Source organism: Vombatus ursinus, unplaced genomic scaffold (assembly GCF_900497805.2).
Source record: "Vombatus ursinus unplaced genomic scaffold, bare-nosed wombat genome assembly UNPS02014791.1, whole genome shotgun sequence".
Lineage (NCBI taxonomy): Eukaryota > Metazoa > Chordata > Mammalia > Diprotodontia > Vombatidae > Vombatus > Vombatus ursinus.
In genome coordinates, this window is record NW_020954569.1 from 46,313,256 (window position 1) to 46,385,344 (window position 72,089).

The window sequence follows — 72,089 nt, forward strand, 5'->3', positions numbered from 1 at the left end:
TAGAGCTTAATCAAAGGTTCTGTCCAAAATCTAGCCATGCCAACCAGAAATCTCCATTAACCTAGACTCATGACTCTTCCCTTCTCTTCCAGGGAACATGCTCTCTTTGATCAGAAAGAAGAGGTAAAGAAGGCAACAACTGAGGGTTTTGCTCCACTAAATGTCTCCAGGCAAAATGCTAGGCACTGGCATTCTTACTTTGATTTAAATACAAAAAAGGCATTTTTGTTTTCCAATTTACAGGTAAAAACCTAGTGACTCAGTCTACTTTTGAGGTTGTATCTCTCTATACTTCCACAAATGTCTTAAATCTTCTTACCCCCACAAATGGGAAGCAGTATTTTGGAGAAATTGTTACACTGAATCACCAGGTGTTGATACTTTATCCTTCTGATGCACAATTTCACACTAGGAACCAGCTCCCTCCCTGTTACTTCTAAGTACAAAACTGCGGTTCCAAGTAAGGGTATAAGAAGAATAATTCCTTATCTCTAGAAGAAGCCAGAGCACCAGCACGAGCTTATCAAGTGGATAGAATTCCCCTGCCCTGTTAGGCAGCTGCCGAAGCTAGGCGGGATGGATGATAGAGTGTCTCACCTGTTTGTCTCTCGACCTGTGCTCCCCGACTCCAAACCTCTCTCCTTCTTCCAAGCCTTTACGGTTGCCCACGTAGGAGTTCACCACAAAGCTGTCCCCTGCAACACCCGATCAGCACGGGACATACGGGAAACAGACAACCCAAAGGAAAGGGGGGAAGCAAACTATTAATGAAGGCAAAACCACACACTTCCGAGTGGTTACAAGATGCGCTTCCAGTGACAAGTCAGAGGCAGGAGGCAACCGAACCTCCGACTCTCACTCTGCGGGCTCGCACGGGATTGGGGGATGTTCAGAGGGGGGTCGTATGGGCGGGGAAATCTGGGGGAGAGCCTGCTCGGGAGACGCAGCCAGGAGGGGCTCACCCAGTCTAAAGTGAGGTCCCAAGGTAGCTAGCAGCCGTTCCCCGCCACAGTTTAACTATTTCCCAAACCGCTCTCCAACCCCAGCTGAGAGGAGGGAGATATACAGAATCCCGTCTCTTCCAAGAGAGAAAAGTCTCTGAGATTTCCATACCAAAGTGAGATCAAAGCTTTTCCCTCCGGGGGCTGGAAAAGTGAGATTTGCAGTCGGATGAGACGACTCACTCCAAAAGCTCAGGAGGAGATACCCAGGGTTACTTATGAACCCCCTCCTAAACCTCCCAGGTCAGTAAACCAAGCAGACACCAACGACCACGGCTGCAGGGAGCTGCTCTCCCTGCATCTTCTCCCCAGAACCGAAGGCAGCATCCTCATCCCTCCTCCCGAACACCCAGATGGGAGCAAAGGGACGGGACGAAGCTCTGACCCAGCTAGCACCCAGCAGGCCCGCTCCAAGCAATCCGCAGCCCTTGTAGGATCGCCAGTCCTTCCACCCTCCCACCCCAGCTCCCTCTTTTCTCTCACCTTCTGGGTTTTCTCTTCTCTTGCATGCGGCTGTCGCCAGTTGGCAAAGGCAGAGTAGAAGAGAGGAAGAGAGACGGGAGGTGGGGAGCCGGGAGGAGGGGCAGAAGAAGGGAAAAGGGGAAAAACACTGTTGAGATGCCTGTTTTTCAACCCGCAAAAGGATGCAACATCCCGATGTAAAGTGCCCACTTCAAGCACCTCTCCCTCCCTCCTTAACACCCCAACCCCAGAACCCCTATCTCCTGCTCGATTCCCAACTGCAGCAAGAACTCCAGCTCTTACCGTGTTTGGACTGAAATTTCCCCATTCCGCTCTCCACACTCTCTTCTCTTGCTAATGCAGCCCGTTCAATTCGTCCTCTTCTTGCGGGAGCCTCTTCTTCCCCCAGGGTTCCCACCCTTCCCACCCACCCCCCCCCAGCTCTTCTTCGGGGGTCTGCAGCCGCTACCGCTGGCCCAGACGCAGATTCCCGGCTCCAGACAAGGCGATCATTCAGGTGCAGATTTGTAATCCAAAAACCAGAGGGGAAACCCGAAAGATCCACATGGAATCCGCGCAAGGGAAGCGACCGTGCGCAGCAGCCTCTTCTGTGGCTAGTCTTTCTCTCTCTCGCTCGCTAGCTCGCTCACTCCCCACGCTCAGCTCAGCCCCGGGTCCCAGGGCTTTGGGAAGGTGGGAGCGAATGAAAGAGGAGAGGGGTAAAGGTCTTTCACCTAGAGACAATACACAATTAAGGATGCAGAATGCACCCAGAGATGGGAAGGCGGGAGCGAAAAGCAGCCCCCCTCCCAGCAAGCACAGCAGGGGTAGCGCGGATGCAAATGCGCCAGCGACAGCAGTAGCAGCAGCAGCAGCAGCAGCAGCAACAACAGCAGCGGCAGCAGCAGCGACTGCCGAAACGTGAGAGCAGCAGGAGAAGGCAGGAGCGACCGGAGCCTCCCCAAAAGGTTGGGGAGGGGCGGCGCAGAGAGGCACAGGAAAAAGAAAAAGAAAAAAAAAGGTGCAAGGAAGGGGAAAGAAGGAGAGGGAAAAGAAGGAGGAGGAATAAGAGAAACAGGAGGAAAAGAGGAAGAAGCTCCAGCTGCAACAGCGGCAGCGTGTGCGGGCCCCCAGCTGCACTCTGAGAGCGCGCGCCGGGAGCTTGGGGGTTTAATCGCAGCCCTGCGCAGCGCCCCTGGCGGCCGCAGACTGCACTGCGTGCAGAGACCGACTCGGGCTCTCCAGGCTTTTAAAAAGCTGTCTGCCGAACATGGTGGCTGCCCAGGAGGCTGGCTGTTCACTCCAGGGGGTCTCAGAAGACCCAGGGAGTTAATTCTCCCTCTCTCAGCTCTAGTGGGCGGGGAGCCAGAACGATAACCTAGTTTTTCCAAGATCATTTTCATTTTTGCCCCCAAATGGTATTACGGAGTCCTAAGAAATCCACAGACGCTAAAGCTGTGTCTGCAGACAACAGGGTGAACATTTGACATTGATTCCTGAATGTATTAGTGTTGACAGCCCAATTGAAAAATCTTAGCCAAAAGATGGACATTATGACCCAAATTACACAATTTGTGGTTCGCACTCATTCAATTAGCTTAATTAACAAGATGTCCCTTCATTTTGTACTTTAAAAATATTATATTTTCATATAGCATATTTTGTATATGGATATGCATTTATTTACATTTACATATTTACATACACCTGCATATGCATAGGTATAAAAATAATAATGCTTTAATCTCATGAGCTATTATCAAGATGTCTAATCTCTCTGGGTCTCAGTTTCCCTTATCTGCAAAATGGAGGGAGGGGAGGGAGTAGTGACTGTCTGTCCCTAAATCTATGCTCCTATGATTTTGCCAAATGAATAATATAAGTAAACGTGTTTTGCCTACATGAAGGGACTATATTAATATCAGCTACTATTATTATTCTTTCTGTTAGTATATCTGACAGAGTCCAAACCAATTTCAGGATTCTCATACTCAGAACATTAGAGCTGGAAGGAACCTTAGAAATCATCTAGTCCAATAGCTTCATCCTTAAATGAAGACAATGAAGTGAAAAGCATCTGCAACTGATGTCCTACAATTAGCTAACACAGCTAGTGGTGAAATAAATCCAGGTTTCCTTACTCTTTCCACTCTGCCTCCCCTGTAGGAGAAGAGAAGGAAGGAAAGATATGTAATAAGTCCTTGACAATTTTCCTCTGGGGGGAAAAAAAAAGATGTAAATAGTTTTAGTTAAGAGATAAATTCCCCTGACAACCTAGTTAACCCAAGCAACCCCTAATTCAACTCCAGGGTAACCTGATTCAAGAGATCATCACACTTTTATGGTTGTTTCTTCATCTTCTTCATGCTTCCACATAAAATGGGGAGACTAGAGAAATTGCTCAGGATTTGGTTACAATGTTATGCTTCCAAATCCTTCTTTTGCTTTCCTGGAATTAAGCCCTGTAACCTGAATGGTGCTGTCAGAATTAGCCACATGCTACGGATGACATTTTCTGTAGGCACACACATGAACCAGTAGAGGTCATCACATACCTCAGTAAGTAAACAGGCAAGCTTTGGAAAAGATCCTCCTTTGCCTTTGAGAATAGCTCCATAAAGGTATTTTCTGCTGCACAGCTCAGTATGCTGTCCCTACGAGAATATTTACTTTGATGACCATTGAAGTGAAGATTAACGACCCACTACCAGCTCAAGTAAATCATTTGGAGAGCTCGGATCCTTTCCCAACTCTCTCTTCTCTCCATCATCTTAGATTTCTCTCTCTGCACTGGTTCCTTTCTACCTTCAAACATATACCATAATGTCCTATATTGAAAAAAAAAATCTTCCATTGACCCTATTGTCCTTCTCACCCCAAGGTGTCATTCTATCTCTTGCCTTCCTCCAAGTGACCTGGATTTTGTCACCCTCTCCTTTTTACTCTTTAAAATCACTCCTCTGTAGCTTCCATTAATATGAAATTATTTACTTGTTGGTAAACCTGAGCAAACTGTTCTAGCTTTTCTCAGTCCTCGAGTTTTTCTTTATCTCTCGGCAGTAACTGGTCCTGATGATCACTCTCTCCTTAAACTCTCCCTGGGATTCCCCATGTTAAATTACCCTAATTTTCCTACTTTCCATGCCTGTTTGCCTCTCTAGACTCTTCTTTTTTTTCCAGAGTCTGATACAACTTCCACCCCCTCCCACCACTAAGCTTAGTTCTTGATCCTTTCTTTTCTCTGTACAATCCATTTCTTGGAGAAATCATCCTTGCTCATAGCTTCAATCATATCTCTCTTGCTGGCTCTTAAATCTGTACCTCAAGTCGTTACTTCCCAGTTAAGCTCTAGTTCTGTGATTCCAACTGTCTGTCTATAGCATGTTAACATTGATATTTCATACTGTAATCTGAAATTCATTAGGTCCAAAACTGAATTTTTTCCCCCCATAAACCTGCTCTCTCACTCCCAGTGTCTAAATCCCTCATTCCCAATGTCCAAATCCCTTTTCTCAGCAACACTGTTTCCTCACTCATCCAAGTTTAACATCTTGAAGTTATTCATTCTTTTAGCTAACAACCCTTTTAAAGCATTGTAGGAGGACAAAAAAAAAAAAAATAGAAATAGGCCCTGTCCTCAAAGAGCTTACAATCTTAAGTGGGAGGGCAAGATATGCACATGGATGAAAGTAGTAAATAAGGCAATGTTTTATATACTCTATTAGTCAATCGACAAGTATTTCCTAAGTGCCTACTATGTTATGAGCTAGTTATGAGCTAGGCACTTTGAAGAAAAAAGCTGCCCAGTGTAGGGCACTGACTTCAGCCCCTGGGAACTCTAAAGAACAGTGCTACAATTATGTGTCATACTTCTGAAACAGAACCTCAGGGGCCAAGAGAATGAAAGTTCATCTCCATGGCTAATCAGAGCATAGTGCTAATGAGGCCAAGGTCACGGGTTCAATCCCTGTATAGGTCAATTAACTTTTCTGTCTTCTGTGGCAACAGACTGCACCCTTGAATACCAGTTCATCGTCTCCTAAATGTCAGAGATTTAGAGTATGAGGTATCCAGGACTGAGAAAAGAGTACTTAGCAAAAATGGGCCAAATCTTGTAAGATGAAAAGAAATAGAAATAAAGGCAAAAGACCAACACTTTAAGAAAATAGAATGCACAAGTACAGAATCAGGGAAGTATGGCTACGCAACAGTTCATGAGAAAAAAGAGCAGGGATTTTTGGTGGGCTGCAAACCCAATATGAGTCAACAGTGTGACATGGAAGCCCCCTTCCTCCCACCCTCACCCCAAAGCTGTTGCAGTTTTAGGCCAAGGTCATGCAGAAGGAAGTGTGTGTGTGTGTGTGTGTGTGTGTGTGTGTGTGTGTGTGTGTTGTGCCTGGGTCAGATTAGATATGGACTATTGTGTTCAGTTCTGGTTACCACATTTTAGGAAACACAATGCTAAGCTAGAGTGTGTCCACAGGAGGGTGACCAGGATAGTTAGGGAATGGGAGACCATGCCATATGAGAATTGACTGAAAGGACAGTTAGCCTGGAGAAGAGAAGCCTGGAGAAGAGGGGACAAGGAGAATCTGACAGTGTCTCCAAGGAGCTAAAGGTTGTGAGATGAATGAAGAGTAAACTCTTTGTGGTCCTGGGAGGTCAGAATTAGGAACAATTGGTGAAAGTTGAAAATAGGCAAATTTAGTCTTGGTGAGAGAAACCATCATAACAATTAGAGCTGTCTCAAAGTCTCAAAGGGCATCTAAGGCAAGTAAATGAAAGACCCCCTCATTTGGGGTGGTGGTGGTGAATTCCATTCCTTATGAGGAGACAGGGACCTTAGAAAACCATGAGGCACCTGCTGATGAAGAGGTTACCACTACCCCTTCCCCTTCGCCCAAGAAATTAGACCATTTGGTAAGCTTCTTATTTAACCTAATGGTATTTAATAATTAGTCGATAAGGTCAGTAGTTTCTTCACTTTGGGCATCAAAGAAGCTTGATTATTATTGGGGGTTATGGGTAGAGTGGTAACCCTAGCAAAACATTTATGCTTTTAGGGGCAAGGCTAAAGGAGGACTTGAAGCCAATCTCTCCCAAACCCTCCAACTCTAAGCCTTCAAAGTATCGTGTTCTGGAAAAGACCTTGAGATCATCTAACATTATTTGTTCATTTTGCAAGAGGAGGAATTCAAAGCCCTGGGGGCAGGGGTGGGGGGGGAGGGAGGAGTGCCTTGTCCAATATCACAGAGGAAGGCTCCTTCAACTCTTCTTGATGCTGAATCTGTGCTGAAGTGGAGCTGGAGGCTCGAAACCTCAGACTGTCAGGGCTGGAAGGAATCTCAGAAACCACCTTGTACAATTCTTTTCAATTCACAGATGAGGAAACAGAGCCCCAGGGTGAGTGTCAAAGTGGAGGCTAGAACTCAGTTCTTTTAGTTCTTAGGCCAGGGTCCGTTAGCCAAATTGTGGAAATTTGGCTGGAGATTGGGGGTGGGGTAAGGGGTTGCATTAGCCTTTCCGTAGCAGAAGTCCCTGGTCTAATGGTTCAGAATAAACAGTTAATTAGGTGAGTTGGGGGAGGAGTTCAGTCCTTCCAGGTCTGCCTAAGCTCATATAACTCCCTCCCCACCCCCCAATCCTGGGAAAGTTTAAGAAGTTTAGGAGGGTGCTTTTCTTTGTCTCCTCCTTTTCCTGTTTTATGCCACCAGATTAACCCCCTAGACCCCACTTCCACCACCCCTGTCATGGGGCAGGAGATGTTGAGTGGTTGGTGACAGTGGAGAAGAACTCTTTGCTTGAAAGCATTCTCACCTCCTAGGTTAGCCTTAGTGAAGGGCATTTCCTTCCGAAGCCAATTCCAAGCCCCCACCCTTATCCCCCCTCCCCATTAATCTTGGGAAACTGAGAAGTCTGGGAAGGCAAAAGTTCAGAGGAAAGACAAGGGCTCTGGAGGTTGTGACTCAAGGAAGCCTCAAGCTTCCAGCATGAATGAAGGAGTTGTTTCCCTCCCCTGCCCGCTTCCTCTTTCATCCCTGACTCTATGCCCCCAGCCCCATGCCAAACACCAGACTGTGTCCCTGCCCCACTCCTAGGCCCTCTCCACCACTCTGTCCCACTCACCTTGCCCTCTTTTTTAGAGGAATAGAATCACTCTGCAAGTGGCTCTAGGTCTAATTCACTGGCAATTGTCTGCCCTTGGGCAAAGTTCAATTAGCCCTACCTTAGTTACTTCTCTGGGCATTGTGAAGATTTTGCTGGTAGAACTCTGCTCAGGATGAGGATTTCAGAGATCAAAGCTAACCAGGATCCAGGTGTAAATTACATGTTTGCAGTATACTCTGGGTGTACATCGACTCCTGCCCTATTGTGATGAGGGCAAAAGAACTGGCTTCACCCACTCACTCAATCAATCAATCAATAAGCAGCTAAGTGGAGCAGTGGATAAAATACTGGGCCTAGAGTCAAGAATACCTAAGTTCAAATCTGGCCTCATATACTCACTAGCAATGTGACCTTGGGTAAGTCACTTAACCTCTCTCAGCTTCAGTTTTCTTACCAGTAAAATGGGCACAATAATAATAGTACCTTCCTCCCAGGGTTGTTATGAGGATTAAATAAGATAATATTTATAAAGTGCTTAGCATGGTGCCTGACACATAGTAAAGTCCCCTATAAATTATTAAACATTTATTAATTGCCTACTATGTCAGTCAGTAAACATTTAATAAGTGCCTACTATGCCAGGCACTGTGCTAAGTGCTGGGGATTCAAAATGAGGTAAAAGACAGTCTCTGTCCTCAAGGACCTCATAGTCTAAAGAGGGGGAGACAACAAGTAAACAATTATGTACAATTAAGCTACATACAGGATAAATAGAAAATAATTAAGAACAGGAAGATACTAGAATTTAGAGGGGTAGGAAAGACTTCCTATAGAAGATGGGATTTTAGCTGGGACTTAAAGGAAGCCAAGGAGGTCAGCTCCTCCAAGGAGGAGAATTCTAGGCATGGGGGACAACCAGAGAAAATGTCTAGAGTCAAGAGATAGAGTGTCTTGTTACAGAAACAGCCAGGAGGCCAGTGTCACTGGACTAAACGGTACTTGGCAGGGAGTAAGGTGTAAGAAGACTGGAAAAGTGGGACGGGGCTAGATGATGAAGTGCTTTGAATACCAAACACAGGCGGCGATGGGGATCACTGGAGTTTATTGAGTGGGAGGGTGACATTGTTGAATCTGTGCTTTAGGAAAATCACTTGGGTGATTTTCTATGTGCTAGGCACTATGATACCAGAAGAAAATACAAACCCACAAAAAAGAAATTATCTTGTGCTTTCAGGGAGCTGATATTCTATTAGAAGGAACAGTAAATACAAATAAATATGTACAGAATCAACACAAAATGAATCCAAAGTAGTTAGGGAGGGAAGTAGTGAATCAGGAAAGACTTTATGCAGAAGGTGGTACTTTCACCGCATCCAGAAAGAAGTGAGGGATTCTATGGAGTGGAGGGGAGGAGGGAAGCCATTCCAAGTGGAAGAGACAGCCAGTACAAAAGTTCAGAGGGGCAAGATTGCATGGGTTGTGTGAGCAACTTCAGAAAGAGGAAAGAGATGATTAAAGGGGCAATTTATTGGAGAAGATGGGAGGGGATAGGATCAAGAGCACGTAGAGACTGGGTTAGTTTTGGCGAGAAGGGCCACCTCATTACTGGAGACCATAGGGAAGGAGGAGAAAGTGAGAATGGGTGATTTCAAGGATTGCGAGATGCAGAGAAGGGAAGAAGACGCAACTTAAAACCACCTGTCTCATTTTCTCAGTAAAGTAAGAGGGAATGTTTGCAACGCAACCGAGCGGCTGAGAAGAGGTGGGAGTCTGGAGGAGGGTAGAGATGATTTGGAATAGCTTTGGTATGGAATGGCATAGTAAATAAGTTTATTTTTAAGTTATTTTTCAGTTGTGTCCAACTCTCCATGCCCTATTTGGGGTTTTCTTGGCAGAGAGACTGGAGTGGTTTGCCATTTCCCTCTCCAGCTCATTTCACAGATGAGGAAACTGAGGCAAACAGGGTGAAGTGACTTGCCCAGGGTCACACAGCTAGTAAGTGTCTGAGGCCAGATTTGAACTTGGTAAGATGAATCTTCCTGACTCCAGGCCTGGCACTCTATCCATTGTGCCACCTAGCTGCCTTACTTAGTGAGAATTAAAAGAATTTCCTATGTGCAATAGGAATCCAGTTGAAGTTTGATACTATAAATTTGTAGTCTATCTGCTGAACTCTGTTGGGTAGCTTTCCCAAGCTCCGTCTAGCAACATATGAGCTGATTTGGAGGAAGCAGCTGGCAAAAATAACCCAGGATTGGGGTTTGCTAAGGGATGAGTAACAACAGGACAAGAGGGCAAGAGATCCCAAGTGTCAGCTTTGAAGTCAGAGGACCCGAGTCTTGGCTGTGCAACTTGCTATCTGGAATCTTGGGCAAAACCTTTATTTTCTCTGGGCCTCAGTTTCTAGGGCTAGACAACATCTAAGTTTCTTTCTAGCTCTGAATCTGGCCTCTCAGGACTCAATTGCTAAGTATTTAATTTCCCAGACCTACAACTCAATACTCTCGTTGCTTCTGTTCTCTACTTTGTGGTGTTTGGGGGAGAACAGGCTGATGCCACCCTTAGTCATCACAAGATCCAGAAAGGTGGGGGCCCCAGTCAGTCAGTTCTGTCAGAAAAACTTCTACCTCCTCCCCTTCTTGTACCTTACTGTCACAGGCTCCCAAACTACTAACCCAGAAATCGACTCACTAGGAATTCAAAGCTACTTATGATAATTTTTTGAGCCCCACTTACTGAAGCTCACCTTTCAGATCATCCAGGATATATCACATCGCCTCATATTGTAGTTAGAACAAAAATGTTAAAATTGAAAGCTTTATGATACATGTGATGACAAATAGTATACAATATATCAAATGTTACCACCATGCCAAGCCACCTCTTTGCACATTCTTACACCCAGACCTCAAGAAGTTTGCTTTAAAAGTTCTGGGTCTCTGGTGGAGGGGCTTCTCAATCTATGGACGCAGGAGTAGGTGTTGCGAAATTTGTATAAGCATTAAGTATCTACTATGTGCCAGGCACTGTGCTAAATGCTGAAGATACAAAAGCAATAAACAAGCTCTTTTCATCTTCTGACACCAGCAGAAACCCGGAACCCTCTAGAAGACACTGTATCCCTGACCACATTCTCTAGTACTGGATGCTCTTCCTCTTATATCACCTGACATACCTGGCCAAAAACAACAGCATATTTCTTTTTCTACAGACTTGCTCTTTCCAATTTCAGACCTTTCCATTGTCTCCGTCTCTCTCTTCTTCTGGGGTTCATTCTATGCATCAGAGCTTCCCGTCTGGATCTTTGTATAATAAGCTAGTACTTCAGATTTAACACTGGAATGAAATAAGATGCTTTTGTCTCATTTGGCAATTAACAAACATTTAGACGCTAACAATAGCTAACATTTAGCAGTTAGCAAAAGGAGCTTCACCTAGTCATAGAATGGAAAAGATGCTCACCAAAGACATAGCCTTGATTCTGTGGAGCACCGATTCTCTGCCTCTGTGCTGCCCATGCTGGTCCATGGTCAGAAGCCTAAGGGAACAACTAGAAGTCCTTATGCTCTTGGCCATTTTTGTAGTCAGGGATCAGGAAGCTATGGTAATGGCTGAAACCTTTGTCCCCTGAGCCCATTAAGTCTGGATGACTGTTTCAATATCTTTTAAGGAAAAATTAGCCTAACCTTCATGGAGTGAGGCCTTAGGAAAATCTAGTTCAGCCCTTGTGGCAGGAGCCTAGGAAATATTGCTCCTATCACAATCTACCACCTTGGTGCCTAGGTCTTAAATGTCTTCCAGATGACCTTCTAATACTTAAATGATTTTATACTCAACCTTAACATTGAGGATATATTAAAAGCCTATCATAGGTAGCACTGAAGGAAGAAAAGAAAGAAAATGTAAAGAAAGCAAAGAGGTCTAATGGCTAAAGAGCTGGCTTTGAAGCTAGGAAGACCAGGGTTCAAGTCCTCAGCTCTGATACATACTGGCTGTAAAACTTTAGGCAAGTTATTTAACTTCTCAGTACTAACTCTTTACTCCTGCCTCATTTTTCTGCAGAGGATAGGGAGAGACTATTTCATCTCTCCCATGATGCCACCTGTTATCAACACAACTTCTTGGTCCTCCAAGTCCTCCTTGGGGAAGAGTTATCTAATGACCTTTGGGGTTTTGGTAGCAGTATGGAGGGACACCATCATTTCCGAATTACAGTGAATAAAGTTTTATATTGGGCTTGCCTTTCTCACTACTCATATCAGTGTCCACTCTCCTGGGGCCTGTGTTTCTGGCCACTGTTCTACCACTACATCCCTCCACTCTTGTGGCTGCCACTGGGGCTCAAGATGATGCTTGCTGCTGCTGGGGAGTATGCCACTGTCTGCTGTCACCACCCCTGGGGCCTGTGCCACTGCCCCCTGTGCTGGACCAGATGTAAGGCCCAGACTATGGCTGTGTTGTCTTCTGCCAGTGCCTCAGGCCAGTGTTATGGATCCTGGCTGGTCTGCCACATTGAGGAGATCAAGAGTAGCCACATGACGGCTCAGGCTGCTCCACGGGTTTCTGTTCAGCCAGGCCAGAGCTTGGATTTCTCCATTTCTCAGTGGTCATCTTCTCCAATAGAGGAACTCCCTCCTGCTGCCAGTCATCTCCAACTGCGGGACCAAGGAACTCCTGATACCTCGAATTTACCAAGCTACTGCCGAGGCTAGGGTGTCTAGCTCAGCATTAATCACCTATGCTCACAGAGAGACACAAAGCAAAAGGGGTGGGCAGAGACTGTTTTAGGCCGATACACATGCTCTATTTGACATGTAGAAGCAGTCATCATTTCTGCCAGGATGGGCAGAAATAGATGCAGACAGACAGACAGACAGACAGACAGACACACACACACACACACACACAGATGGAGAGAAGAGAGAAGGACAGAGAGACAGAGAGACAGATAAAGAGAGAGACACAGAGACAGAGATAGAGCCAAAAAGACAGAGAAAGTTACAATTCACTGCTCCAGCTTAAGAGTAGAAGATGTCCCTCTTTTTAAACATTTTAAACGATAAGGTCCACCTCCCTCTCCTCTTCTCCCCACCTGGAGTGCATTTGTCTATCTCTCTTTCTGGAAAGATCTCTGGATTCCTGGGGAGGATCAAGCACTGTCCTCTCAGGTGCCCTCCCCAGTGTCCTGCATTAAAAGTAACAATAAAGTCTGTGTGGTGCAGATCCTAATGGCTTCCCAAATGCCATATAAAAAGTCTGAAGCAGTTACTTTAGCAAAGTTTTTAGACAATCAATGAATTCCAGTCCCTGGCTGGGGTGGGGCTGGCACCCAGACTGACCACAGCTGGTGGGTCTGGAGATGGCTATCACTCCCAGATATAAAGATAATTCCTTTTCCACAAACAACAGTTACTGCAGTTATCATCTTCAGGACATAGTTCTTAAGAGACACAGAGCATCTGTCTCTAGTTGCTAAATGGCCACAGAGAGGTTACTTTACTCTCCCGGGACAGTGAGGACAATTCTCATCAGCAGCCAACATCACCAGAAACATCACCAGCCACAGGAACCTCCCTGGGCTGACCTTCTTCTGCATTCCCCCTCCTCCACTTCAGGGAGAGTTATCTATTCCAGTCCTTCCTACTATCATCAATGTAATTGATGGGGCCTGCCTTGAAACAGGTTGGTGCGTCGTGTTCAAGAGCATTATAAGAAGAGACAATTGTGGAACATTTAGTAATTAACAAAAGGGGTTTTACTTAGCCCTAACATGGAAAGATACAGCAAGAATAGTCTCAATTCAGTTGAATGCAGTTTCCCTGGTTCTGTGTTGCCTTGGTGGTCCATGGTCAGAAACCTGAAGGAATAACTGGAGTGGCTCATGCCTTTGGACCTTTTTGTACTCAGAAGACCAGGAAGCTATGTTAATGACTAAAGCCTTAATTTCCTGGGCCAATTATCTAATTACAGAGAGTTCAATTTCTTTTAAGAAAAAAATTTATCTAACATGTATGGGGTGGAGTTTTAGAAAAAGCTCACCCTAGTCAATGTGCCCAGGCTGTAGGAAATATTGCTCCTATAACACACTGATGCAGATGATTGCTGATGATGCTACATATTGTTGTCTCCCACAGGAGACAACAGGAATTCAGGAAGGCTCTCTGTGGCCTCAGTTTCCCACATAAAAGGCAAGGTCTCAAGTATTATGTGGCTGCATGGAATCCATAGCTTTGGCATTGGCAGAAATGAAAGAAGCCTAACTGGTGTACCATGATGCTATCCCATCAGCCCTCACACTAACATTCTTTGCAAAAGGAACATATCAATGTTTGCAACACCCCAGTAGGATATGATAGGGTTTGAAGGGTGTTCCTACCCATGTTGTAGTAACTATTCCCTTTGCTCTCCATTTCTATCTCATTCTGATCACTTGGTGTCTTGGCCTTTGTTTTTCTTGCTTTTGTATATTAGAATGAGAGATTTGCCAGCCTAGATGGTTAATCTCACAACAAGTGGGTGCTGAAACTGTGCCCCAGTGTCAATGAATGGATGGCAGATGCTTCAAAATGAAGCTCCACAGAAAGTTGCAATCAGAGCTATTAAGACATGCCCCTTACATGAAATTCAGTCACCAGTTACTGATTTGAAAACTCCTTTTCCCTGTGATTTCTGTTATCTACATCCAGTTCTGCTGTACCTTCTTGCTAGTACCTGTCCTTCTGGGCCCTTTTCCACTGTGCCCTCTAAAGCCCCAGTTCTTATGTCAACAGATTATCCTTCATCCTATGCTTCATCCTCTCTCATTCTCAATCATCCAACAAGCATTTATTAAGGGTCTACTACGTGGGGGAGCAAGGTGTCATGGTGGATAGAATTCCGAGCCTGGAGTCAGGAAGACTCATCTTCCTGAGTTAAATCTGATCTCAGATACTTACTAGCTGTGTGACCTTGGGCAAATCATATAACCCCATTTGCCTCAGTTTCCTTATCTGTAAAATGAGCTAAAGAAGGAAATGGCAAGCCACTCCAGTATCTTTGCCAAGAAAACCCCAAATGGGGTCATGGAGAGTTGGACAGGACTGAAAAGTGATTGAGCAACATGTGGCAAGCACTGTGTTAAGTACTGAAGATGCAAAGAAAGCCCCCTTCCCCCCCAAAAAAAGTCTTTCCATCTTCTGACACTAACAAAAACCTGGAACCCTCTGGAGGACATTGCATACCTGACTACATTCTCTAGTACTGGGTTCTCTTCCTCTTATATCCCCCGACATATTTGGCCAGAAATACTAGGTCGTCCCATTGTCTCGATTTCTCAGTGATGCCTCTGCTTCTGAGGCTCATGCCATGTATCTGTAGCTCCCTGACTGGATCCTTGCTGAAGTCATCTGCCAACCTTTATGCTAATCTCCTTCCTTTTAAAAAAAATTCAGGAGCTATATTACTGTCCCTCTCTGGTCCCTAACCACTGCTGTCTGGTGGTAGCTTTAGCAAGTTGATGATACCTCTAACTTAGTGGCCTCCCAGTTCATCAACCTTTTCTATTTGCCTGGCTCCAATAGGTAATATTTCACCCTCTCTTATCCAGAACCAGGACTTTATGCCATTTCCTGACCATCTCCTCACCATCCTCCCTACACTGTGGTCATCTCCCTCATTTCCCCACTGTGGTCATCTCCCTCATTTCCCCACTGTGGTATCTTTGGACTTCACCCATGGGTCCCTCAGGTCTGTTAGGTGAGTTTAGAAGCTATTCAGTGGAATTTTTAAAAACAAATTTTCAAGAATTTTATTTTACTGTCTTGTTCCAATTAACATATATTTTGGAACAAATTTCATGTTCCTCCCTCACCTGAACAACAACAACAACAACAATAACAACAAAGAAAAATAAAAGTCTCATAACAAATACACAGAGTCAAATGAGGCAAATTCTCTCATTAACCATGTCAAAAAATGCAGCATTCATTCTGCATTTTGAGTTGATTATCTCTGTCAGGAAGTGGATAACATGTTCCATCTTCTGTCCTCTGGAATAATAATTTATCATTATATCATTCAGAATTTTAAAGTCTCTCAAAGTTGTTTTTCTCTATAATGCTGCTTTGTTGTTGTTGCTGCTGTCATGTAGTCATGCCTGACTCTTTGTGACCCAATTTATGGGATTTTCTTGGCAAAAATACTGGAGTGGTTTGCCATTTTTTTTCTCCAGGTTCCCCATTTTACAGTTGAAGAAACTGAGGCAGAGGTTAAGTGACTTGCCCAGGATCACACAGCTAGGAAGTATCTGAAACTGGATTTGAACTCAGGTCCTCCTAACTCCAGGCCCAGCACACCACCTACCTGCCCCATAATGTTTGCTTTCATTGTATACATTGTTCTCCTAGCCCTGCTTATTTCACTCTGCAACAATTCATAGATACCTTACTAATTTCCTCTAAAACCATCCAATTCTTCATTTCTTATGGCACAATAATATTCCATTACATTCATATACCATAATTTGCTTAGATGTTCCCTGTGGATAGACAACCCCTGCACCCTGTTCCTTTTGTTTGCAGTTTTTTTCTGGTACTACAAATATCAACTATAGGTCCTTTTCCTCTCTGATCTCTTTGGAGGTTTAGGTCTACCTACAATAGAATTTTGAGGCAATGATACAATTAAAGAAATATCCTTTTCAAACTTTGTTTTCTTAGAAATAATTTTGGCATTGAGTAACAAAAACAGAAATAAATGCAACTCTCAAAATTCCAAGCTTGTGCTTTTAAAAATTGCCTAGCTGCAATTGATCTGTTCTATCCAAATAAGGAGAATCACTTGTGGCCACTGAAAACCAGGTTTCAGCAGGTCTGTTCAATCAAGACTATCAGTAGCACAAAAGGTTAAGTTATCTCAGCCAGGGTGAACCAAATAAACAAAACCATGAATCCATTAGAGAGATATTTGTTAGATCTTCCTGGCTTTTGGAACCTTACTCTAATGATTTTCAAAGGCAGAGATTGGTAGAAGGACTAATTTCCCCACAAGCAGAGATTATAATTATTCTGTTTCTCTCAAATCAGAGCTAATATAATAGGGATACAGAATAGACCTATAATTTCATTGCCATAGGGACTTTCTGGAGGAGGAAGCTGTCTTACTTTTCCATGCTGCCTTTCTCTAATAATCTGCTTTTCTCCAGTTAACTTGGGAATAATTACCATCATGGTGTAGAAACAGAAGCTCTTTTTTTGTGTCCTGGACCGCTTTGGTGGTCTGATGAAGCCTAGGGAACCCTTCACAGAATAATGTTTTAAATATATAAAATAAAATACATAAGATTGCAAAGGAAATAAATTATATTGAAACAAAAATTTGTTTGTCCCCCATTCAAGTTCACAGACCCTTTGAAATCTATCCACAGACCCCAGGTTAAGAAACCCTGTTGTATGGCTGAACAAGTTGTGGTATATGATTGTGATGGAACTCTACTGTGCTATATGATGAGCTCGATGATTTTAGAAAAACATGGATAAACTTGCATGAAATAATGAAGAGCACAATGAGCAGAACCAAGAGAATGTCGTATACAGTAATAGCAATATTGTTTTAAGACCAACTTTGAATGAATAAATCATTTAGATTATTATAAATCCCTGAATTAACTACAAAAGACATATGAAGGATGACACTATCTGCATGCAGAGAAAAAAATGGATAAATGTATAGAATGCTTTTATAGACACACACATTTTATGAAGAGCAATTTTGTTTTAATTATATTAGATGACCTCTAAAGTCTTTTTCATGTCCAGAGTACTAAGTTACTTCTAATGACAGGGACCTAACCAGATAGGCTATTCTTTTTTTTAGTCTTATGATAAAGTATGGGTTGGGAAGAAGGGCCTTATGTGATGTACTTGTGGAAGACCATGGACAAAAATAACAGAGGATGGACAATCACAGAAGGGCTGTGACCTATAGATAAATATTCATGATTGGAAGGAACCACAAAATTCATGAGACCACATTTGAGTATTTGGGTATGATGAAGTAGATTGCCACTTTATGAAAATTATTTAGTTCACCAAGTTCAGAACAAAAACCTAATGCTCAAGAGCACCAATTAAGAAACTGATAATTTACTTCAATACGATCTATAGCTGAGTCAAATAAAAATGTTGAAATGGAACTATTCCTTTTCTGTCCTAGAAAGTGAATGAATGACATGGAACAAAACTAACACTTTTTGATCCAGCAAATAGGACCTGAGGGCTTCCCAGAAGAGACCAGCTACAAAGAAAGGTTTGACACTGACTTAAGTTTTGGTATGGACTATGCAAGGAAGCTCTAACATTCTGTGGTTCTAGATTTCCATGGTTCTGAGCTTCATAAGAACAGAAAAAAAAATTCAAATATATCCAGCTAGCTTCCTAGTTCCTTTTAAAAGATTTTCTCTATAGAATTAGATGCTTTGATTTAAAAAAAATTTTTTTTTTGCTTGTATACCACTACTAGGTTTGTATCCCAAAGAGACAAAAAACAAAAAGGAAAAGGACCTATATGTACAACAATATTTATAGCAACTCTTTTTGTGGTGGCAAAGAATTGGAAATCAAGGAGATGCTCAACAATTAGGAAATGGCTGAACAAGTTGTGGTATTGGGTTGTGATGGAACACTACTGTGCTATAATAAATGACAAGCAGGTGCTACCCAAGGGCTCTCATTGCATGGCCATTAAGGCTCTGGGTGTTGCTTTTGGATACTTGAACCAAGAGAAAACTCTGGAGTTGGTGTGGACCAAGTTTTACTGGCCCAAGATGGTCTGGAAAATTTTCACAATAGGCAAGATATTTTGGGAGAAGTAATTTTCTATAAATGTATGACTTTTCCCTGTCAAGATATATTCTGATTAAGAATCAGATTAAGATAGGGACTGATAGGGGCAGCTAGGTGGCACAGTGGGTAGAACACCAGCCCTGGAGTCAGGAGGACCTGATTTCATATCCGGCCTCAGACAGTTGATGTTTACTACCTGTGTGACCCTCGGCAAGTCACTTAACCCCATTGCCTAGCAAAAAACCAAAAAAACAACAAAAAACAACAACAACAAAAAACAACATGGAAAGATTTAAGAATTCTGATCAATTCAGTGACCAACTACAGCTCCAGAGATAGAATGATGAGCTTGCTATTACCCACCTCCTGACAGAGAGGTGATGGATCCAAGGTATACAAGGAGATGTGCCTTTTTGGATGGGGCAAATGTGTGGACTTGTTTTGCTTTACTGCTTTATTTTCACAAAGATTGTGCTGTTCCTTTTTTTGCTTGGGGGGACAACTTGGGTGGAGGGAGAAAGGAGTTAGTGATATTGTGATGGGCCTGAGCAGAAGACCTAGTAAGCTTAGTACGATGAATGAAAAGTTCCAGAGAAATAATTTTTGGGAAATTAACAATCATTTTTATTAATTATGGCTAGTGAAAAATTAGTAAAATGGTCATTTGGTTTTCTCTCATAAACCAAAAACAGCCCCTGGAGAATATTGCTTAAATAATGCTTAAATAGACTTGAAAAAGGGGCTATTCCTGAGGGTGGAAATCAGCTCTGATTGGTCAACAATCAATGAGGGGTTGGATATTTTAATGAGGCAGTGGGCAAAAAGTCTTCAGCTCCACCTGCAGAGAACATGACTACTCATGAGACTCAGCTGCCCTCAACAGTCTGGGCAAAAGAATCCATCTCTCTACCCAGACCTACCCAGTTGGTTTTCCCCTTCATAAGCTGGGTCACCCTAAATTCTAATGGAAGTTTCCAAGGACTGACAGGGGCTTATTTCCTAAGGGCAAAATCTTGCTTAGACTGGATTCTGTTTGTAAGATCTCCTAATTGGGTGGAGTCCCACTCAAGATAAAAAAAAAAAACCTGAGATTTGGGCAGTCTCATCTATCAGCAATGTCTTTCAGAGGCTGGCTAAATAACCTATAGGGACTGATTTCTGAATGAGGAAATAGAAAGGAAAAACCTTAGTCCTAATTTAATAATTGGTTATCAGTATAAAAGAGAAATAAACATTTCTCTCATTAGCATTGGGCTTTTCATGGGTAAGTATATAATGCCACCAGGAATGACACACAGGCTCACGTGTTAATGTTTGGTTAGGAGACATGACTTTGTATTGATCTATGCCTTGGAGTCTTGGAAGATGGAAAAGCTATGGAGACTCATAATCAGAATATCACTTGATTGAGAGGTCATTTGAAAGAGACTGACTATCCACTTATTGCATCATATAAGAAAAACTCAAAGAGAAACAAGTAGCAAGCAGTATGGTGCTCATGTTCACCATCTAGAACTCCAGTGAAGGGATAGAGTACTGCTGATAATAAGTACTGCTAAGAAATCTTGGTATCCAGGAAAAACATATGATACCATCATGGTGAAGAGCAAGTGCATATCAAATTGTTGAAAGACTGAATAAGCTACTTGCCTGAATATATCTCTAGAGAATTGTTGAACCACTGCAAAGAAGATGCCTCATGACCACCTGTTTCCCTTGGCAACTGTGAGGACAGGAATGATGGAAATTCAAGAAAGACAATGTAATTGTCCATTTACCAGAATTAAAAAAAAAAAAGGAAATTGCATGGTGATTGTTGTTGCTGTTGTTTGTCCTTCATTTTTTGAAAAGGACCAATGACATTACGGGGTGATGTCTTGACTTTTGTGTGAATTGGATTTAAGTGAGGCAGAGTTGCTCAAAGTCATCAGCCTCACTCTCTGTCCTGCAGTCATCAAAGTCCAGTGGCAGGACAAAAATCAAGATGAATAGCCCGGGATGCAGTGGATGACCTTGGCATCTTCAATGTCTGACCGAACTCTTAATGCCCACAGAGCCTGCTTCAGCTGCCTTCATAGCCATTGAAACAAATTGTCATCCATCCATTCTTCAGGGGGAAATCTTCACATGCTTGGGGTAGACACACCCCTAACTCACTGTAACCTGGTGCCCAGGTCACCTAACATGGAGGCATCCTTGAGAGACCTTTGGAGCATGTCTAGCTTGCCCTACATGGAAGTCCTCTACCATATGGGTTGGGTAGCCTCCTTTGATTGGCTGCTTGCATCTTTAAAACTGACAAGACTTTCTGTTGCTGCAACTTGATCCTAGTTTATTTACAGTATGGACACCACAAACTGAATCCGTGAGAGGGGAAGGACTTCCTTTCCCTTCTCCCCCCCCCTTTTTTTTACTCTAGCTCAGGGAAATGGGCCTGTGGGTGTCCGTTTCTGTTTTGTGTTTTTTGATCTCCTCAGTTTCCAGTGCTGTGGACCAGGAATTTGAGCCATGGTGACCTTGGAGCCACAATCGTAGGGGTGGTGGTGCAGCCAGCCATGCTGACATGGAAGTCCTGAGAAGCCAAGGTGCCTGGGACTCGAGCCCAAGGTGGGGTTTGGACTTGAAAGTGGGACTGTGATCTAGAGGAATCAAGCTGAGATATGGACCTCATCCACTTCTGATCTTGGGAGCCTGAGGTGGTGCAGGAGCCTGGGGGGAGCAGGATTATTCATCTCATGCGTTGAGGGAGGAGGTTTCTATATTTATGATTATATCTACTGAAGTAAATCTTTTTGTGTAAAAACTAAAAACAAACAAAACAGCTCAGGCTCTACCCTAATGAATCCTTTTTCTTCTGCTGGTCATTCTCCTCCACTACCTTGTAAAATTTTGTAAATATTTTGTAAAATATTTGTAAATATTTATAAAATATGTAAACATTGTAAATAATTTTGTAAATATTGTCTATGTGGTCTACATTGTTTATTTTGTAAATATTGCCCATGTTGTCTTGCCAGGTCCTTGAGGGCGGAGACTTTGGTTTTTGTCTTTCTATTTCCTAGCATGGTATCTGGCACATTGTAGGTGCTTAACTTCTTTTGATTTGTTGATTGGTAGAGAAAAGAGTACTTCATATGGAGTCAGAGGGTCCATGATTTTGGCCTAGTCATGCAGCCTTCTAGACCTCAGTTTTATCACCTATAAAATGGAGGAGTTGGAGGGAATGACTTCAGATGCTTTGGAACGTGTACCTACAGTTGTCTCTATCTGGGGTGATATGTAGGGACTAAAATTTTTTGTACTTGAAAGAAAGAGGGGATGGGTGGGGTTTGAATAACATAAGTGACCCTTACATTATTATTTTGTTTAAACTGTACATCATGCTTTCTCATTGTTCAATTTCCCAATAAGGAGAATTGGACTATTACACCCCTGAAGTAGTGGAGTTGTCTTGTAGCCTTCAAGGACCCTAAGTAATTTTGCTTCTAAAATCCCTTTGATAATAGGTAGGGGAAAAGAGATGAAGAATATCCAGGAAGAAGGAATGTTCTTCAACCATCTAAAGGAACAGCTACTGCTTTTCTTTTAGTTTGGTTCTGTTGTTGTTGTTTGTCCTTTGTTTTGGAGAGAACCAATGACATCTTGGGGTGATGTCTTCACTTCCATTTGAATTGAAGTGAGGCAGAGTTGCACAGTCATCATTAGCCTCACTCTCTCTTCCAGAATCATTGAAGTCCAGTGCCAGGACAAAAGTCAAGATAACTGGTGATGGCTTGGGATGCAGTGGATGACCTTGGCATCTTCATTGTCTGACCAAGTTCTAAGAGCCCTCCCCCGACCCCACACCTGCTCTAGTTGCTTTCATGACTGTTGAAGCTAATTGGAGTCATCTTTTCATTTCATGCTTGGGGTAGACATCCCCCCTAACTCACTGACAGGTTTGAAGCCTGTTGGTTACCCTCAACCTGGTTTAGATTGTCTGTTGCGATGGTTTTACCAGCTTGTGGTCACTGCTTCTTGGAGTCACAGGTGAGAGTTGGGTGACAGGTAGAAACCAAAGTGCTGAAAATGTATAGCTAGAGGTGAGGAGATTAGATCAGGAGGTGGAGTTGACCTACTAGCCCATCAACCAAGCCATTGAAGTAACACAGAAAACATGTGGACAAGAGGACCATAGATTCTCTTCAAAGCCTAGGTAGGGCACCTTTACAATGTAGGTCCCTAGTCCATTTATCTTCTACCTAAGGCTAGCTATACCTTGAGCCTTTATGTGGTGGCTGCTGACGTTATCTTTCCTTCTACATCAGAAGCAGTTTCTCCTCTTTCTTCCTCAGAAAGGTAAATAAGGTTTCATTCAATTTATATTGGTTACTTCTCACTTGTGTAAGAAGTTTCATAAATGAGCTAATCTTGCCCTCCTGAGACCCAGACTAAACTTACATTGATTTCCAAAGGGCCCCACACAGCTTTTAGTCTGTGTCTGAGATCCCAGTGACAGCAATGGGGGTTTGGTTGGGGCGTTGAGTGTTCATCGTACCTCCATGGATTTGATGCTTTTTCTGTTGAAAAACTGAACTGATTAGAATTATATTGAGCTGATTGGAATACCATCTCTGAAGAGGCTCTGCCTCAGCTCTGATGTTTCTTCCCTGAACCAAAGCAATAGATAAATAATTCAGAAAAGAAAGAACAAAAGTTGCCCTTTCCTTTACATCCTCTGTCAGCTGGTCTAGCTGCTGCCCTCATTATTTCCTTTTTTCAATCAGATTTTCCAAACCTGAATTGCATCTTTTTAGGGCTTTAAGATGTAGAATCTGAAGAAAATATGAATAACAGTGATGATTTTAAAAGCCTACACAAATAATACCAGTTAGTCTGATTCTGTATGTTTTCCTCCCTGACGCTTGCCCCTCCCTAGTACATACACTCTCTTACCTTCAATTGGAGTTGATAGAAGTAGACTAAATAATATAGCCTAAAAGAGACAGTATAGCATAGTGGATGGAGGACTGCCCTTAGAAGAAGGAAGATCTGGGTTCCAATCCTACCTCTGACATACCTTGATATGCCATGGGCAATTCCCCAAGACCATGTTACCAATCTGCATCACTGGTGAGAGTTTACATGCTGGGAATTCCATATATTGACAAAATCACAGATCTAGACTAAGTAAATAAATACATATGCTATTGTTGAGTTGTGTCTGACTCTTTGAGACCCCATTTGGGATTTTCTTGGCAGATACTGGAGTAGTTTGCCATTTCCTTTCCAGCTCATTTTCCAGATGTGGAAACTGAGGTGACCTGGGTTAAGTGAATTGCCCAAGGTCATATAGCTAGTAAGTGTCTGAGGCCATATTTGAATTCAGTCCTCCTGACTCTAGGCCTGGTGCTCTTCTATGCACTGCCACACCTAGCTGCCCAAATGCATATGCAGGGAGTGTCAAATTGATTAAAGAAGACCCTCCTTGATACCATACTATCCTCAGCATATGAGATAATGGAGAGGGCTGGGCTGTGTCAGACCTGAAAAGTAACCTAGATCATGTTTCTCCGGTGTATGTATCTAGGTTCCTAGACCTGATGCTATCTGGATCAAAGTGTAACATGGAACTGGGCACAGTCCCCCTGGAAGTTGAAGAGTATTGGAACAAAGTTCTGCTATGTAGATGACTACTGAAGCATTCCCTTCTCACATATGGAGCTCTCAGAATAGGTTCAAGGTTTTCTATGGGTCCACATCTATTCAAAAGGATAACTCACACATATCCACTGATGTGTTTACTTTTTCTTATGGGTGTTCAAGGAGGGCTGGCACTTCTGGTGTGAGGGCTTGCCAACAGCCCTTTTCAGGGCTGCTCCTCCACCTACACCCAACTCTAACCTGTGGCTCTAAGAAGCTGTAGCATGCATAGCAGCCACACCCTGGTAAAAGCAGCCACACCCTGGTAAAAGCAGCCACACCCTGGTAAAACCATCTAGGCAGATGGGTTAAACAAGATTGAAGGTAACCTACCGGCAACAAACCTGTTGCTGAGTAAGGGAAATGCCTATCCCAAGCATGTGAAGACTTCCCGCAGTGGAATGGGCAGATGAGAACAATTTGTTCCAGAGGCCATGAAGATGGCCGAAGCAGGTGCTGTGGAGTCCTTTGGGCTTGGTCAGACATCCGAGGATGCCAAGGTCATCCGCTGCATCTTGGCCATCACTAGTTGTCTTGACATCTGTCCTGGCACTGGATTTCAGTGACTTTGGAGGAGAAAGCAAGGTTGATAACTTTATGCAACTCTGCCTCCTTTAAATCACCCTGTGATGTCATTGGTCCTCTTCAGAAACAAAGGACAAACAACAGTGTCGAGTCAGTCAGTCATGTAGCATTTACCTGCTATGTGCCCTGCACTGAAGATACAAAGAAAAGCAAAAGACATTGCCTGCTCTCGAAGAGTTTACAGTCTAATGTCAGGGAAAGGTCATAATTAATTCACAAGACAAGCAGTTAATGAGATGGAAGATATACAAGAGAACATTCCCTTCTGCACACTCATCCAGAAACAGACACCACATCATCAGGGAGGAGAGTGAGCACGTATAGGGATCATATACATGGGAACTTTGGGTGGAGGAACAAGTCACACCTTCCAAGCTGCAGGACCACCTGTATTTTCTAGTGATGTCATCCACTTCTAGGCCAGTCTCCTTTCTCCCACCCTCTTTGATATGGAGGCCATCCATGTTGATGCTTTCTGTTGCACAGCAGGTTCTGTGGTCTCAGTGTTGCTCAGGTAACTGCTGGGTACATAGGCTCTGCTAAGTATTGCTCCTTGCTGTCATCTTCTGGGCTCATCTCTTTAAGGCCATGCAGGCTGTGTAAGCTTCAGTCTGAGACTCCAGGCTGCTGAAAACAATGGATCTCTTTCTGGAATCTGGGCTTTTTTAATGCATGAAATAAAACACATAGGATTATAAAGAAAGCCAATTATATTGAACTACAAACTATTTAAAAATAATAAATTCACCGACCCCAGCCTAAAAACCTTTGTGCTACAATAGAGTGGCTAGAAGTACTGTGGAGAAGGGCTCATGGCTCTTTGGTAACAGCCACCACACCCAGCTATCTAAAGTTGGGCATAGTGTCTTCAGGCGAAGCTTGGATCTTTCCTTTTCCACTCTCACTTCGGGTGGAGATCAAAGCTTTGCATTACAGATAACTATCTAACTTAAAGTTAGAAACTCACAGATTCCCAAGGTTTTCTCAGGCTTCTGTGCAAAAGTACTAGAGTCAAAAACAAAAGATGAGCTTAGGAAGTCAGACTTCTCTGCCACATTCTTGTCTTGATGTTTATGCTTATCTGTAGGCATTAAAGCCTGATTACTTTAGTGCTATGTTTTGGCCAGAGAAAAACTTCAATATCCCTACAGGTATGTACAACAACAACATATGTATAGAAGTTAACTCTTTGTGGTAGCAAAGTGCTATGTAAACATTAGGTGCCAAATGATTGGGCTGAAAAAACAACAACAACCATTGTTGTTCTTTGTTCTTGAAGAGGACCAAAATGACATCACTATGTTGGGTCAAGGTAAAGTGGGTCCCACTGTGGCAGATCAGATCAATATGAGCTTGAAAAGCTAGGCCATGGGTTGGGCACAAATGGTCCATATGAGTATTTGGAGTGGAGATGTCTTTAAATTTGCACACCTCATGTTTCTTTTGAGCTTTTGCAATTCTGCTTCACTCATAGAACACAGCGCTTTCTTTGATGTGGGCACACCATGCTGGGTGGTCCTGTGCCAGTGTCTCCCATATCTCATATTGATTCCAAAGTTTTCAGAGAGACCTTGAGAATGTCCTTGTATCACTTCTTCTGACCTCCACGTGAGAACTTGTCTTGTGTGAGTTCTATATAAAATAGTCTTTTAGGCAAATGTACACTCATCATTTGAACAATGTGGTCAGTCCATTAGAATTGCACTCTCTGAAGTTTGAATGCTTGGCGGTTCAGCTCAAGAAAGGACCTCAGTGTTTAGTACCTTATCTTGCCAGGTGATCTTCAGAATCTACCTAAGACAATTCAAGTATTAGAATGTAATGGAATATTAATGTGTGAAATAAGAAATGATGAATAGGAGGAATTTGGAGAAGCATGGGAAGATGTATATGGAAAGATGCAGAATGAAATAAATGGAATCCTAAGAATGACATAAACAATTATTCCAATAATTTAAGTGAAAAGGTAATTAAAAAGAAATAAGTATCTGAAAAATCAATGATGGTCGCATGGAATCTATAATGAATTCTTCCACCTCATGGCATTGAAACAAAGTGAATACATCATTGTCATAGGTGAGTTGAACATATAGTCCTTTAATTTAATTGTTTTTCTTTTATAGTAAGAGTCTGAAATCATTCTCCCAGAGGGAGAACTGCTATATTGCCTCTCTGAGATCTAAGGGTACCCCTGAGGAGTATTCATCTTTAATGTTATCAGCTCAAGCCCCCATTCTGGTGTGTTCTCCCCAATACTAAGCACCCCTGATTTTTTCCTGTTTCATTCAACCAATTAACAACAAATAGCTTTTACAAAGGGATATTCACTGAAATAATATAGCAAGAAGAGAAGTTACAAATACTTTCCCCCGACACCTGGGGGGATGCTTTCCCCTATAACACCTTGGTCTCCAGCACTAGTGACCACAAACCAAATGCATTTCCTACCACGTTCACTTCCCAAAGTGACATAGTTGATGGATGAGTCTGTGTCTCCACCACCACCGGCCTGGGTCAAGCTCAGGCCTTTGCTCTTTACCCTCTGGTTTCTAGCAAATCCCAGAGTGGACTCCGGCTCTTGGACTTGTAGGAGCTTGCCATGCTCTTTTCAAAGTTCACAAGTTCATAGCTGTCCCTAATACTCTTTTGCCTATAAGTAGGGTAGGATAAACACAAAAGAGGCCAAGACTAGAGGTCCAGAATCATGGGCCCCACATGATGACCCCAGATAGTGAGGGCTCAGGCCTCTCCTTTCCAGAGTCTTATATCATTGTAGCACAGTGGATGGAGGGCTGACTACGTGGAGGGGCTGGTAGCTTGCTTCTGGGAAAGTTGTGATGATGTGAGTTTGGAGAAACAGTGGAGCACATGTGGGCATTCTGTAACTAATTCTAGTGAGCTAACTACATCTCAAAAAGGAGGCTTGTTGGTTGGTTACTGAAGCATTCAAAAATGCCTGTCAACTGTAGCTGTTTGTCTTAGCCTCATTTGGCAACCTGTCTACTCACAGTATCCAGTGTGAGACAATACTGTAAAGAGAAAGGCTTTTCTCCCTTCTGAGGCTATTTGGCTTTGTGAAAAAAGGCCTTGGTCTTTGGCCTCTATGGGTGTTTTTTTTCCTTTTCCTTTTCTTTTTTCAGGTGGAGATTGAAGCCTCCAGGACCTTGGGAATTCAAAAGGTCAGGCGAGTACTTCAGTACCCCAAGATTCAGAATCTGGGTTCTAGAGTTAGTGCATCAGTACTCCAGTGTTCTGGATTTCCAGAACCTGGGTTTCAGAATAAGTATATCATCAATGCCACCAGGAGTGACCTTGGGAATGACTTGAGGACCCCAGACTAGCGGTAACCAAGATGAGGACTGGTCTGGAATAAGCACTGTTTTGGATATGAACTTGCTGCGACCAATGCGATGTAGAAACTGGGCTAAGTTTTGAATCTAACCCCACTAGAGACAGAGGTAATGTAGGAAAAAGTATGCCCCTAAAACACTGGGGGGAAATGTTTGGATTTTGTTCTTGCTATTTCTTTGAAGTTGATACTCCTTTGTAAAAGCCACTTCCTGCTGCTGCCTCATAGCCAGCCTCCTCTGGTGAGAAGACCTCAGGCTGAACACTAGCGCCTTGTGCCCACTATCTCCTGCTGGGTGCAGCTTGTCCCCTAAGGGAAGGCCACAAGGGGCCCAGTCAGGCATCTTCCATCTACTCCAAATCAGTGCATTTCATCTGTGCCAGCACAAGGCAGCTTCTGTCTCCTGCTGCCAGTCCAGACTCCCAGCTGGGATGTGGAGATCTGTGGTGCAAAGAAAGGCAAGCCTCCCTTTGACTTCAGGCCTCCTGTCTCCTGCTGTACCTGTCCTTTGAGGGAAGAGGATGAGGAAAGTTGGTGGAGAATGGGATTTCTTTTTCCTGCATGTAGGGTCGACTCCTATCTCCAGCTATACCCTTTTCCTGATCAATTTGCACACTTTGGAGGTAAGAGAAATTATGCAGTGGGGCCTCCCATCTGATCATGTGCCTCCCATCTCATAGTGCACTTGCCACCAGTATGATCTCCAGCCTTTGTTGGGTAGAGAAGGGGTTGCCTTCCACTCAGCGACGGACATTCTCACACCTAGTCATACCTTTGACATCCCAGTGACTCTGGACTCTTGTAGATCATCATTCAAAACCCAGTCTTCACCTCCTACCATCTTATTCTTCATCCCCCTCAACACTTCCACCCAAAAAGTTTCAATCTAGCTTCCCCCAGCTCTTCTACTGTGCCTATTCTATAGGCAACACACTTCCCTTCATCTCAAATCTTTTCATCTCCCACTCCTTCAGTCTACCAGCTCTTGCTGATATCTAGCAGGGATGGAAAGATCAAATGAGGGCTTTTTTCAGAATGGGGGAGACATGGGCATATTTGCAGGCTTTAGAGATTGAGCCAGTAGAGAGGGAGAGATTAAAAATAATTCAAAGAGTGGGGATGGTAGAGGGAACATTCTCCTGGAGGAGATGGGATGGAACAGGATCGCTTGAACTAATGGAGGGGTTAGCCTTGGTAAGGAATAAGGTCACTTCAATATGCAGGTCTGATCATGTCATCCCTCTTCTAAATAAACTCCAGTGCTTCCCTATTGCCCCCAGGAGCAAATACAAAATGTTCTGTTTGACATTGAAAGCCCTTTATAGCCTAGAATCCTGCTACCTTTAAAGTCTTCTTACATCTTACTCCCCAACATGTGCTCTTCAATCTAGTGACACTGGCCTCCTGGTTGTTCCATGAACAGGATACTGCATCTCTCAGCTCTGGGCATTTTCTCTGTCTCCCATACCTGGAATGATTTCCCTCCTCTGGTCTGACTACTGACTCCCATGGCTTCCTTTGAGTTCCAAATAAAATCACATCTTTTACTGAAAGCCTTTCCCAATGTCTCTCTCTCTCTCTCTCTGTATTAATTTATTTTAAACTTAAATACATAATAAGAAAAGAAAAAGAAATGTATTATAAACTTAAATACAAAATAAAAGAAAAAAAGTATTTCCATGTACACAGAAGAACATGAGAGGATTCAAAACATAAAGCAATAAATTTCCATTTCATAAAAGCCTATGTAATAAATACTATACATTGTGTTCAGAGCTATCTATCTTTTCTTTGCTTCCTCATGAGTTTTCTTTTGTTCTCTGCTGTACACTTTTTATTTTGTTCCTTTTTCTGCCTTTCCCCTACTCCCCCAAGAAGACTCCAATTAAGTGTGGATATATTTATGTATACGTACATGTATATGTCTATGCATATGCATATACATATGTGTATGTGTATATACACATATGTACATATAAAAATATGTATATGTACACACATACAGATACATATACACACACATACATGCACACATACATACATATACTTAGATATCTATAATCGTACTCATATATAGACATTTACATTCATATGTATCTATGTAAGACCATCCTACACTTGTTTATTCTCTGTTTCTCTGAGGGTGGATAGCATCTTCCTTCACAAGTCCAGATCTTTTTGTATTTTTCTAAGTTTACTAACTCATCATTTCCACCACACAGCAGTATTCCAACGTTATATTGTCTAGTTATTTTAAATAGTCTAAAACTATATTGATCAATATGGCTGACATATAGTGTAGTTTCCCTATTTTTCCTCTTTTAATTAAATCTATTTTAGCTTTAACTTTGCCTGAGATCATGATTACTACCCCAGCTTTTTTTCCCCCTAATAAATTCTATTCCTGACTTTAATTTTATATTTGTCTGTATCTTTTATTTCTTATCCCTCCTGATTCCTCTATTTTACTTCTACCCACTACCTTGCCCTCCTATTACTTAACCTGCCCCCTCTCCAAGGATCCCTCCCCAACCTCTCCACACCCTTTCCCCTTATCCTCTTGTTTCTATCTTAATTCAGAAGACTTTTTTTTATAGCCTTCCAGATATATATGTTATTCCCTCTTTGTCCTATTCCCATTAATCTAGACACCCTTCTATAACCCCCTTTTCCTATTCCCCCATCCTGTTATTTCTTTATAAATTTAGAAGACTTTTATTCCCTTCCAAATGCATATGTTGTTCTCTCTTTAACCCAGATCTGATGTGAGTAGGATTCCTTCTAAAAATCCCTCCCTTATCCTCTCCTCCCTTCCTATCCCCTTAACCTTTTATGACTTTCTTAATTTAGAAGACTTTTATACCCTTCTAAATCTATTCATCTATCTATTTATGTATTATTCCTTCTTTAACCCATTCCTGATGAGAATACAGTCCCAGAACTACCAGCCCTCCTCCACATCTAATTCCTCTGTGTCAGTTCTTCTTCTTGCACCTCATTTGTATAAGATAATTACTCTTTTTACCTTTCCCTAAATGGTTTTACTTTTTAGAATCACATCCTACTTAAGTCTACCCCAATCTTTCTTTTGAACTACCCAATTACTAATAACAATTTTAGACATACATTTTACATTTTATCATATAAAAAGTAAAAAGTCTGTCCTTATTGAGTCCCTTATAGTTAGTCTTTGATGTGTACCTTATATTTCTCTTGGATCTTGTATGTCAAATTTTCTGTTAAGCTCAGGTATTTTTGTAACAAAATCCTGAAAGTCTGGCAATTCATTGAATATTCATTTTTTTCCATTCAGGATTATGCTTAACTTTGCTGGGTATGATATTTTTGGCTGCAGTCCCAGTTCTTTTCCTTTTCAATATATAGTGTTCCAAGATCTGCTGTCTTTTAGTGTCACTGCTGCTAGGTCTTGTGTGAGTCTAATTATGGCTCCATTATATTTGAATTTGTTTTTTTGGCTGCTCATAGCATTTTTTTCTTGAGCTGGGGATTTCAAAATTTAACTATGATATTCCTGTAGGTTTTCCTTGTAGGATCTTTTTCAGGTGGTGATCGGTGCATTTTTTTCTATTTCTACTTTCCCCTCTTGTTCTAATGCTTCAGGATAATTTTCTTTAATTATTTCTTGTATTATTGTATCAAGATTCTTTTTTTTTTATCATAGCTTTCAGGTAGTCTGATTATTCTTATGTTTACTTTTTGATCTATTCTCCAGATCAGTTGTTTTTCTTATGAGATGTTTCACATTCTCTTCTATTTTTTTATTCTTTATATCTTGATTTATTATTTCTTGGTCTCTTATAACTTGACTGGCTTCCTCTTGCCCAATTCTAATTTTCAAGGAGTCATTTCTTCCTGAAGATCCTGGATCTCCTTTTCCAGTTGGTTGACTTTCTTTTTATGATCTTCTTGTTTTTCTTGTATTGTTCTTATTTTTAATTTTTTTCCTCAATCTCTCTCATTGATTTTTAAAGTCTTTTTAAAGTTCTATGAATTCTTTTTGGACAAGGGACCATTTGATATTATTCTTTGGGACAGAAGAGGCTTTTTTTTTGCTTCAGTAACCTCCTCTGAAGATGAACCTTGGTGTTTATTCCCATGGTAACTTTCTATGGTTGGGATTTTTTTCTCCTTTGCCTGCTCATTTTTAAAATTTGTAACTTATTATGTAATCACTTCTAGTCCTGTAATATGGAAGATGGTGCCTCTGGCCTCAAATCCTCCTCCAGTTCTCTTCTCTGGCCCAGAACTGAAACCAAGAACTCTGCCTTCCTGTAAGTGCCCACAACCATGGCATCCTGCCCCACTACTTTTGATGTGCACTGGGCATATGCTGGTTCCTTTTTGCCCAGGACTGAGTCTCAGCAGCACAGCTGGGCCTGGCATCCCTTATCAGCAGAAGTCCCTTCAATATTCCCCTGCTCTGATGCCAGACTCCCCACACTGTCCGGGAGGTGAGAATTCCTACGACCGGGGCCAATGCTACTTCCCAACCCAGTAAACCAGGGCTCCTGCTTGCTGCTTCAGTAGAACTAGACTGGAGGTGTTTACAATCCACAGGGACCAAACCTTGGCCTTGGGATTTTTCTTTGGATCTTCTCTGGTTGTCCCAGGAAGACCACTGTTCTGCCCTAACTCTTGTTTATTTTTACTGTTCTACATTTGCCCTGAGACACTATTTTGTCTTGTTTGTGGGGGAAATCTGGAGAGCTTGGAATTTTCTGACCTACTCTGCCATCTTCCTAGAATCCTCCTCCCAGTGGCTCTTAATTCTAGTGCCTTCCTTCTGTCAATTATTTCTTATTTATCCTTTACATAGCTTCTGTTACTCATATTTATTTGGATATTATCTTCCCTACTAGATTATAAACCCCTTGACCCTAGGGACTTTTTGCCTTTTTTTTTTTATCCCCAGCACTAGTGCCTGGCACAGAAGAGGGGCTTAATAAATGTTTATTTATTGATAGATTGTTAAGTGGCTAAATGAAACTATGGTACTAGTCACTGAGCTTCCCCCCCTCACACCTCCCCCTACAAAAGGAGGAGAAATAGCAAAGCCAGTGAAGGCTCAAGTTAATGGCAATAGAGAAAAGCTACCCCATCAACCCCTCAGGGTACCCTAGAACTCAAAGAGGCTCAAGGAAGGGCAGGAGACGAAGACTATCTCACTACCTAAATGCAATGACATATTATTTTGCCAAAAGAGATGATTTCAAAGAATCCTGGAAAGTACAATGTGGCACAGAGTGAAGTAGGCAGAAGCTAGAGGAAGAAAAAGGAGAAGGAAAAGGAGAATGAAGAAGAGGAGGAAGAGGAGGAGGAGGAGAAAGAGGAGGAGGAGGAGGAGGAGAAATAAAGAAGAGGACACAAATAGAACAACCTTGATCACTACAGTATCCCTTTAACACTATTAAAAGGAAAAGTTTGGGCTAGATGACACTATATACTTACCTCATTCTAACTTATATCTTAATTATTTGCATTGCTATCTCACCCTACCTCCCACCCCCATCTATAAGCCCATAGAGAACAAGTACTGTGTTGTTTTTCATCTCTGTAAATTTAGTACCTATGGATGAATCATTGAGTGGAATCTAAGACCCTTTCCAGTTCTAAGGTTCTCTGTTTCTGTATTCCATTGATGAAATCACTCCTGGCCCCCACCCCAAAACAACAGTTTCATACACTAAGACTCTGATTGGGCATGGTTGGTCTAACATGTATTAGTCTTGTCTTCAATGCCTCTGTCATTAAAAGATTCTACTGTGCTTTCATATGATCTGAACTTAAGTTGAATTATGAGACAGAAAGTATATGTTGTTTTTTTCTTTTAAATGGGATGTCATTAAGCAAAAGCTGAATTTTGAAAATAGGCGTTGTCCTCAGTGAAGAAAAATGTATTTGTGAAATGAGGTTTTGGAATTTCTAAAGAAAGAGATAGTAATATTTTTCATACACACTGACAGGAATATCAGAAGATCTTTGTAAAATAAGACATACATTTTTAGACTCAGCTGCTGTGGGAATTTGTTTTGCTTGACTATGCATCTTTTGTTACAAGAACTTTGTTTTTGTTAAATTTTTTCTTCCAATTTCGGGGTGGGTAGGAAGGATGGGGGTTATAGGAATAGGGTAGCAAAAAAAGAAAAAGAAACAAAAGAAAGAAAAGATGGTTATTGAAGCATTTAAAAAAAAAGCACAGAAGAAAAGCCAGAAAGAGTCACAGCCAAGTAGGACAATAATGAAAGTTACATGTCAAATTTGTTACATATTTAGAAAACAAAGCAAGCTGTACATGATAGAGATGTGTAATTTCATGTACAGTCTTCTTTTGTTTTCCTGTTCTACTATGTATATGGAAATAGCCATTTTTTTTACTTAGTATTTGTTTAGTTCAGAATAAAAATAATACATTGAAAAAATCAAAAGACCCACCAGTGAATTTCTCTCTTCCCTGATCTCTATCCATCTCCTCTGTGGTCAGAGTCTTGAGCTTAAAACAAGGATTACTCTCCAGCCTTGTCTAAGAAGCTGTGGCAAATATCTGCTTGAGGACTCAGTGAGATGTGGTTTTTGCTGATAAGTTTATCATCTAGAAAACAAAACAGAGGAGATGAGTGGTGAAGAGAAACAATTGTTTGACAGTTAATGGGAAGTGTCCCAGATAGAGACATTGAAGAGCAAGCTATGACCAAAAAGTCAACAATAGTTTGATTTAGGGGTAAAGCCAGAGTCTTTATACCTTTGCTATGAGTTTTCCCTGTCTTCCCATGGGATATGGAAACTGCCAAAATACACATCTCTTCCTTTTTTTCCAGTCTTTTGGACCAGAAACCAGTCATTTCAGTAGAGCCTTAGAGGAATAGAGTGTGTTGAGGGGTGGGGGTGACGGGAGGAAGAAGGGCCAGGAGAGGTGGACCTGGTCTTTGGTGCCCTTGAGATGAAAGGCAATTCTGAGGTAGCCCATGACTATCTGGCAGTCCTCACTGAGAGACTGCCATTTAGGAACCAAGCTTAGGAGATATCTGAGATGGAAGCCACTTTACCCTCTGGTTTCCATTCAAGGTAGCACTTCTAATAATATTTGTGCAAAAGTATTGAGAGACAGCATGGAGTAGAGAATAAAGTACTACACTTAGAGTCAGAAAAGAGTTCAAATCTCACCTTTGAAACTTCCTAGTTATATAATCCCAGACAAGCCATATAATCTTTCTACACTTACTTTCTTATCTAGAGAATGGGGGTAACAATTCCTGTAGTTTCTGCTGTATTACTGAGAGGTTCAAATGAGATAATGTGTGTCTCAGTTATAGTCATTAAACATTTACTAAATGCTTACTATGTGTCAGCCACTGTGCTAAGGATAAGGATACAAATAAGAAACAGAAAGCCCCTTCCCTCAAGGAGTTTACAATCTAATGAGGGAATACAACATACAAAAAGAAGCTGAAAAGGAGGGGAGGGGGAAAGACTTTGCTAGGGGCATGCTGGTCATGGAGTAAGAGTTGAAGCCAAGCAGAGCTGCTGATAGAAAGGAGAAGTTAGCTGGGAAGTTTTGAGCCAACTGTAAAGGAAGATTTTGGGAAGAGTTTATTGATCTACCCTCCTGACCTTCAATCAGAGGGGAGAGGCAATTGAGGCAATTAAGAAGGTGTTAAGCATGGAAGCTGTGTTAATGTCCATGATGATGAGATTTCAGGGGATGAACTTATCCTGGAGGAAGCATGATGTTCCTGGAGTCTAAACCAAGCAGAGTAGCTTGAGGAGTATGTAAAAACAGAACAAAACCCTTGCAAATATTAAAATAATATAAAAATGTCAGTCAAGAGGAAGCATGGCCAGAGCCAAGAAGACCTGGGATCAATTCCCAATTCTGATATATCCTGGCTGCATGATCCTGGCAGTCACTTAACTTCTCAGTCCTCAAGGCTATTCTCTAAGAATATAAACTCTAGAATAATTGCTGATCTACATTGGTAGAAGGAGTTTCTACCTTGATGAATTCACAAGTCTAGACCAAAAACAGATCATCGTCATCTTCTTCTTCTTCTTCTTCTTCTTCTTCTTCTTCTTCTTCTTCTTCTTCTTCTTCTTCTTCTTCTTCTTCTTCTTCTTCTTCTTCTTCCTTCTTCTTCTTCTTCCTCCTCCTTCTTCTTCTTCTTCTCCTCCTCCTCCTCCTCCTGTTTTCTTCCTCACACATGCTTTTTTTAGTTAGAGGATCTTATCAAGATTCCTTGTAGAATTTCTCTACCACTTTAAGCTCTACCTCTGTAAGCTATCCTTCAATTTGGCTGTGACATTATTCTTTCTTCTCATTTCATTTAGAGAAAGAAGGCTAAGAGGGATATGGTTCAACTTCTCTAGCAATGTCTACTTGTTGGTCATTAGACAAGGGACTCAAATTTGGAGTACTGAGAATCAAATTAATATTGATTGGGAGTCTAAAAACTGTGTGATCCTTAGCACCCTCTGCTCCCTTTCCCATTAATTTGGCCTACCAAACTTTCCTTATCCACATGGGAAAGACCATGTAGATAAATAATATCTATTGACCAGATTTTAATGTGCTTCTAAATGAGCATCTTACAGAGCTTGTCCAACAATGTGCATATATATATATGTGTGTGTGTATTAACATATTCAAATATGTACTTGTGTTGTATATATACATATGTGCGAGTGAATACATATGTACATGGAACGTCATACATGCATATATGCACACACTCTATTCATATATACAAATGCAATATATACACACATATGTATATGTACATATGTATGGAACACATAAAATTTTGTGCAGTTTTAAGTTATTAAAGCTTAATACTACATTAAGACTTTTGGGACATCCAAATATATACCTGGGACAAATATATGTCTGGGACAGAAAAAAGAGATGGACAATGACCCAGCATCGAAAAGGAAGAAGGGGAAAGCAGATTGGAATGCCTTTGGGAAATTGAAAATCCCTTTTACTAAGGGATTTTCCCAAGCTTCCCATAACAGCAAAAGTCTATTTTTTCAATACAAACATTACATTTTTACTGGTGTTGCTGTATATCAGAAAGATCTGGAACACCACTACCTCAGAGAAACTAGAGATGAGTATACCATAGAGGACAATGGAAAGATGCATGGTGGGCACGAGCAGGCTGTAACATGTAACCAGTTAGCAGCTCTGAAGAAGAACAGGCATGAGGGACGTCATTAATTACATAATAGGAGAAGAAGGTGGGCTGGTCATACGACAAGAGGAAAGTTTAACAGGTGGATGGCCAGAATGATTTCCAGGTACAGATGTGATGACTAAAAAAAGTGAGAAAGGCTTTTGGCACATTGGGAGGGCCCATGGGTGATAAACTTTTGGGATGACATCGACAAAAGTCGTACAAGAGGGCCAGGCATGGAAGGGTTGCAATTTACATTGTTAGAGGGAACTCCCAAATTGATGAGATCCCAGATCCATTTGAGTATATTATAAGAGCTGCAGCTCTAACCTTGGCTGGGATGGCTCAATAGACATTATTCCACTGTATTTCTCCCAATCTTTTCTTCTTTCTTTGGTAGCAGAGTTTAAGACATATGCTCTTTGAGGATGAGGACTGTGTAACTTTTGTGTGGTCTGTGCCTGGCACACAGAGTAGGTGCCTAATAAATGCTTCTTGAATGATTTGAGCAGAGATAGACTCCAGTGCCTCCTAAAGTAGTGTCATAGCCATAAAAGGTATCCCTGGAAAGCTGCAGAAATGGTGGATATTATTCTACCTACATCCAGGGCTGAAGCACATGCAGGCACATTTGCATGAGAATGTAAGCACACAAGCCTAATGTAATCTCCACTGTACCCTGAGCTCAATTTTAATTCAAAAGGATTTTTGTTTGCTTTGTTACAGACATTTACCCACTTCAAGAGATGACATGATTCCTCTGTTGTCTAACTGGTTTAGTAGACATAATGTTTTTATTTGTAGTGAGATTTATGATATTGGTACAGTGATGTAACTGACTGTTAAGATAATCGGTGTTTGGCTTTCTCAGAAGTTTCTGACAAACAGCCCTTTCTCTCTGTGAACCCTCCACAATATAATTCCTAACAGACATTTTCTCATTACAAGAGATTTATTTGATATATGACATTTTGCTCCCCTCTCCTCCCATGCCACACCCTGCTTCCATTTACCTATATGGGCAGCATATTTGCAGGGCTCATAAAGGTGGAAGAAATTGTACTTCTCAGGTGTTTTTCCAACAGGCAGGTACAAGGTTCCCTAGGGAGCTCTACAGGTGCTGCTTAGCCCCTTACACCTGCTCAGATACACTTTTTTTTCCCTCTTTAGCCAGAGTTGGGACAGTCTCAACTGTGACTTGTGTTCAGTTATCTCTTGGGCAAGTGGGAAACCACAGCAGCAGACATTCCATGAAGTTCCCCTGTCTGGGTCCCCATGTACCACATGGTGATGTTTCCTCCTTGACAGAGACCCCAGGCCTAGGATGGGAAAAAGAGAGGCAGATTTCAATTCAATGTAAGGGAAAACTTCCTAATAAGCGTTTCAACAAAATAGAATAAACTTTTTTTGAGAAGTAGTGAGTTCTCCCTCACTAGAGGTATTCAAGCCAAAACTGGATTTTCAGGGACTTTGTAGCAGAGATAGGTTGGGTTAAACAGTCTTTGAGGTCCTCTCCAAAATTGAAATTAGGTGATTCTGTAATTTGGACTTGAAATTGTAGACTATATTGACTTCTCCCAACCAATATAATGCTAAATTCTTCCAGTAAGCCCCTTGAGGGCAGGGATTCATATTTTTGTCTGTATATCCTCAGCACCTAGTACCGTGCCTGACACATAGTAGGTACTTAATAAATAATAGTTGAATTTGATTACATTTCCATCCCTAGATCATGGGGAGATGACAATTTAGAAATCCATTAGATTTACAAGAGGTCAGAGCTCTCTGGTTAATTGTGCCCCCTGAAGTGGGCCACAATCACTGAAGTGACCTAGCCTAAAATACCTCAATGACCTAGTCCTAATATATAAAAAACACCAAAGTAGCCACAGAGATAACTCCTTAATGACTAGATTTCCATGGAGTTCCCTGACTCCTTCCTCACTCTAGGCTGGAGGCAGTTTCCACTCTTGCTATGGGAATTCCTTCAGCTCTCTGAAAGAGGATATTTTTGCTGATGACATGTATTCAAATATTAATTTATATTTGTTCTAAGTTGTAAGACAGATAAAACATAAAACCCTATATTTGTATAGTGCTTTTAACTTTTCAAAACACTTTCACATATACACTCTCTCATTAGCTTCTCACAACCACTCCAGGAGGTAAGCCTGAGAGGTATCATTATCTTCATTATGGGGATGTAAAAACAGAGCCTCAAAGAGCCAGAAGGCCAGAGATCCTTGCAGTTGGAAGAGACCTTTCACATCATCTAATATAACCCCTTTGTTTTACATATTAGGAAACAGAGAAACTAAGTGACTTTCCAAGGGTCTAGTGGCTTGTCCGAGGTCATATAACTCATCTAGTGACTGAGACAGGGCTGACCATGTCTGTTGGATTCCCAGACCTGGGACATTTCCATTGCAACACATGGCCTCTCATGCCATAAAAACAAGTGGTAAGTTTAAATTCTAGGATGCAGCACTTAGAGGCTATCCCATATCCTTGCTTCCCTTTCTCCTGCCCCCTTTCAAGAAAAGTCTTTATCATGTAGCCTGGAGGAGAGAGGGGTGGCTTTCTCCTTTTAAGGATCTCCAAGCAGAGCTGGAATTAAAGGAGCAGTAGATACGTCTCTACTGAAACTTGCCTAGGGGATTCCATAGATATAAATACCATCAATTTGAAAGGACACTTTATTTTGGGACTGTTAGTGGTCCCCTAAAGCAGGTTTTACTATACAGAAAAGTGATCTAAGGTGGGAGTTGGAAGGAGGGGTGGGGAAGGAAAGAAAGAAGCATGCTAAGGGAAATAGAGAAATTTGATGGCATTACTTTATATAAATGTTCTTTTCAGGGTGTCCCCTTGGGTATGAAGAGGACTCAGATTCAGATTGTATCTCCCCATCCCAGTTCTAACTTTGGTTTACTGATATATAGTAATACTTCATCCTAAAGCTGGTATTTGGGGACAAGAAGAATAACTACCTACTTGATAAGTTATCCATGTTCTAGTAAGAGGTGGGCTCTATGTAAACAAGAGATAGAAGCAACACAGAATCTGAATTTTAGAAGCATAATGGACCCTGGAGATCATTTAGCCCATCAACTTCATTTTATAGATGAGAAAGTGAAGGCCCAGAAACATTGAGAGACTTAATGAAGGTTTCGAAGCTAATTAGCGGCAGAGTCTGACTAGAAGCCAGAGCCTGTTCTGACAATCTAGGGCTCTTTCTATGCTGCCTCTTTTCGGGTTATTATTATATAACCTTCAAGAAAACTGCATCTTCTCTATAACAGAGCACCATTATAATAGGGTTTTACCGTATTTTAGTCTGGTAAAGGTGACCTTAAAGGGGAGCTCAAATAGCTTAATGAAGTGTTTGGGTAAAGAGAGGCTGAGGAAGTATAATGAGAAAGCAGTAAGCCACTGTGGCCAAAACTATAATCAGGAGAACAGGAACCCAGTGGTCAAGCCAAACAGTTGTTTATTTTCCTAGACATAGTCTGGTTTGTCAGAGGTCTATTCAAGATCCAGCCACCTCTTGGAGCAGGTGTGGATAATTTGAAAGATAATTGATTAGTTTAGTAGCTCTTTTAGCAGTGGCAAAAACCTGGAAAATAAAGGAGTGCCCATCAAGTGGGGAAAGGCTGAAAAAATGGAATACTATTGTGCTGTAAGAATTGATAAAAGGGATTGTTTCAGAGAAACCTGAGAAGACTTGTATGAACTGATGTAGAGGGAAGTGAGCAGAATAAGGAGAACAATTTTTTTGGTAACAATATTGTAAAGACAAACAACTTTGAAAAACTTGGGAACTCTGATCAATGTTCCATGATTCCAGATGGACTGGTGATGAAGGAGGTTGCCCACTTTTTAATAAAAAGGAGATGAATTTTCAAGATCCGAAATGAGTCATACATTTTTGATATTGATAGTATGGAAAGTTGTTTACTCCACTATGCATTTTCGTTACCAGGATTTTATTTCTCTTTTTTGCTTTTCTTTTTTTCTTTTAATGACTAGGGGAGGTGGGAGGGAGAGAAAATAGATTTTCATTTATTGAAAAAAATTAAATTAAAAGTGGAAAGAAAAGATGCAAGGCTACTGGATAGAACTTTCAGGTGTTTGATTTGTGTGGGTGTGATGCCAAACTGGTCTATGAAACTGTAGAATTTTTGAGCAGGTTAGGACCTCAGGACATTTGGGCCAGTTCCCTGAATTCAGGCATGTGCATATCTAAGTAGTGGACCACCCCCAAGTTACGTTGTCAGGTTTTGGTTTTGTTCTTTTGGCCTAGATCTGACATTTCATTGGTACTGGAAACTCTCTAGGAGAAACTTCCTTTTTCCAATACAGATCAGTGTTCTATTGACCACTTAAAGCCTGAGGACACAGAAGTTATGCCAAATCAACTCAACAAGCATTTATTAAGGGTCTACTATTATGCCAGGGATTGTGCTTAGTACTGGGAATGTGAAGAAAGGCAAAAACAGTATCTGCTGTCAAAGATCTCAGAGCCCAAAGGGGAGATAGCATGCAAACAACTATGCACAAACAAGATATATGAAGGATAAATTGGGGGAAGTCTTAGAGGGCAGGAAGTAAGATTAAGAAGGACCAGGAAAGGTTTCTTGCAGAACATGGGACTTGAAAGAAATCAGAGAAATCAGGAGGCAGAAATAAGGCAAGAAAATTCCAGACATGAGGAACAGTCAGTGAAAGTTCCTGGAGTCAAGAGATGGAGTGTCTTGCTTTAGGAATACCAAGGAGAGAAATAGCTGAAGGAAGTTGGACCTAACTGAACCAGGGACCTGTACCTACTGTGCTACCCAGAACATAGCTAAATGTCATTGATTAAAGAGTATGTGGAAGGAGTAATGTATAAGAAGACTGGAAGGTTATGTAATTTACCCAGGGTCAGGCAGCCCAGTATGAGTCAGGAGCAGGTCTTGAACGTAGGTCTTCCTGAATCCAAAGCTGGCTCTTTCTCTGCCAGGCCAGAATGACTCGGTTAGTTATTACTCTGGAGGATATGAAATTTGGGCACACACAAGTTGATGCTAGCATGTGATGTTGGCAACTCCTACTCATGGCAAGTTGGTAGATAAAGGGATCATGGGCTTGTCCTGACCTTTCCTATCTGAAATATTACTCCACCTAGTCAGTGATAGGTGACATAGATTTTATCCAATGTCATAAATTTCAACTGTCCAAGAGAGATAACTATGTCTATGGGTATAGTTTTCACAATTGTCCTTGGAGCTCATTCCTCTCCACCTCTGGGCATCTCTAGCTTTCTTCAAGTCCCAACTAAAGTCCCATCTTCTACAGGAAGTCTTTCCCAATCCATCTTAATTCTAATTTTTTTCCCTGTTGATTACTTCCTACTTATCTTGAAAATAACTTGTTTGTACATAGTTGTTTAAATGTTGTCTCCCTTATTAGATTGTCATCACCTTGAGGGCAGGGACTAGTTTTTGCCTTTCTTTGTACCCCAGCACTTAGCACAGTGCTTGGTACTTAGTAGGTACTTAACAAATGCTTATTAACTATTTTCTTACCCTTATGGACAATCTTTCCTATTTAAGCTCAATTCTGTTTAGTGCTGTAGACATGAAGAGGGGAAGCTAGTTGGTATAGTGGATAGAGCACTGGACCTGGAGTTAGGAAGATCTGAGTTCAAATCTGATCTCAGACACTTACTAGCTGTGTGACTCTGAGCAAATCACAACCTCTATTTGCCTCAGTTCCTCATCTGTAAAATGGGAACACACTGGAGAGGGAAATGGCAAAGTACTCTAGTATCTTTGACAAGACAACCCCATGGACAAAGTACAGGGGGTCACAAAGTGTTGGACATGGCTGAACAACTGAACAACAACAAAAGACATGAAGAAGTAATCCTCTCCTTCATCTCCTTCACAAGCTGGATTTGTTGTTGTTGTTGTTCAATCATTCAGTCATATCTGACTCTTGGTGACCCCATGGACCATGACACACCAGCCCTTTCTATCCTCTGTTATATCTTGAAGTCTGTCCAAATTCATGTTCATTGCTTTCATGACACTATCTATTCATCTCATCCTCTGCTGTCCTCTTTTCCTTTTGCCTTCAATCTATCCCAACATCAGGGTCTTTTCCAATGAGTCCTGTCTTCTCATTATGTGACCAAAGTATTTAAGCTTCAGTGTCAGTATTTGTCCTTCCACTGAATAGTCTGAATTAATTTCTGTAAGTGTTGACTAATTTGATCTCCTTGCTATCCAAGGTACTCTCTCTCTCTCTCTCTCTCTCTCTCTCTCTCTCTCTCTCTCTCTCTCTCTCTCTCTCTCTCTCTCTCTCTCTCTCTCTCTCTCTTTTTTGATGAGGCAATTGGGGTTAAGTGACTTGCCCAGGATCACACAGCTACTGAGTGTTATGCCTCTGAGGCCAGATTTGAACTCAGGTCCTCCTGACCCCAGGGCCAGTGCTCTATCCATTGTGCCACCTAGCTGCCCCTGTCCAAGGTTCTCTCAAAAGTCTTCTCTGGCTCTACAATTTGAAAGTGTCGATTCTGTGGCATTCAGTTTTCCTTATAGTCGAACTCTCACAGCCATACGTTACTACTAGAAAAACCATAGCTTTGACTATCTGGACCTTTGTCAGCAAAGTGATGTCTCTGCTTTTTAGTATGCTGTCCAGATTTGCCATAACTTTCCTTCCAAAGAGCAAGAGCCTTTCAATTTCATGGATACAGTCACCGCCTGCCGTGATCTTTGAACTGAAGAGTATAAAATCTGACGTTGCTTCCATTTCTTCTCCCTTTATTTGCCAGGAAGTGATGGGACCAGTTGCCAAGATTTTTTGGATATTAAGCTTCAAGCCAACTTTTACACTCTTTTCTTTCACACTCATAAGGAGGTTTCTTAATTCCTCTTCATTTTCTGCCATCAGAGTGGTATCATCTGCATATCTGAGATTATCGGTATTTCTCCCAGCAACCTTAATCTTGGCTCAATTCACATGCTGGCAGAGAAGTTACTTGGAAGCCAGGGCCAATCCTTAGCAAAATCCTTAGCAAAATTTTGAACCAGTTCAAATCCCTTAATCTCTCCTCATCTCTTTCATGCTATCATGCTGTTCCTAGTGATACTTCAGTCCAAGGTCTAATGTCCCCAAGTTGTGTCCCATCCTACAGAAGTATCCTTTCCCAATATCCCTGCAACAGGGCACTGGATATATTGTTCTCTAGAGGAGAGAGGGTTTTAGTGTTTCCTTACTTGAGTATCTGAGAGCTATGAGACTGTGACAGAGGAATACTGTGCTGAGAGAGCAAAATTGCTGAGACTGTTGACCAGTGCTGAAGGAAGTTGGACACTAATAAAAGTGACTAATAAAAGGTAAACTAAAAGGATTATTTTCTGGCTCTTTCATGTCATATATCTCCCTAACACCCCCTTCCCTCAACACACACCCAGTATGTTTAAGGAACACAAATTGACTTTGGGTGCAGTGGTACTTCTTTGCTGACCTAGTCTTCCCTATGAAATATGCCACCATTTGGAGCAAATCACTCATCTTCAGTCCAAGGCACTTATGAGAACAAATGACCTGGGATTTAAGGAACTACTGGTCCTTTTATGCTTAATGTGATTCCTCAAAATTCAGTCCAAGTATTAACAAGTTCTAAGAATACAGACTTAGATTCTGACACTGCTGCTATAAGCATTACTAGATTTGAAACCTGGGATTAACAGGAACTTGTCGAGATGGGTCTCTTTCTACCAAAGATACCAACCCAACCGCAACAACGGCAGGAGGACAAGTAGCTTATTTTTAACTCTAAAGGTATGACAGGTATCTAATACTCTATGATGAATTCTGTGACATTTTATTTACTAGCAGAGGCCTAAAAACATTTGTAGAACATTGATCTTATTAATTGCCACACCATTTTCCGCCTCTTTTTGTTTCTCAGGTGAACTTAATGTTGTAGAAAGTGTACAGGACTGGGTTCAAGCCTCAGCTTGAACATTAATTTACTATGTAAAAATGACTTCCCGCTCTCTGAGCTTTGGTTTCCTCCTCTTTCAAATGAAGGAGTTGGCATGATAGGAGACTAAACATATTGTGGCACATGAATGCAATAGGATCTTTTACTGTGTTGGTCTAAGCAATGAATATGGAGAATTCAGAGCTGTGTGGGAAGTGTGAACTGATGCAAAGTGAATCAGGGAGAATAGGAAAACAAGATGCCCAATGACAACAACAATCTAAATAGAAAGAACAAAGACCTTAAAACTAAATGCTGTATGATTATAATAACCAAGCTTGGATCTACAGAAGATTTGAGAAAATGCCCCTCCTTCCCTTCTTTGCAGAGGTGAGGGCCTATGGTTGTGGAACATTAAATGTGTTGTTGGACTAAGTTGACATGTTGGCTGGTTTTGCTGAGTTTGCTTTTTAAATTCTTTGTTACAAAGGATGAGTCACAGGATAAGGCAAGGATTAGAGATTGACTCAGAAATCAAAGCAATGTAAAAACAAAATATGGCTTTAGAATTAATTTTTTTTATCTATGGTTTCAAACTCTAAACAAGATCCTCACCCCCTCTCTCTAACCAATGGTCCTCTCTCAGACCTCTCATTCTTTCCTCCCAATCCTCCTTAATTCTTTACCCTTTCCTAGTCTTGCATTTTCCTTTGGGTTCCTCAATTTTCTCATACTTTCTTTATTTTGGTCAAAACTCTTGTGCTTAGTACAATGCCTGGCACATAGTAGGAAATGAATAAATGCCATTTCCATTTCCCCTTTCAGTTACTGTCCTTTCCATTTCTGTTCTATTCCAAATATTCCTACTTCATTCTCATTACTTGTTCTCTGATCAATACTTCTCATGCTTTTGACCTTGCTTCTCCTAGGGTAAGCCAAATTCTTATCAGCTAGGTTTTGAAGTGGATAGAGTTCTGGATCTGGAGACAGGAAGACCTGAGTTCAAATCCCATCTCAAATACTAGCTTTGTTATCTTGGACAAGTCATTTAACTTCTGCCTGAGTTTTCTCAAATGTAAAATGGGGATAATAATAGGATTACCTCCAAAAATTATTGTGAGGATCATATGAGATGTTATTTGTAAAGCATTTTACAAGCCTTAAAGTGCTATATAAATTCTAGCTATTACTATTGTTGTCTAGCTGGCCATGAAGTATCAGGCAGAAAATATTGTCGTTATTGTTGTTCAGTCATTTTAAGTCAAGACCAACCCTTCGTGATCCTGTTGGGTTTTTCTTGGCAAAGATATTGGAATGGTTTTCCATTTCCTTCTCTAGCTCATTTTATAAATGAGGAAACTGAAGCAAACAGGGTTAAGTGACTTGGCCAGGGTCACATAACTAGTTAAGTTTCTGAGGCAGGATTTGAACTTATGAAGATGAGTCTTCCTGACTCCCGGCCTGGCACTCTATCCACTGTTTGAAGTACACACACACACACACACACACACACACACACACACACACACACACAACAGTCCCTACTCTAATCTCTGACCCACAACATACATACCCTCAGTCAAACAGAGATACATGTAAACAATCAATCAAGAATCATTGATTAAGTACCTACCATGTGCCAGATATTGTGCTAGTCATTGGGCTTGTACAGATAAAAGTAAGGCAGTTTCTACCCTCAAGGAGCTGACAGTTTATAGGGGAAGATGTTGTGTACATGCATAAAGATATATGCATATATGTATGTATGTATGTATGTATTTATAGGATACATCTATACAAATATTTAAATAAATATATGTATACAAATATTTATATAACACATATTATGCTTGTATATTAAATATTTATATATTTATAAACATATGCATATACATAATTATTTATAAATATGTATATATGTATATAAATATATATCAAAATACATAAAATATGCAAGATAAATATAAGGTAATGGGGGAGCAGGTAGGTATTAGGAATCAGGAAAGACCTCATATAGGAGGTGGAGTTTGATCAGAACTTTGAAGACAACCAGGGAAAACGTTCAGACACATAAATACACACTCACTGAGACATAAGACCAATCCTCCTTCCTCTCTCCTCTGTAGAATTCTTTCCTATTCTTCTTTGCTCCCTTCTTTAGTTCAAATTAGCAGCAAGTATTCAAGGGTAGATCCTTTGCTGATTTATTTGTAGTAAGGAGAGCCAGCCTCACCAGGTTTTGAGGTCATGAGTTCACACATGTTCTCTAAATACATATACACTACATGTGATAGATGTGTGTATATGTGTATATTCATGCCTTTATGTATAGTTATTCATACTCTTCCAAAGCAAGAACACTGTTCCTAGGTAATCACATTGTTATTTTTCCCTTGGCTCTCTTATTTATTTTCTTTCGTTTCTTCTAGTGTGTCTATCATCCTTGCAATTCAGCCCTTGGGTCAAGAAAAGAAAGAGAATAGTCACGAGATTGCTATAGTTAGAATATAGTCTAGTTGGAATTGAGAAAAACTGCTGCCGGCTAGCAGGGCCCTGAGTGATTCTAATTCCAGTGTTCGTGAGTAGTCACCTCCTGCTTTGCTGAGCGTAGGTTCACCACTCTGGCTAGTGGAAAGACTGGTTTGATGAGAGCTCCCCTCGGCACTCGACATGGTCCCCCTGGAAGAGCATCAAAGCCATTGTGAGGAGGGAACAAAGAAGGTTTCCTGGGCTGCTTCCTATCTTGTCCTTGACCTGAGAGCTGTCAATCAGGTCCTTTTCATGAGCACAAGCACTAACTCATCTCAGAGAGGGTTTGAAAGAAGGGAAATTGAAACCCATACTGCAAAAGCCTCTCCCTGGCTGACTCCTCAAGGCAAAGGCCAACACCCACCCTCGGAAAACAGGCTCTTTGATAGAGATCCTGGATGCTGCCAATGATGACTGAGACCTTTAGTTTCACATAATTAGGAGCCCAGCCACAAAAGCCTAAAAAAAAGATAGGGTCTGTCTCCTGAATAACCACAGAATCACTCCCATTTGCCTTTATATCCAACCACAGATAAGATTCAGCCCCACAGGAACAGTTATGCTCTGAATGCTCATTTCTTGCTGAGGAAGGTCAGTGATAGCACTGGATCCCTTTTCCTTGCTGTGAAGGGGGGGGGGGACCAGAAAAAGAGAACAGATCTCAATCACAAACACACCTCTGTTCACCTCTCTGGCATTTATATATGGGGCTTAGCCTTGCCTTTTGTTTAACTTGAGAGAAATAACAACAAACAGATCTGGAAGGAGGTGTAGATCTGTCCTGTGAGTCTGGGGCTACAGCTCCTATTTGTTTTGGCTGAGTACCAAAGGAAGGAAGTCCCCCCTCCCAAAAAAAAAGGGGCTCTGGCCAAGAGCATGGTTTGTCCTCATGCATAGTTCAGGGAAATAAGAGTTCATGTTTAGCCCAGGCCTTCTGAGTGATGGGCTGACTTTTTGCCCATTGTTCTGGTGAAACTTTTTACTCATCCTGGGAGGTCTTTGCAGGTGAAACTCAGTCCCTAACAGGGCAAAGCCAGCTCTTAGTGAAAGAGCTACAGGAGTCCCAAGGAGGCCTTGCGGGAGAAAGGAGGCCATCCAGGGGCCAGGAAGCAGCTACAGGGATTAAGCTCGCCTACCCTATGGCTACCTTGGTAAAACATCTTCTTGAAACCAGATGTTTTGACCATCTTTTAAACTAAAAGATAGAAGATGTGGCCAGTATTTGAGGGATATTACAATAGCAGTAGGTTCTAGCCAAGGTTTTACAATCCTCTAGGGTATATTTAAAACAAAATTACCCCAAATTAAATTTTTTTTACAAGAAAAAATATTGGGGCAGCTAGGTGACACAGTGGATAGAGCACCAGCCTTGGAGTCAGGAGGACCTGAGTTCAATCCAGCCTCAGACACTGGACACTTACTAGCTGTGTGACCCCGGACAAGTCACTTAACCCCAATTTCCTCAGGTAAAAAAAAAGAAAAAAGAAAAGAAAAAGTATTCTGTATCCTCATCTGTCTTCCCTTCTTACCATGGTGCTTGTATAATCATTTGACTGATTTACTATTAGCAATTTGGAACACTGTCTACAGATAACATGGTATATGGGGAATGGAACTCCAGTGGCAGTGTCCAGAGACAGGTGTGATTTTTGCTTGTGTTTAATTCCAAGAGAGAAAGACCCACTCAAGCAATGTTCTTCATAACCACTTGAAAGCAGGGTTAGATGCAAATGCCATGTATGCTATTGTAATTGATCATGAATTGAAGAAGGTAGGCTTATTAAGGATAGAATGGATGAAACCAAACCAAAAAAAATGAGTCCAGGATTTTGGACTTCTGTGTCAACAAAGTCTTCAACCAACAGTGTGTGGTGTTATGGGATCATAAAACTAAAAGGGGCCTTAGAGGCCATCTAGCCAAATTCCCTCATTTGATAGAGGGAGAAACTAAGCCCATGGAGGTTAAGTGACTTGCCTGAAGTCCCATAGCTAATAAGCCTCAGAGGTGAGATTTGAACCCAGCTTTTCTAACTCCAGAACCCATGCTCTTTATACTGTACCATGCTGCCTCTTCAAGGGTAGGAAACAGTGAGATGTGCTACGTTGTTGTTTTCCTTTGCTTTCAAAGAGGACCAATGATATCACGGGGTGATGTCTTGACTTGCACGAGAATTGGATTTAAGTGAGGCAGAGTTGCACAAAATCATCAGCCTCATTCTCTCTTTTTGAACCATTGGAGTCCAGTGGCAGGACAAAAGTCAAGATGACTGACAACAGCCTGGGAAGCAGTGGATGACCTTGGCATCTTCAATGTCTGACCAAGCTCTAATGCTCGACCTCACTTGCTTCAGCCACCTTCATGGCTGTTGGAATAAATTGTTCTCATCTGCCTATTCTGCTGGGGGAAGTCTTCCCATGCTTAGGGTAAATATACCCCTAACTCACAAATGAGTTTGAGGCCTATGAGCTACCTTTGCCCTGGTTTAGCTCATCCACAGAGATGGTTTTACTGGTGTATGGCCACTGCACGTGCTACTTCTTGGAGCCCCAGGTGAGAGCTGGGTGACAGGTGGACACCAAAGGTGGATGAGCAGCCCTGAAATGGGCTCAGCAAGTCCTCACACCAGAGGAGCTTGTCCTCCCTGAACACCCCAGGCACTTCTAAGAGGCTCCTACATGAAAAAACATGCAAAAGTGAAATGCCTCCTTGCCTTGCTCCCTTGAAAGGTTCCCCACTGTCTGCAGCAGTCACTTTCATCATGCAACCCTTTTGAGAAGATGACATCTCCACAGAGATATTGTGTGATTTAACTTGGTGAAAAATAATCTTTGCCAAAGGAGGGAAATAGCACTGTATATGGAAAGCACTATTGTAAATATGTTGTCCAAGGCTAGGAAAAAAATAGACAAGTAGATGACTATCTCTTGGTATTTATTGTTAAGGATAGTACTTTGTTAGTTTAAGTAAGAGTCTGTAGGATTATTGTTGTTGTCAGGATATGTTATTTATCATCACTTTATAGGTTTGGGATTTTAGCCCATGAAACTAATTTTTTTCTTCCCAGGTACAATGACTGCAATTCAGGTATACTGTCTCCATGTGAACAATGGTGCCTTGACTATGGTCTCATGATCCAAAAACTAGACTTTCAATAAGAGTAATTAACTGAGAGACACCATAACTTAACTATGCTTTTATATCACCAACAAGATCAAAAGATCATAGAATTACAGATCTAGTACTGGATGGAACCTCAGAAATTATTTATTAAAACAACTAAACAATCACTTACAAATGATTAATCAATATGCTTAAAGGAATTATACATAATTTTGAGTAAGATTTAAAGAAATTCAAATGCCTGAGTACAATTGGTATTTTTCTCACACTTGTCCTAAAGCTAATCTTGGTTTTCCCTTTGTGTTAGAGTAGAATACACCTTCTAACTCACCCTGAACAAGTCTTTGTGTCTAGAGCTTGTCCATGTCCTCAGGATTTCTAGCCTTTGAAGATCTTTTGTCAGTGATTTTCTATCAAACTTTGATCTTTCTGGGAGAGACCTGACTAGATCCCACTTAGTCAGAGAGAGGGCATTAAATTGTGTTTTCCATTAGTTATCTGCATGCTAAGAATCTTTATCATATTCCCTCTAATTTTTTTTGTTTCTTTCACTTCTGAGCAAGACAGACAGACAGACAGACAGATAGATAGATAGAGAGAGAAAACTTTTGAAGCAGCATAATGTCACATGTCTAAGTGAATGTCTCATCAATGTCTTTTTCTGTTAAGAAAGTAGTCTCTTATTTTTCACTTAATTTTCTAAGAGTCTCCTCTATTCATCAGATATAACGTATTTAATGATTCATTTGTATCTGTTCACACAAATTATCCCCCTATTAATAATGTTTCAGGTCCCTTGCATACACTGATACAAATTTTCTTCATTTAAAGGGACCATGATGTTTTCGTAGAACAAAACTTTGAAACCTATTTAAACATAACTTTTTAACAACAAAGCTATAAAGAGATTTATACTGCAGGCTGTGTTGACTAAGTCTGGCCACTGATAAGAAATGTAAGATTCAAATTCAAACACACTTTTGTTTACTTACAGATCCTAAGAACTTGAATGAAGGAAAGATATCTTACTTAAAATAATTATTATTAAAAGTATAAACAGGACTTTAACTGATTAATTGCTTAGTACATATATCATATGCAATAAACATATGATAAAGAAGAGGAAATTGTTTTATCTGGATTTACATTTAAAAAAAAATTACATACAGCAGTTCATTTTATAAGCTAATTGCTACATTTTAAAAGAAATAACATCGTAGAATTTAGCCTCTCTAAGTATTGCTGTGTCCCATGTTTCCTGTCCTATTCATACTTTGATATATTGTAATTTGGTCAGGTGGCATTTATTTGTGAAATGTTAGCTCTCCAGTTCTTTGCCAGAATGTCATACTATCCTTTAAGCTCAACATACTGTAGGGTTTTTATAGATTTCCTACGAGGGTAAGGACAAAAGTTCAATGTAGGATAACAAACTTAAATATCTAAAGTTTCAAGTCCTTCCCCTCTCTCCCCATTTACACGTTAACATATAAAAGCTTCTATGGCATTACAAATGCATTCTGGTGTTGGTTCTGGTATGTCAGCTGTTACTTTTTTTTTTTTCCTAGTGAATGTAGATTTGTAACACAGATACTGACTTACTCTGGCAAGGTTGGAGGGTTTCCAAACATTTTCTGCTACTTAGAATAATCATTTTGCTTTTATCCTAAACTATCCTTTTGGCCCAACACAAAGGCAATTCTTACATAAAAGTAGCATTACATTTTATGTTATGCTTTCCTAACTAGTTTATTTCTATTTTGGTTTTGGAGGCTTAGAGATCAGAAAATAAATTTGAAGGAGGAAAGTATTTTTTTTTAAAGGGAGAATTTTTTTTTTAAAATTATGTCATGTCAGTTTGTCAAAGCTATCAGAAGCCTACATTTCCAGAAGGGTGTTAAGAATTCATATGATCTCAGGATTCTATAAGAACCATATACTCAGTTTTTAAACTGTTCCCCAGAGACTTAAAGGTACAAGTGAAAGAAATATAACAAGTTCCAATACATATGTTTGGGGGAATTGGATTAGATCCAATCCAACAAGCATTTATTAGGCACCTACTACATGCAAGGCACTGTGCTAAGTGCTAGGGATCCAAAGACAAAATGAAAAACATTCTTTGCTCTCAAGGAACTTACATTATACCAGAAGCAACACAGCATGTAAACAGATAAGTAATATAAATATGCGCATATATATGTGTGTATTTTTATAAATTATGTAAATGATAATTTAAGGAAGAGGAGAGGGACAACTAAAGGGATCAAATCTCCAAGGCCCCATATCACACCAGACCCCATCTAACATTGCATGTTTTAATGACTTTTCTTTGTGAATTCTGGAACATTTTTGGATTATTTGATCCTTTTTGGTTTTATCAACCATATTGTAGAGAAAAATTTCAATATGTAAATTTAAGTGGGTTTGATTATATGACTGAATACTGTTATCATTTTGGCACTGATGCAAGTGTAACTCACTTTTCCATCATGCTTTCTTTTCTTCCTTCATCTCTTCTTTCCCCAGGGATCCTTTCACAAATTCTGTTTAGATTGGTATACCCCTCACACCCCTCACCCAACACAACCAACTTACTTGGAATTTGTGAATAGAAGGGGATGGAAGGTTGGATTTCAAGGGCTAACAAACGGTTAGCATGGGATAAAAACTACTTTGAGTTTGAAGGAAGAAGATGAAATGGAAAAGAAGAACAAAGGGGAAGATGAAGGGAATAATAATAACTGCTGGTATTTCTATAGCTCTTTAAGTTCAAAGGAACAGCTTTATGATATAAGGAAACAGACTCAGAGATGGTAAATAGTATACCTATGTCTAGTAAGCTGCAGAACTAGGACCTAAACCCACGTCTTCTGACTCCAAGTTTACCTTTAAAGACTGGGTTTCATTATCTTGTCAATGCTAGAAGTGTAAGGGCTACTCATGGGCCCAGTCCCACTCTGATTGGCAAGAAAGCTTTGATTTTTCTGGTTTCTGCCATGGCCCAGTGAGTTCACCATTCTTTAGTAAACCCATGGTCCCCTGCTCCTGGGGGCTCATCACATGAATGCCAAACTTAGTGTGGACACCTCATTGGCTTAGTCCACTGTAACTCAGAACTCCAGATCTCAAGAAATCTACCAACCTCAGACTCCTGAAGATCTGGGAGTATAGCTGTGTGCCACCATGACTCCAATGCTCTTCCCAACATTTTTCTTGAGCAGTTTGCATTTTATCTCACTTAAAAGTTAGGGTGTGGTATCAAATTACTTGCCATATGGAGGGATGAGAGAGTGGAGGGGAGAGATGGAGGGACAGAATTTGGAACTCAAAATTAAAAAAAAAGAATGTTAAAATGACTTTTATATGTATTTGGGGAAAAATAAAATATTATTTTTAAAGAACGTTAGAGTGTCGAATCTAAGATGTTAAAAGGAAAACCTAAGCATAATTTCTCTTTACTTGTATGAACACAAAACAGTGAAAAAGGAACAGGGAATATGTTTAAACAGAACAATTTGAGTGCCCAGGGATTTTGTTAAACAACTCAGATTATAAGAAGACCTACGTAGTAGCTGAAAGCAAGGATCAATAACTGTGAATAAATAAAAAGTCTGGCGTGGTCCTGTAGGACTGTTTTCAAAAGTACCAAAGTTCAGAATGAGTTCTGATTTGTACTAACCCTAAGGAAAAATAAAAGTTTTTACCCCCTCTGTTTTAAGAAACAGGAAAATGGAGGGTTAAAGAAAGAAGACAATCAGTTCTTGGGGTGAATGGCACAACCCTAATAGATAATAGAGAGAAGGCAGAATTACTTGAATTTCATTTGGTTTTTCTTTTTCTCTGCCAATGAGAATAATCTTTGGGCTGGGAAAAATAGAAAAAAGACAAGGTTATTAGGGAGTTAAAACCCACAAAATGAAACAGTAGCAAGGTAATAACAACTTTTTCTCAGTGAATTCAAGTCTGCATCCCAAGGTTTTGAAAGAACTGGTAGAATTGATTATTTAACTGTTATCAGTATTATTTGAAAAATCACAGAGAATGGAAAAGGTGCGGCAGGATTAGGGACAAGCAAATAGAAGCCCAGTTTCTTTTCTTTTCTTTTTTAAAGGAGGAAGATGGAGCCTTCAAGTTATAGGCCAATGAGTTTGACTTTCAATCTTGACAAAATTTAAGAATTTATTTTCAAAAGAATGGTTTATAAGCATTAGGAAAGGGAAGCAGTGGTTGATAAGAGACAGCATCAAGAACAGATCATGCCTACTTAACTTCATTTAATTTTTCAATATATCACTGGATTTATGGATCAAGGGAATTCCATGAACACAGGATAGACTTTTTTCTTTTTTTTTTTTTTTTGCTTTTTGGTGAGGCAATCGGGGTTAAGTGACTTGCTCAGAGTCACACAGCTAATAAGTGTTACATGTCTGAGGTCAGATTTGAAATCAGGTCCTCCTGACTCCAGGGCCAGTGCTCTATCCACTGCACCACCTACCTGCTCCCATATATAGACTTTCTATAAAAGATTTGACAAAAATCCCTCATGTTATCTTTGTGGAAAAGACAAACAGATGTGAGGTAGATCACAGAACAGATAGGTAGATTCAGAGCCAGTTGAACGGCACAATCTAAAGAGTAGTCAGTGGTTCATTGCCAGTTTAGAAGGACATCTCTATTGGAGTATCCCAGGGATTTGTACTGGGTTCTATGCAGCTTTACATTTTTATCAATTTTTAACCTTATCTCAGATGATGGCATAGATGGCATTCCTATCACATTTGTGGCTGAATGGAAGCTGAGAACGATAGCTAACATCTTGGACCGCCATCAGTATATCTAACAAGGCTAGAACTATGGCCTAAACCTAGCAAGATGAAATTTAATGGAGATAAATGTGAAATTTTACACTTTGGCTAAAAAGTTAACTTCATAAGTGCAGATTAGAAGGGATATGGTGGAAATTTTATGGAGCCTGATTTCAATTTGTTGTAAAGAATAATATAATAGAGCTCTTCAGAAGTGGAATTAGCTTCCTTAGGAAATAGTGCACTCCTCTTGATTGGAGGCATTTCTGTGGAGGCTGAATTGGCAAGAAGAATCTCATCAGAAGGGCTCTACAATAGATGACCTCCAGCATCCTATCCAACCCTGAGATTCTCAGGTTGGACCATTCTTGTTTTTCTTGCAAGATCATAAAAGAGTGTCAAAAGTGACATGAATGAATTGGACAGTATTGAAATAGCAGACTTTTTACTACTTTGTACAACTGTCTATGGTGTGTCTACATGAAGTGTAGGATCCTAGAATTAGAAGGAACTTGGACATTATCTAGACTCACTTGGCATCTCTGGAATGCTTATAGCATGTGTCAGGGATTTGGCAATTTGGACATGTTTCATTGTAGTGGCTTCCAGGGGAATTGGCAAATTGAGGCCTCCATCTAAATTAGAAATGCTATATAGGCCTGGTTTTTGACACAAAAAATAATTTTTTTAGATATCCAAAGATATTGTGGTAAACTATTCCTTTTTATGATTAAATTTTACTTTTTTCAATTAAAATTTTTTATTTTCTCTCCCTCTCTTACTCTGACCACTGCAAAATGAATCAAATTTCCATATTTGCCTCTGTCTCTGTCCCTGTCTCCATCCATCCATCCATCCATCCGTGTGTGTGTGTGTGTGTGTGTGTGTGTGTGTGTGTGTGTGAGAGAGAGAGAGAGAGAGAGAGAGAGAGAGAAAGAGAGACTTCTTGAGCCCTGAGTCTAGCCCTCTCTTTCAGAAGGTATAGAAAGCTTCTTCACTGGTCTTCTGTACTCATGATTGGTCATCACGTTGATCAGAATTCCAAAATCTTTCAACAACACAATGTTATTGTTGTTATACAAAGTATTCTTCTTGTGCTGTTCACTTTATTCTGCATCAGTTCATACAAGTCTTTTCAGGTTTCACCAGGACTGTCCCTTTTATCATGTTTTATGGTATAAAGTATTCCATTCCATACATACACCATAATTTGTTTAACTATTCTGAACTACTCATTTAGAAATAGAGATCCTTAAAATAAGAGGATACTCAGTACAAAATGATTTAACAATTCAACAATTCTCATGGATTTTTGGTTTCTCACTATAGCTATTACCATAGGGCCAAGAAACTATTCAATAGCCTTTTGTTGAAAAATACTATTATTATTGCCATTATTTGGAATGAGCTCGAATTGCTAAAATGGGCCTGGATGCTGCCATTACATCATGAAACTAAAGAATGACTTCTGTGTCTGGCTTTTCAGTTCCCTATGGAAATCCTGAATGCTTTGTTATCCATATCTGAATCAGGATCTTTTTCCTATGGGGGTCCAAGGGAGAAATGTTTTTCCTTCCAGAAGTATTCATTTGCATCTGTAGGCGCTTGCCTTTGGGCAGTTCCCCTTTTTTCACTTGAAAGAAGCTTTTTCTCCAACATCAACAATAAGTAATTAAAGGACTTTCCACCCTGATTATAGCTCTGAAATCTACTTTGCTTCTTTCAACATTTGATAGGCATCTAGGCACTGCATTGCCCATTGAAAAAGACAAATTCTGTCTCACCATTTGGCCTTCCTTTTCCTCTCCACCCATTCAAGAGCATTGTTACCACAGTAATCTAAAGGACCATATGGGTTGGATTATCGTGGGATTTTTTTTTTTGGCTGATCACCATAGATAAAAAGTTGTCCTGAACCATTTGAAAATAAAATGACAGACTTCTTCCCAAGGTTATTATCCCTTCCCCAAATGGTGATGAGAAATATAATGTTCTAGTAATAGAATTTGCTTAGCTCACTAAATTTGTTAAATAAATTATTTCAAGTAAACAGGATGCTTAAAGTGATGAATCAGAACTTGTTATTAGACCCCCAAGAAGCATTTATTATGTGCTTCCTATGTGCCAAATACTGTGCTAAGCACTGGGTATAAAAAGGCAAAAATGGTCCCTGTCCTCAGTGAGCTCACATTTTAATTAGGGAGACACTACGGAAATAACTAGGTACATATATGATATATACAGAACAGAGGGAAGGTAATCTGAGAATTATTAGTTATGGCACACAGTAGGCATCAGGAAGAAGGCTATAATGACTTATATGTCAAAGGTTAAAACTGTGTCAGGCATATAGGAAGAATGAAAATCTTGTGATAATATTTTACTCAATTATTTCTTCTTTTCTCTCCTTGTTATGATACTTCTGAAGTCTGACTTTTAAAATTGGTGCTTTTGTTTTTAATGTCGCATTACATTCTGAATATTTCCCTTCCTACTCCTTTAACCAGAGAGGTCTGCTTTATGACAAAAATTAAAAAAGAAAAGAGAAAAAAAGCAGCTGAACAGAAAAAAGGACCATGTCAACTATGCTAGATAATACGTGCGACACTACCAATTCATAGCTCCTCACTTCTGAAATGGAGGGAGGTGCATAGAAATTAAATTTGTTTCTTTTTCCTTTAGTTGACATTTATGCCTGTCAGTGAAAAGCTGATCAGTTCTGTGACCAAGACAGAATGACCAGGTATCAACTTAAACTTAGCAACGTCCAGCATAATTGATGAATTTTGTTGTTATTGTTCAACTGTTTTCAGTCAATATCTGACTCTTCATGACCCCATTTGGGATTTTCGTGGCAAAGATACTGGAGTGGTTTGCCATTTTCTTCTCCAGTTAATTTTACAGATGAGAAACTGAGGCAAACAAGGTTAAGTGAGTTGCCCAGGGTTACACAGCTAGTAAGTGTTGAGGCTGGATTTGAACACAGGAAGTGAGTCTTCCTGATTGCAAGCCCAGTGCTCTATCCATGGCACCACCTAGCTGCCCAATTGATGAATACATGTATAAATATAATATACATAAATAGACTTACATAGTTACACATGTCATTTGAGATTGAGATCACTCAAAGGTCATGATAGGTGTAAGTAAGCTAAAACATATCACACATAAAAAATTATACAAAACTATTATAAAAGATATTGTAGAAGAAATATATCATCAAAAATGAAGATGCATTGTTAACATGGCAAGAGATAAATAAATGATGGACAAGATATATGATATTTCATGATATTATCATAATTTCAAGAGAATTCAGGGAGGGTCCCCTGTACATTGTGTGGATCCCCTGTGGTAAACTTTTTGGAAGATATATATAAGGATTGGCAGGCATGATGGGTTATGGTCTGCCTTGTTAGAAGGAATACCCACATTGAGGAGCTCTCAGATTCACTGGAGATGAGGACAGTAGAGAATCATATATGTGAGGATATATATATATATATATATATATATACACACATACATATATAAATATTAAAATATATTATATATATGTATATATAAAACCAGTTTTATGAAAAGAGGAAGAGATTGTAAGAAATATCTTGTTAAAGAAATGGAACACAGGAATGCAATTGCTTCCTGAAAATCATTCTCCTGGCTTCATGTGAAGGAAGGATTCAAAATATGTAACTGCTGTCCAGAGTTACAGCTATGTTATGCCTATGCAACAAGTGTTCTTGCTGATCAAAGATGTACCTGCTAACAAATTGTTGCCTTGGGTTAAATAGCCCTGTTTTCACAGAGTCCACATGATCTCCTTATGGGCGAATAGTTGTGCATACAGACATGGAGATCCACCTACCATTTTTGGCTGTGGGATCACACTGGCTGGCTACATAGCCAGCTAACCTTTTTTACTCAAGTACATTTGAAAAGAATGGATCAGGTGTGTTGTTTTTTTTTCTCTGCCAACAATTTTAAAATGCCACTTAGGCCTGTAGTATTTACTTTCATTTATTCCTCTTCTCCAACTTTGGGTAGTGAAAAGGAGAGAAATCAACCTTGCCAAGAAAGATCACACTTCTAGTGATTTTTTGTTTGTTTGTTTGTTTTATCAAGAATTTCACTTTTGTCCTGAGTTTCAGTAACAATCCATTAGAGGCCCAGGAGTTGAGAAACTCTGTTAGTGCTAGTGTTGAGGGAAAATGTGCAGGATCTTGTTTTATTCAATGTACCATGAAACAAAGAAGGCACAGTTACAGCTGGAGATCTACAGTGGGCAAAGATCACAATGCTTAAGTGAAAATTGCATTACCAGTCATAGTCACTGGGGACTGTGTTATTAAGGCCACAATGGGCTCCATCTGAAGGCTTTTTCTTCAAAGTCTTGGTTCTTTAAACAAACAACAACAATAGCAAAACATCTAAGCTCCGCATTTTCACCATTTGGCTAAATATTAAGTTTGTTTTCTTAAGCGTACTTTTCTGCCCAATCTAATTGAGTTACATATTACCATCCAAATCTGGTTCCAAATACAGCCTTCATATGTGCTAGCTTCTTTTGCTAAAAAAAAAAGGAGAGGGTAATGAAGGCTACTGAATTGAAAAAGAGAAATTATACAAACTTTGTTTGCATAATATTAGGCTACAAATCTTTCTTCCCAGCCCCATGACTCTTCTGGTTTGCTTTCTACCTGATATTGTTGCTCCTGTCATATACTCAACAATTCTTTGCTCAACTCTCCTTCTAATAGAGAGGTAGGGGACTGTGAGTACAGAATGTTGCTCACATAGGCATTAATGTTTGCATTATTGGTTGGTTATACTTAACTTTTTCAGAGTTCATGAGAGTAGTGGGGATATTTAAGAAAGATAGTGGGAAATGAATGTGATATATGTTTATATGTTATGTATTTATTATACACAAAATATTTAATATTATTTTTACTATAATATAAGATGACAAAATATTTACTATAATACTATACTATAATATGATATTTACTATGATATATAGATAAAGATATACACATGTCTTTTTTAAAGCCATCCATAAAAAGGGGAAACCCCTAGTCTATGGGATGACTGGGATACTGAGATGAGAAGTAGCACTGGTGGTGATTACTTCCTCTTTCCTTCCCATGTTTCCTTACTTTCCTAAATCTCAGAGGTATTCAAAGCAATATTTAAGGGAGGTAACTGCACACCCTCCAAGGCAATGTATAACTCAGAAAAAGCCTAGTCTGACAGGCTTTCCTGGCTCTGATGTCATTAGGCTCCTACATCTAGAACTAGAAGAGTGCTATCTATATCAACTCTCTCATTTTTCAGATACGTAAACTGAAGCCTATGGATGTTAAATGACTTGAGAGTCACATGGGTAATAAAGGGTCAGAGGTAGAATTTGAACCCAAGGCCTCTGATTCTAGAACTGGTGCTCTTTTCTCTGGCATTTGTTAATACGTTTTGAACAGATAAACATCCATCACCACCCTGAAATCTTTCCAAAACTCAACACAATTGGTGAAATCTTATTCTATGTTTGTCTGTAAGAAACTCCACTCGTGGTGGCCCATTTCCACTTTCCTTGGGAGTGTGTTACCTATCTCCTGATGCAAAGGACCATTTCTTCTTTTACTTCTGCTCTTGGAGCACATACAATCATACTAATTTCAGAGGAGCCAACTCCCACAGTGGGATATTACAAAAATTGGGTTAAAGGGATGCGGAAATGAAATCACGGGCCAGCAAAATGAATAAATTCAGGTACGTAAACAAAAGTAATCTACTGTCTTCATTCCCCTTCCCACAAAGAGGGTTCTCCATGGGAAAGAAGTCTCTGGAAGCCTTATTTAGCATACTTTCCTAAATATCCCTTTTAATCATTGCTGTGGTTACTACAAAGATATTTAACAATTATAACAAGATTGCAGTAAGCACAGAGGCAAGAGGGTCTTTAATAATGACTGAGGCCTTGAGAATATTTTGGGACAAAGTACAGTGTTTTTCAATTACCACGATTTCCTAAATATATAGTAACGAACATTTTGAAGTTTTAATTTACAGTCAGTCTATTTAACTTATAATTTAAATGCCAGAAATGTAACAGTTCATTTAAAATCTGCTGCAGCCTTCTTCAAGAGGACAGTGTTGTCATTTTTAGAGAGGTGAGGTTACAAAAGGGCAAACACATCTGAAGGCAAATGATTTTTCCTATGATCAATGAAGTCAGCCATTGTGTAGACAGAACAACCAAGATATTTGCAGTTTGATGAGGAACCTATGCTGTGGGATCATCAAGGTTGAGATAAATATATTAATTTCTTACAGTAAGTTTATACACATGTGTCCTGAAAATGAGGTCCCCAGAGAAAATATAGCAATGTGATAAAAGTCTCTGTGAGTAAATGATTAGTGCTTTAATTTTACTCAATTATGTGCAGGGTTAGAGGACCTCACCCAACCTGAGAAGAGAAAGCTGTTTAAATGTGCTCCAGTCTTGGAACAAGCTGAGAAAACTTAATCTAGGGGCAGAGAATGGATGCAAAGTATCATTTTTCAATAATCAGAGCTCATTGGAGGTAGAGATGGTTTCATTCTTTGTCCTTGTAACCCAATACCTAGCATAGAGTCTGGTTTAATAAATAAATGATTGATAAATAATTAGTTAACTGTGAACATGCTGTAGCCCAGGAAAATGTAAGATTTTTGAGGACAAGGGCTGTCTTACTTATTTACTAATACAATGTCTGGCACATAGTAGGTGTTTAATAAATGCTTGTTTGTTGATTAACCTGGAAACATACTATTCTGTGCCCCTTACATGTTCCTAGGTATGAAGACCAAAGTGGTGAATTAGGGTCATTTGAACTGTAATTAATTGGAATAACTAATCATAGAGAGCTGATGATGAATCCTCCTCTCAATAAAGAGGTGAGGGACAATAGAAGCAGAAGGCAGCATGATGTGTTGATTTTGTGTAAATATTTTTATTTTTCTATGTTACAAGTGCAACAGGTGGCTCAAAGACCATTTGCATAAGACTCACCACATTGGTGGAGATTGAGTTTTTAATGTTCTGATCCTGCGTGAAGGGAAGAGTTGGGGAGATCTGGAAAGTCTTCTCAAGATAATCCTGTTCTTCTGGCTTCAAGTTTGGAGAGAGGGAGTCTGTTGTTCCAGACTCTCTTCAGGTCTCTGAAGGAAAACTCTAGAAAGAAGCAGAGGACCTAGCACTGCAATCATACATGTCCCTTTCCCCTACTATTCTAGAGACTTTGGGAAATTTTCCCTTGGGTGAGATCTGGGACTCTCTCTTTTGGTTGAGCTGAGTTATCTCACTCCCAATGGGAGAACTCATCCACTCTACATATCTGTTATATATTCTTATAAATCTCTCTCTCTCTCTGTCTCTTTCTCTCCACTTTTTTTGGTTTTCATTTGCTATATGTTTAGATAAATATTTCTTTTCTTTTCTTTTTTGTTGCTCTTTGCTATATGTGTTCATCATGGAATTGGCATTTGATAGGAAGGAAGTCAAGTTTTGGATATATAGCTTTGGATGCTGCTTCCCTGTTAAGGAGATAGTGACCAGGAGTGCAGCTTGAACCTAAAAATTACTTCCCCTGGACTAACAATATTTAAGCCTGTTACCCTCTTTTTCTGAGTAAAACCATTCTCTAGCCCCAACTTCCTGTTTCCCCTCTTGTTTGGAAACAAAAGTATCCCTAGGAAAAGGGTGGGGGGAGGTGACTCTAGAGATAACTACTCTCACTTCCCTTCTAGCCACACCTAGACAGACCAGTGTAGACACACATAATTTACATGGGCATCTATGCACAGCACCACACACCTAACACATATACAAAGAAAGGAGGGTTCAACGGGGAAGAAGAGATTGCATAAAAATGAAAAGTATCAGTTAAACTTAAGATAAAAGGCCTTGCTGACGAAGGGAGAAGCAGCTTGCTATAGTACAAATGCATTGGAATTGGAGTTGGAGACCTTGCTGGATTTTGGTCCAGGCTCTGCCACTAACTACCTGCTTATTGATGAGTTGTCCAGAGATGGAGTGTGGCAAACCCATCCATTCTGATGCCCATGGACACTTGAAAGGACACACACACACACATATACCCCCCCCCAAAACACACCACACACACACCTCCCAGAATCCTGACAAAAATTGGTACTTTAACATCAAACAGAGCTTAAGCAGCAACATGCTGAAACCAGGGAGTGTCCTAGCAAAGAGAATTTGGCCATTTGGGCACTACCAATTTTGAAAATTGGTTGTTGATGGGAAAAATAACGCTTAACTTCTTATAAACAGGGTTTCAAAGAGACAGTGTACTTTACATTGGTAAGGTGAAATACAAGATGCCATAGTTTGGATGAAGAAATAGTTCACTCACTAGAGTCTGCAGAAGGCACTAAAACAGTGCTTGGAGTGAGAGGGAAGGGAACAGAAATGGTTTTGCCTTCCTTTCCTCTCTTGCCTTTCTTTAAAAGAGAAGGAGAACAAAACAAAGTACATACCTTCATGGGAAGAAACAGTGTAGTAAAAAGTGTTTTGGAATCAGAGAACCAAGGTTTAAATCCTGACTCTGCAACTTATATGACCTTGGACAAGTCATTTCTCTTTCTGTCTCTAGTTTCCTGAACTAGAAGGTTAGATGAGAAGATCTCCTAGATTAGGTGGTCCCTTTCAGTTCTAAATAATTGTTGTTGTTATGTATTCCTGACAAGGAAGGGCAGCTACATGGCCCAGTTGGGCCTGGAGTCAAGAAGACCCGAGTTTAAATCCAGCTGCAGATTCTGGTCAAGTCACTTAACTTCTGTTTGCCTCAATTAGAAAATGGGGATAATAATAACACCTATCTCCATATGTAAAGCACTTAGCATTGTGTCTGGCACATAGCAGGCATTCAATAAATATTTATTTCCTTTCTTCCTCGTTTCATCATTTCAGGGAATTCCAGGATGCAACCTCTTTCCACAAATGCAAATCAGCAACTCATCTGTAGGTCTTGCCGGCGCATCTAGAAGTTATGTGACTTTCCCTTGGGTCATAAGAATAGTACATGTGGTAGGGAAAGCGAACTTGAGCCCAGATGTTTCTGACTCCAAGGCCAGCTCTCCATCCACTCTGCCATATTGTCTCTCAAAACCCTACGATGAAGTGTTATAAATACCTTTGAAGTTTCACACTCACTCATATGTAGTAAAATTTAATGCAAACCTTCCTAGGAAGATCTGAAATAAAAGTCCTCTATTGTTCCTTCTCTCCCTCCTTCCCGCTCCTCCCCCCACTCCCACTCCCACTTTGAACAGAGGGAAAAGAGATTATTGAAATGGATAAACATCTTTTTTTGGCTGTAGTTCTATTGCCTGACCTGTACCAAACCCATAACTGGAACCATACTTCCACCCGAGCACCATTTGGGGGCTGTGAATAGGAAAAAGGGAAGACCAGAATCAGTGCAAGTTCACTCTCCCCCAGGGAGCCTTACTCTTCCACACTAGCCCACACACATCTCTCTTTTTTTTGACCCTTGACCATACATTATTTTGGATTATCTTCTAGTTACATCATGGCACATATCTTTCCTTCCCAGAGAGATTGTTAAGGCAAGACTATGTCTTATCCTTCTCATATCACTTGTAGAGGGGCTCTAGAGAATCTATTTGAGTTTCATCTCTGACGCATGTACTGGCTATATGCCCATGCACAACTTGCTTAACTTCTCTTTATCTGGGGCATCACTTAAAACTAGCAAAGTTGTAAATATACAATAGTTCGTACACTGTGAGTTCTTCACCACAAGAAATCATAGGCCTGGTCGAAAAACTTCAAACAAACAAAAAACCCTTGTAGTATCTAGCATAGTGCTATAAACATTGTAAAAGTTTCATATAGACTTTTGGAATTGATCTGAACTGAAGAATGAGAAAAAGCGACAGGAAGAGGAGAGAAAAGTGGGATGGGAAGACTAGGAAGGTATATGATCTGTCATTTAAACTGGCCTGGAAGAGGGAGAACAGAATGAAAGTTCATGTCGGTTAGTGGAGTACAAGTTAAATATGAGTCAGCAGTGTAACTATAGTTAATATTATAAACATAATATAATAATACAGTTAATAATATAAACAGGATCTTGAGTTGAATTTTAACAGTAAAGAAATATGGAGACCTTGTTGTACTTGGCATAATTTAGGCTTTTAAAATGGTAACCTGTTTGCAAATCTGGAATAAATAATATCTTGCTTGGAACATTTTAAGGCGTAGACTCTACTAAGGAGGGACTATGAAGGGACTTCCATCACTATAAATCTTTTAAAATCCTCAGAAGATCTTACATATATATATATATATATATATTTATATATGTAAAACTCTATTACTGTAAATTTCAAGGACTTCACATTTTTGATAGTACTGGGATTTTGTTATTATTAGATTTTTCTTTGAAATTCCCAAATTCTGTAGGTTGGGTTTGTATTAAACTGTAAAAAAGAAATAGTAACAAAGGGAGAAATTTCTAAGCCAGTCCCCCAAGGCCATGACAGGACTGGACAGGTTTCAAAGCAGAAAACGCTCCTGGCAGAAAAATCTGGCAACTTATGGCTGAGTGTTCATCTCACTTCTCTTAGGAGCAGCAGTGATGTCATAGAAGGAGTCCTAAACTACCAGGTGGAAGATCTGGGTTTAAATCCCTTTTGAGACATATTAGTTATGTGGCCTTAGGTTATATGACCTATTTCAGCCTCTGGGCTGTTGTGAAGAAAGTCTTTTACAAACCGTAACACTCTCTATAAAAATAGAAAAGTGGTATAATGGATAAAGAGCTGGTTTTGGAGGCAGGAAGACCTGAATTAAAATCTTGTCTGACACATACTGGCTCTGTGACCTTGGACAAGTTGTTTAACCTGTTAGAGCTCCAGGCTATAAGTTATGGGGAAGGCATTGACCTGCACTGGGATATAGGGAGTTTTCTCATGGAGGAGCTTTCCATACCAGTGAGATCACAGGTCCATTCCCTGGTCCCATTATTATCCTAAGGAGACATATTCTTTTCCTGATTTCAAATTCATTCACTTCTTTCTGTTTCTAAATATTTGAGACTTCCTCTTCTCTCATTTTGACCCATCCTTAGCTCCTAACTTGCACATTTCTTTCTGGTGTTCTTACCATACCAGTTAGGTGTAGGGGTTAGGGAAGCAGAAGGGAAGAAGGGTTGATGGAGGAAAGGCTGAGGGTGGAGAGGGGTGGCATGGAAGACTGAGTATGAAGCAAATTGGGACGAATATATGAGGCACCAAGGAGTACTTTAAGTTTAGGAGAATTGGATTCTCATTCCTTTGAATTGTGTGAGTCAGAGGAATGGGCAAATATCTGCTTAGGCACTATTCATTCTTCTGGAAGGAGGCAATGAGATAAATCTTCCCAGAATAGATTCCTGAGCATTCCTGAATGCAGCACTGACACTACTGTGAGCCTATTTCATTTTTTAGGCACAACAAGTTTATGTGGAATATAGAAATAATGAAGGTTTTCTTGCTAGTGTAATTAGGGGGAAGTGTAGGGAGAATGCAAGAAGTGAACCCAGTTGTATACTTGACAAAGAATTCCATAAAAAGCTGTCCTCTTTATCACAAAATACCTCATTGTCTTGTCTAGAGGAAATGTCTTTGATTCTGATCTGCTTCCTAATCTCTCCCCGCTCATTATTTCTCTAGCTTATCGCTGTGAGTTGGCAAAGCAGGTCGACCAGGGTTATGATTCCATTCGACCAGTGAGATGACCTTTGCTCTGCAGCTTATCCACTTTGACTTCTGCTACTTTTACTTTGAATTGTCCAGTTTCCCGACCTCTATCACCTCAGCTGACATACAACATAAGAGAAAGTTTAGCAGCTGCTCATTTCTTCTATAAAGAGGGAAGTGGGTGATGCCTTGGTGGGAGGAGAAGGGAGGACATGAAATAGATGACTGGTTCAGTTCATTAGAAATAACAGCAGCTGATGCAGACGATCTTGGCTGCAGCAGGAGGACTGGCTTCCCTTGGTCTATCTTTTTTCCCTCTCGTGGGGAGGAAGGCAAAGTGATTTCAAAGAAATATTTTAGTTAAAGAGGTAGCATCCTTATGAGCCTTGAGTCCAGGAGAGATGGATGGAGTTTATTTCTCCAGTTTCATGATCACTCAGTCTCTGACTAACTCTTAGCATGGTGAGGATCTTATCTGCTGGTCTAGAGATGGCAATTCCTAACAGCAGCTATTAGAGTCTTCATGGGGAGGAACAGAGAGGTGCGAGTGTTTGACTCTGCCAAGTTCACATTACAAGATGGTGGAGAATCCAACTCTTTATCTCTTGACTTGACTTTCCCCCTTTTTCCTCCATGAATTAATTACAAATAATCCCTTATTCTCCTTATTCCATGATGTCAATGGCTGGTGGAATTTTGGAAAAGCTCCTCCACCCCCATTGTGATGCCAAGGAAGGGTTAGAGTCCAGCACAGAATCACATTCCTCTGTAGGCCAGAAATGTTAAATTCCCTCACAAAAATCATCTAGAGAATACTTGGAATTTGTAATTCTATATAATCTACTTGCAGAAATGAGACTAAAAGAGATACAGGGGGAGCGCCGGATTTGGAATTGGGGGACCTGACTCAAACATCCTAGCTCCGTCACTTATCATGTGTGCGCCCCAGGGCAATCACTGAATCATTCTGGCACTCAGATCTAATATGAGTGGGTTGGACCAGGTAACCTCTAAGAGCCCTTCTGGCTCTAAATCTGTGATCCTATGAGGCAATTAGAAAATAATTAAATCCTAAAATGTGATGTAAGTGCAATAGGAGTTCAGAAAAAGAAGAGATAGGTTTGGCCTGAAATTGGTATAAATAAATGAGTGAAAAAGCACAAGATACAAATGGGGAAAATGTAGTAGGTCACCATGTTAGGCTTTTATCAGGTGAGACTGATTTTAAAATGGCCCAAGTTTGTAGTAATTCTATCCTTGAAAATATAATTATGAAAGAGCTCACAATAATACCTCCAGTTAGGGAGCAAAACTCTGTAACAATGGGTTGGTGTGTGGAGATCCCAGCCGTAAATTAGGAAAGGTCATTCTTTCCTGCAAGGCTCTCAGAGCTGTTCTATGCCCTCATGCCATGAACAAAAGGATGCCAAGAAACACAAGGATAGGATCAAGCACAAGCATTTCTGAGAAATAAGATTAGATCCATCAAAGGCAGTTTTTAACAGAGTTAAAAAAAAGCATACAGTTAGAAATGGGTAGCAGCAACATCAGCTGAAGTAAGGCAAGGGGCAAAGTTAAGAACAGCCAATTTCTCATGTCTGTTTTCTCTTAATGCTTCACCTACTGGAATGAGGGTCCATCATGAAAACAAAACAAAACAAAACAAAAAATTAAAAGCACCTCTCTGCTTGTTCTTATGAAGTCAACTGTCATGATCTCCCATGGAAGCTTAGGTTTGAAGAGTGAAACTGTAGATGTTGCACCCGCTGCTCTGGTTGTACTACTACTCTACGTATCTCCCTATTCTCCTTTCCATGCCCTCAAAATCCCTGCTATACCGGAAGAAAAACATTGCCTTCTAATCCTGATTTCCTGACAGCTTTCTCTCTTCTCAATCTGGTAAGAAATACAACTCCCAGTATTTTTTGCAGCCAGCCATTGAGAAAGTAAAAAACAAAACCTCTGTTCCAAACATGCATACTTAAAGTCCCAAATTGTCCATGTCGAGAAAAAAAATATATCTTGGTCTGCACTCTGAGTTCATTATCTCTCTGTCAGGAGATGAATCGTATGTTCCATCATGAGTCTTCTGGAATCATGGTTGGGCATGGCATCAATCAGAGTTCCTAAGTTTTTCAAAGTTCTTTGCCTTTTCAGTGCTGTTGTTGCTGCAATAATGTTTCTCTGGTACTACTCGCTTCATTTTGCATCAGCTCATACGTCTTCCCAGGTCTTCCTGAAGCCTTTACCGCACATCATGTCTTGTAGTATAAGAGTATTCCATCACATTCATATATCATAACTTGTTCAGTTATTCCCCAAATGATGGGCACCCCCTTATTGTCCAACTCTTTGCCACTCCAAAAAGAACTGATGTTTTTGTACTGTGGGTCTTTTCCCTCTTTCTTTAATCTTTTTAGGCTATAGACCTAGTAGTGGTATCACTGAATCAAAGGACAAGCAGAGTTTAATAACCTTGGGGGCATAATTCCTAATTACTTTCCAAAATGGCTGGAACATTTCACAGTTCCACCAAGCTTGAATTAAAGTCTTTGTTTTGCCACAGCCTCTCTAGCATTTGTTATTTTCCTTTTTTGTCAAAATTTACCAATTTGATGGATATAAGTTGAAACCTCAGAGTTGTTTTAATTTGAATTTCTCTAATTACTAGTGATTTAAAGCATTAAAAAAATATGACTCTTGATAGCCTGGGCTTCTTCCTCTGAAAAATTGTCTGTTTATATCATTTGACCATTTCTGAATTGGGGCAAGGGAACTCACATTCTAAGAGAGGTAGACTAGTTTTAGTTACAAGTTGGGTAAAAAGGGCCAGTGAACCTTAGAGTGTAGCATCAAACAGATGATAATATATTCTCTTTTAAGTCATTTCCCTCAATAAAATGACACCATTTCTGATGTTGAACCATTTGACAGTACCAAGGACCTTAGCAGTGAGAACTTTTTTTGGTAGAGAAGTTTTCATGGAGTAGGTGGGACTTCAATAGGGAACACAAAGGCTTTGCAATGATTTCTAGTATTCATAGGTTACTGCTATCACAGTTTCACCTCACAATTTTCTCCCTGGACTACACTCTTCAAAGATTATCTCTAGTACCCAAAGATTTCATTGGATCTTTACCAATGAAGGTTTTTAGAGCATTAAGATATTTCCCCATATTCTTCTTCTGACATACCCAGAAAACCCTCTATTGTAGAAATGGTTCCTTTAATGGTAATAAAGACTACTCTATCATAGTTTCCAACCCTCCCCTTGCCACTTGCCCCAACTACTTCAGCTCTGTGTATTTTTCGAAAAAGGTATCTGCTATTGAACAAGAAAAACAAACAAATATGTTTTGGAAAACAAAGATTCTAGCCAATAAGTCAGCATTTGAGGTTAGGCACCATAGTTTGGAAACCCTTTCCTATTCATCCCCTCCCACTATATTCCTTCTTCCCTTACCAGTAATCTAATCAGATTATAAAGTCCTGGAGCATCTTGCACCAGTCAGAAACTGAGCCAGAGCCAGATGAGGTGGGCCCTTTCCTTCAGTTGGTGTCATTACTTTATAGCACATTCCAGGCCATTGCAATCAATGAACAGATGTCCTGTTAAGGAAGCCAGAATATTCCTTCACTTCCCAGATACTTATATAAACATTGGTACAACCAAAAAATCCTGTGGTCAGGATTTAGTCTAACAATAATGGGTGAAGGAACTCTATTCAGGTGTAGCTATCTACCCTCTAAGGGAGGGGGAAATATGTGATAAAGTAGTCAAACGTACAGTCTCCCTCTGGTCAGCCCCCAGCTGTGTCTTGAGGTCTCAGTGCTCAGGGTCTTGAGGTCTCAGCCCAGGGTAGAGTTCATTTGAATTTGCCTTAGGCACCCAAATGACAATCTGGATGTCCTGCCATATTGAGGCTGAAAGTCTCACAAAAATGGCCCACTTCAACCACTTATACTAGTTCTTTTGTGGCACTTGAAGTAATTTAACTTTTCTTCAAGATAATTTTCCACCTATGAGCTATGAATTGATCTAACCGTTCTGGAAAGCAATTTGCAATCATGCCCCAAAAATTATCAAGCTGTGTATAACACTCTGACCCATAGATACCATTACTAGGTCCAAGAGTTCAAAGAAATGAGAAAACAATCTATACATATGAAGTTTTTTATATTAGTTCTTTTTGTGGTGGCAAAGAAATGGAAACTAAGTGGGGGGTGTCTGACAAGCTATTGGCAAATGGCTAGACAAATTATAATATATGAATGTAATGGAATACTATTGTACCATAAGAAATGACCAAAGGAACAATTTTAGAGAAACCTGAGAAGTCTTGTCTGAACTAGTGCAATGTAGTGAGCAGAACCAGGCAGACAATTTGTACATCTACAACACTGTAAATACAAACAACGAAAACTGACTTTGATCAGCAAAATAACCAATCACAACTCCAGAGGATCAATGATGAACTACGCCAGCCGCCTTCTGACAAAAAGCTCATGGACTCAGGATGCTAAATAAGACATTTATTTTCAGATTTGGCCAATGCAAAATTTTTTTTTTGCTTGACTATGCTTGCTTTTCATAAGGGCTTTCTTCTCCCTAGGGAGGTAGAAGGGAGAGAAAACAGGGTTTTGTTAACTGAAAAAATTAAATTAAAAAAATTTCCATTGATGTGGCTT

The 72,089-nt window shown here is 40.4% G+C and overlaps 1 protein-coding gene across 1 annotated transcript in view; it reads right to left on the minus strand.

The window, feature by feature from the left end:
• The window catches only part of NKD2 (NKD2, WNT signaling pathway inhibitor), a 102,133-nt gene extending 100,265 nt beyond the window's left edge, over positions 1-1,868 (minus strand). The window contains exons 1-3 of the mRNA XM_027869112.1: positions 1,767-1,868; positions 1,485-1,514; positions 598-695 (exon numbers count right to left, since the gene is read on the minus strand). Of these exons, the coding sequence (XP_027724913.1) occupies positions 598-695; positions 1,485-1,514; positions 1,767-1,791 (153 nt within the window). The 5' untranslated portion in view covers positions 1,792-1,868. The remainder of the gene's footprint in view (positions 1-597; positions 696-1,484; positions 1,515-1,766) is intronic.
• Positions 1,869-72,089: the final 70,221 nt, after the last annotated feature.